A 70,771-nucleotide genomic window follows, 5' to 3' on the forward strand; every position below is an offset into this window, starting at 1 on the left:
AAAACACACACACACACACACACATATTGGCCATGCATAGTTGCTCACACCTGTAATCTCAGCACTTTGGGAGGCCAAGGCAGGTAGATCACTTGAGCTCAGGAATTTGAGACCCGTCTGGGCAACATGATGAAACCCCATCTCTACAAAAAATACAAAAATGAGTGGGGTGTGGTAGTGCTTGCCTGTAGTCCCAGATACTTGAGGAGCTGAGGTGAGAGGATGGCTTGAGACCGGCAGGTCGAGGCTGCAGATAAGCCATGTTCGCACCTCTACACTCTAGCTTGGGCTAGAGAGTGAGACTGTCCACCTCTCTCTCTTTCTTTCTCACTCCAGGGGACACCCCAAACCCAGTAATGCTGTAGATCTATATATATCTACATATATATAGATTAGGCCAGGTATAGTGACTTGTGCTATAATCCCAGCCATTTGAAAGGCTAAGATATACATACATATAGATTAGGCCAGGCATAGTAACTCATGCCTGTAATCCCAGCTATTCGGGAGGCTAAGACAGGAGGACCACTTAAATCCAAGAGTTTAAGACCAACTTGGGCAGTATAGCAAGATCTGTCTCTCTCTCTCTCTCTCTCTCTCTCTCTCTCTCTCTATATATATATATATATATATATATATGAAGCTCTATGTCAGTGTGCAAGCATGTCAAGTGGTGAACTTTAGTATAAGTGTAACCAAGTGGTGGCCCAGTCATTTCATGGGGATCTTTCCTAACCATCAATATTTTTTCTGTTGGGCTGATCCATTCCTCAGAAACCATTCTCTTACCTCACTTAGAAGGGTATAAGTCCAGCTGCCAGCCTTTTGGGGACTGGGTGGGAGAAGGTGACTGGAGGTCTTACCATTTGGTATGCAGAATTTCACTTAAAGCCCCTCTCAGCTTGCCTGGTCTCCTGAAATCCAGAAACCATTTAGTTCAGTCACTCCATAATATAAACCTCTAGTCATCTGCCAGGACCAAGGAGAGGTTGTGCTCTCACTGCACTCAGCTGAGCAGGATGGAATCAACCAATTCTTTTCTTTTTAAAATTATTTTTATATTTTAAAAATATTTTCATCCAGCTCAAAATGTCAACAACCAATTCTTTTTTTTTTTTTTTTTTGAGACAGGGTCTCACTCTGTCACCCAGGTTGGGGTACAGTGGCATGATCATAGCTCACTGCAGCCCCAACCTCCCAGGCTCAAGTGATCCTCCCACATCAGCCTCCTGAATAGCTGAGACTACAGGCACCCACCACCATGCTCGGTTAATTTTTATTTTATTTTATTTTATTTTATTTTATTTTATTTTATTTTATTTTAGAAACAGGGTCTCACTATGTTGCCTAGGTCTCAAACTCTTGGGTTCAAGCGATCCTCCCTCTGCAGCCTCCCAAAGTTCTGGGATTACAGGTGTGAGCCACCGTGCCTGGCCATCACGCATCTTTTAAAAACCATTGTTTTGGCAGAGCTTGAGGAAGTAACCAAGACACGTGTGTATTAGTCTGTCATGTTAAATCACTAGTTAAATCATGTTCACCCTCTGTGAAACACTGCCTTCTCTTTTCTGAGATACCACCCATCAGTTCTCCTGCCTCTCTGGTGTTCCCAATATTCTTAGATGGCTTTTCTTCCTATGCTCCATCTTTAAATATGGAAGGCCCGTATCTTGCTTCTAGGCACTTACTCTTCTGTATGTTCCTTCCCTAGATGGTCTCATCTGTGTCAGGCATAAAAGGCCCTCTACAGCAAAAAGGGATTATATCTCCATCCTGACCTCTCTGTCTAGCAGACTAGTTGACCTTGCCTCTTGTATATCTTTTTTTTTTTTTTTTTTGAGACAGGGTCTCACTCTGTCACTCAGGTTAGAGTACAGTGGTGTGATCATGGCTCACTGCAGCCTCAACCACCTGAGCTCAAATGATCCTCCTGCCTCAGCTTCCCAAGTAGCTAGCATCACAGGTGCATGCCTCCACACCAGGCTAAATTTTTAAAGAATTTTTTGTAGAGATGAGGTCTCACTATGTTGCGCTGGCTGTGTCCTCTATAACAGTAAACAGCAGAATTCATTTTCTTCCTTCCTTCCTTCCTTCCTTCCTTCCTTCCTTCCTTCCTTCCTTCCTTCCTTCCTTCCTCCTCCTCCCTCCCTCCCTCCTTCTCTCTTTCTCTCTTTCTCTCTTTCTCTCTTTCTCTCTTTCTCTCCTTTCTTTCTTTCTTTCTTTCTTTCTAGAGGGAGTCTCACTCTGCCACCCAGGCTGGAATGCAGAGGCTCACTGCAACTTCTACCTCCCAGATTCAAGTGATTCTCCTGCCTCAGCCTCCCAAGTACCTGGGATTACAGGTGCCCGCCACCATGCCTGGCTAATTTTTGTTTTTTTAGTAGAGATGGGGTTTCACCATGTTGGCAAGGCTGGTCGCGAACTCCTGACCTCAGGTGATCCACCCACCTCAGCCTCTCAAAGTGCTGGGATTATAGGGATGAGCCACCATGCCTGGCCGCAGAATTCGTAATATCCTATCCAAAACCTGCTACCCTCTAAACAGTGGTCATCTCTTGGTCTTTTCTATTTCAATTACTCAAGCCAAAACCCAGGAGTCATCCTTGATTCCTATTTCTCTCACTCAAGCATGCAAACCATTAAGACCTAGCAACTCCACTTCCACACATATGCTGGCCCATCCCTTTGTGTCCATCTCTGATAGTCCATCCAAGCCATCATCTTTCCTGGTCTCTTACAATAGCCTCTTTCTGGCCCCCTTGCTTCTCTTCTCCCACTTCTCCTTCATCCTCCCTTTACCCCATATATTCTCCCCATAGTGGCTAAGATAATCTTTTTGTTCATTTGTTATTATTTTTGCCTTATTTTCCTATAATTAGAACTTTGCCATTCTTTTTCTTTTCTTTTTTTTTTTTTTTAAACAGGGTCTTGTTCCATCACCCAAGCTGGAGTATTGGAGTGCAGGGGCGTGATCATGGCTCACTGCAGCCTTGACCTCCCAGACTCAAGCAATCCTCCCACCTCAGCCTCCTAAGTAGCCGGGATTACAGGTGTGCACTACCACACTTGGCTAATTCTTGCATTTTTTTGTAGAGACAGGGTTTCACCATGTTGCCCAGGCTAACCTTGAACTCCTGGGCTCGAGACATCTGCCTGCCTCAACCTCCCAAAGTGCTGTGATTACAGGCGTGAGCCACTGCACCCAGCTTTACTTTACCATTCTTACATTACTTTTAACTATTCTTTTCTTTCTTTTTTTTTCATATTTACCCTATGTTTTTTTTTTTCTTTTTCAACTTTTATTTTAGAATTGGGGGTACATGTGCAGATTTGTATACAATGTATACAAATTGTATACAATGTATACAATTTGTATACAAAGGTATATTGCATGATGCTTAAGTTTCTGATTGAAAGATAAATCAGATCATGTCCCACCTTGGCTTAAACCCTGCAAAGGCTTCCAGTGCACTTATGATAGCCCAGACTCCTTACCTTGGTTTACAGTACCTGTATAATCCTACCCTTTCCAACATCGTCAACCTCATCTCTACTACTCCCCTTCTAGACTCTAGCCACACTGGCTTTTCTGAATATGACAAGCTCATTTCTATCTTTGTGTTTTTCACAGACTACTTCCTTTACCTGGGATGTTCCCCTTATTGTCATTTAAGCCTCAGTTTAAATGTCACCTCCTCAGAGAAACAATTCCTGACCAAAGTCTAAAGTAGCTACCAAACCACTCTATTTGTGTCACTTTCTTTTAATTTTCTTCCTACCACTTAGGTTTACCTGGTTTGTTCCCTCTGCTTACTTATTGGCTTGTTTAGCCTCTCTCCGACTGGAGTGTAAGTTTCATGAGAGCGGGGATCTGATCTGTTTTAGTCAGAGCAATACCCTTAGCATCTAGAGCAGTAACTGATATGAAGTCGACATTATTAACTTGGTCAGGAGAGGGAACATTGAGTATTAATAGTTCCCTGAGGAGAAAAGTTGGGAGCCTTTGTTTGTTTGTGTGTTTGTTTGTTGTTGTTGTTTGAGACGGAGTCTTGCTCTGTTGCCCAGGCTGGAGTGCAGTGGTGATCTCAGCTCACTGCAAACTCCACCTCTCGAGTTCAAGTGATTCTCTTGCCTCAGCCTCCCGAGTAACTGGGATTATAGGCATGCACCACCACATCCAGCTTATTTCTTTATTTTAGCAGAGATAGGGTTTCATCATGTTGGCCAAGTTGGTCTCAAACTCCTGACCTCAAGCGATCCGCCTGCCTTGGCCTCCCAAAGTGCTGGGATTACAGGAGTGAGGCACCTGGCCAGAAGTTTTGAGTGTTACAAAGAGAGCAGGTAACCCATAGTGGATATACTAATTAAGCCCTGATAACTAGCATTCTGAGTAGAAATGAGTCTATGTAGGAGTAGGTACATAGTTGGCGGTATTTCTCAAGCTCGGCACTATTGGCATTATTGGCATCCTGGGCTGGATAATTCTTTGTGTATGGTGGGGAGGCCGTGAAGGCTAACCTGTGCATTGCAAGATGTTTAGCAGCATCACTAGTTTCTACCCACTAGATGCCATCCCAGTTGCGAAAACTCAAAATGTCTCTAGACATAACCAAATGTCTCTCATGGGACAAAACATTCCCCAGTTGAGAACTACTTGATTAAAAGATGTTCCAGCTGGGCACAGTGATTCATGCCTGTAATCCCAGCACTTTGGAAGCTGAGGCAGGTGGATCATCCGAGGTCAGGAGTTTGAGACCAGCCTGACCAACATGGCGAAACCCCATCTCTACTAAAAATACAAAAATTAGCCAGGCACAGTGGCAGGCACCTGTAATCCCAGCTACCCGGGAGGCTGAGGCAGGAGAATCGCTTTAACCTGTGAGGCGGAGGTTGCAGTGAGCCGAGATTACGCCACTGCACTCCAGGGTAGGAGACAGAGTGAGACTCTGTCCCAAAAAAAATAGTAAAAATAAAAGTAAAAAATAAAAGATGCTCCATTTTGCATTAGTCAAAAATAAGTCTTCACTTTTGTCTGGTAAAATCCGGGCATCCAAGGGTCATTCAAAGTTCATGGTATTTTATCAGCTTCAGTAGTTAGAGCCTATGGCAATGAAACAACAGTTTTGATCATTCCTAAGCAAGTGCTATTGTAAGTGAAAAATTAATTTTTATAGTCCCTCTTCCTGAGACAATAGGATAACCTCACAAAGGGTCAACACATGATCAGGTTCTGAGATCTTTGCTACCATCTTAGTTTCTTTCAGATGCCATTCTCACAAGAGTCCATTTTGTTATTGGAGTAATTTTAATTTTTTGTTGTAGAATTGCTGGATGCATAAAACAGGATGATGGCTGCACCACAACTGGCACTTCAAAACCCGTGAACAGGCCAGGCGTGGTGGCTCACGCCTGTAATCCCAGCACTTTGGGAGGCCGAGGTGGGTGGATCACTTGAGGCCAGGAGTCAAAGACCAGCCTGGGCAACATGGTGAAATCCTGTCTCTACTAAAAATACAAAAATTAGTTGGGTGTGGTGGCGCGCGCCTGTAATTCCAGTTACTCAGGTGGCTGAGGCGTGAAAATCGCTTGAACCCAGAAGGCGGAGGTTGCAGTGAGCTGAGATCACATTACTGTACTCTGGTCTGGGAAACAGAGGGAGACTATCTCAAAAAAATAAACTAAAATAAAATTTTAAAACTATAGCATGCTAACAAAAAATAAACAAGCAAATACGTAAAATAAAATTTCACGGCTGGGTGCAGTGGCTCACGTTTGTAATACCAGCACTTTGGGAGGCCAAGGTGGGTGGATCACCTGAGGTCAGGAGTTCGAGACCAGCCTTGCCAACTTGGCGAAACCCCATCTCTACTAAAAATACACAAATTAGCCAGGTGTGGTGGCACACGCCTGTAATCCCAGCTGCTGGGGAGGCTGAGGCATGACAAACACTTGAACCTGGGAACCAGAGGTTGCAGTGAGCCGAAATTATGCCACTGCACTCCAGCCTGGGCAACAGAGTGAGACTCTGTCTCAAAGAAAAATAAAATCAGCAGATGAAGCGTGGGCAAGTATTTAAAAAAACAAAAACAAAAAAACCTGCTAACAACCGGGCACAGTGGCTCACACCTGTAATCCCAACACTTTGGGAGGCTGAGGCAGGCAGATCACCTGAGGTCAGGAGTTTGAGACCAGCCTGCCAATGTGCTGAAACCCTGTCTCTCCTAAAAATACAAAAATTAGCTGGCCATGGTGGCGGGTGCCTGTAATCCCAGCTACTCAGGAGGCTGAGGCAGGAGAATCGCTTGAACGAGGAAGCGAAGGTTGCAGTGAGCCGAGATCACACCACTGCACTCCAGCCTGGGCCACAAGAGTGAGACTTCATCTCAAAAAAAAAAAAAAAAAAAAAAAAATACCTGATGGCCAGGCGCGGTGGCTCACGCCTATAATCCCAGCACTTTGGGAGGCCTAGGCGGGCGGATCACGAGGTCAGGAGATCGAGACCATCCTGGCTAACACAGTGAAACCCCATCTCCACTAAAAACCAAAAAAATATAAAAAATTAGCCAGGCATGGTGGCGGGCACCTGTAGTCCCAGCTACTCGGGAGGCTGAGGCAGGAGAATGGCATGAACCCGGGAGGCGGAGCTTGCAGTGAGCCGAGATCACCCCACTGCACTCCAGCCTGGGAGACAGAGCAAGACTCCATCTCAAAAAAAAAAAAACCTGCTAACAATAACTTGACAACAGCAATCATTAGCAACAAGTTAAATAATGTTTATAGTACATCCCAAATCAGCAAAAGCCCAAATCCCGCTAAAAGATTCCACAGATGAGTCTGGGCAGCATGGTGAGAACCCCTCTCCACAAAAAGTTTAAAAATTAGCTGGGCATGGTGTTGCACACCTGCAGTGCCGGCTACTTGGGAGGCTGAGGCAGGAGGATTGCTTAAGCCTGAGAGGTCCAGGCTGCACTGAGCCGTGGTTGCACCACTGCACTCCAGCCTGGGTGACAGAGAAAGACCCTGCCTCAAAAAAAGAAAAAAGAAAGACAAGAAAAAAAGATTCCACAGATTGGTTTTCCCCACCTTGACTTGAATTGGCTTAGTTCTTGGATTTTATTTCATTTAATCTTCCCACCGCAGCCTCCTGAGTAGCTGGGACCACAGGCATTGTACCACCATGCCCAGCTAATTTTTATTTTTTGTAGAGACAGGGTCTCACTACATTGCCCAGCCTGGTCTGGAACTCCTGGGCTCAAGCAATCCTCCCACTTCGGCCTACCAAAGTGCTGAGATTATAGGCATGAAGCACCGTGCCCAGCCTATTCTTGGATTTTGCACTGAGATCTCTTGATTTAGTTGGAAGCGCTTCTCCAAATGCAACAGCTGTTAGTAGGTGGTATTAAGCAGCACCTTGTTTAGTCAGTAAATAACCTAAAGTGATTCTATTGTCCAGCATGATTGCAGCGAATGAGTTAAGAGGTTTTTTTGTTCAGCAAGTATAGCAGACAATCTTGTCTATACAATTTCATTTGCCAGTTCCACCGGAAAGGGCACTTTCTTTTTTTTTTTTTTTTTTTTTTTTTTGAGACGGAGTCTCGCTCTGTCGCCCAGGCTGGAGTGCAGTGGCCGGATCTCAGCTCACTGCAAGCTCCGCCTCCCAGGTTTACGCCATTCTCCTGCCTCAGCCTCCCGAGTAGCTGGGACTACAGGCGCCCGCCACCTCGCCCGGCTAGTTTTTTGTATTTTTTAGTAGAGACGGGGTTTCACCGTGTTAGCCAGGATGGTCTCGATCTCCTGACCTCGTGATCCGCCCGTCTCGGGCCTCCCAAAGTGCTGGGATTACAGGCTTGAGCCACCGCGCCCGGCCGGAAAGGGCACTTTCTAACACAGCATTCTAAACTAGGCACCTCCAATGCAAGGTTGAGACTTATACATGAAGGGATGGAAACCACTGTGTCTGACTGCTAATTGAAGATTTGTATTTCAACAGGCATAGGGTTGACAGAACATTAGGTCATCTGAGAGACTAGCAATATTATTAAATTCCCAAAATGGCATATAAACCACTTCCAGAGGCCTCATTCCTTCTTCTCGTCAAGACCTACATTAATGGTAACATTACTGACCGGGCACAGTCGCTCCCACGTGTAATCCCAGCACTTTGGGAGGCCGAGGCAGGTGGATCACGAGGTTAAGAGATCGAGACCATCCTAACCAACACGGAGAAACCCCGTCTCTACTAAAAATACAAAAATTAGCTGGGCGTGGTGTGTGTGCCTGTAATCCCAGCTACTCTGGAGGCTGAGGCAGGAGAATCGCTTGAACCCGGGAAGTGGAGATTGCCGTGAGCCGAGATCGTGCCACTGCACTCCTGCGTGGGCGACAGAGTGAAACTCTGTCTCAAAAAAACAAAAACAAAAACAAAAACGCGCTGCCTTTGTACACACCGCGCCTCCTTGTGGCGCCTGGGGTCAGGCTGCAGCAGCGCCAGAGCACGTGCTTGCGTATAACTGGGGCCACCTGGCCCCCCGCGGATGGTCCTTTTAACAAGGAGATGGGGGGAAAAAATTGATAGTTAATGTGTCCGCTTTTTTTTTTTTTTTTTTTTTTTTTTTTTTTTTTTTTTGATACTGATCCTGGCTTTGTCGCCCAGGCTGGAGTGCAGTGGCGCGATCTCAACTCACTGGACAACCTCTGCCTGCTGAGTAGCTGGAACTACAGGCGTGCACCACAACGCCAGTCTAATTTTTTTGTATTTTTAGTAGATAGGGTCTTGCCATGTTGGCCAGGCTGGTTTCGAACTCCTGACCTTAGGTGATCCACCCACCTGGGCCTCCCAAAGTGCTGAGGTTACAGGCCTGAGCCACCACGCCTGACCTATAGCTAATGTGTCAACTTTTATAAATGAATATAAATATGTCTCTCAAACTTAAAGTATATTTTCACTAAAAAAATAGCAAAATATAATCCCAGCACTTTGGGAGGCCGAGGCGGGCGGATCACAAGGTCAGGAGATCGAGACCATCCTGGCTAACATGGTGAAACCCCGTCTCTACTAAAAAATACAAAAAACTAGCTGGGCGAGGTGGCGGGCGCCTGTAGTCCCAGCTACTCGGGAGGCTGAGGCAGGAGAATGGCGTGAACCCGGGAGGCGGAGCTTGCAGTGAGCTGAGATCCTGCCACTGCACTCCAGCCCAGGGCCACAGAGTGAGCCTCCGCCTCAAAAAAAAAAAAAAAAAAAAAAAAAAAAAAGCAAAATAGAGCTGGGTGCAGTGGCTCATGCCCGTAATCTCCAGCATTTTGGTAGGCCAAAATGGGAGGATCACTTGAGGCCAGGAGTTCAAGACCAGCCTGGTCAATATAGTGAACCCCCATCTCTATAAAAAAAAAAATAAATAAATAAAAGAGAAAAGCAAAATAGAGCTTTTGAATTGTCCATTTAAAAAAATATTCTGGGTTTGGCAGATAAAATAGCTCTGACAAAAGTTTTGGGTTAGTTAAAACACTAGAAGCCCAACTCGGGAGGCTGAGGCAGAGAGCATAATTAAGTGAGCTGAGATTGGCCACTCCTCAGCCGGGTGACAGCAAGACTCTCTCAAAAAAAAAAAAAAAAAAAAAAAAAAAAAAAAAAAAAAAAAAAAAAAAAAAAAAAAAATCTAGAAAATGCCAAGCAAATTTAATTATTTTTATTATCTCTTCTTTTATAAGATGAAGTAGTAAATCTTTGTAGTTTCCTTGAAATACAATGGAAACCCAGGAAACCCCTAAGGCATTTAAAGGGTGTAAAAGTCATCTTAATTATTTCATAATTCCAAATATACAGCCTGAATTTGAGGAAAGGACTATCAAAAAGACTTGTCAGAACAGAATTAAAGATCACAGTGAATTCACAATAGCAAAGACTTGGAACCAACCCAAATGTCCACCAATGACAGACTGGATTAAGAAAATGTGGCACTGGGCGCGGTGGCTCACGCCTATAATCCCAGCACTTTGGGAGGCCCAGGCGGGCAGATCACCTGAGGTCAGGAGTTCGAGACCAGCCTGACCAACATGGAGAAACCCCGTCTCTAAAAAAAACACAAAACTAGTCAGGTGTGGTGGCGCATGGCTGTAATCCCAGCTAGTTGGGAGGCTGAGGCAGGAGAATCACTTGCCATTGCACTCCTGTCTGGGCAGCAACAGCAAAACTCACCATGGAATACTATGCAGCCATAAAAAAGGATGAGTTCATGTCCTTTGCAGGGACATGGTTGAAGCTGTAAACCATCATTCTCAGCAAACTATCATAAGGACAGAAAACCAAACACCACACAGTCTCACTCATAGGTGGGAACTGAACAATGAGAACACATGGACACAGGGAGGGGAACATCACACACCGGGGCCTGTCGGAGGGGTACCAGGCTGGAGGAAGGACAGCATTAGGAAAAATACCTAATGTAAATGACGAGTTGATGGGTGCAGCAAACCAACATGGCACATGTATACCTATGTAACAAACCTACACATTATGCACATGTACCCTAGAACTTGAAGTATAATAAAAAAAATTTAAAACTTTTAAAAAAAGATCAAAATGAATGGGTACAAAAATACAATTAGATAGAAGGAATAAGATCTAGAGTTCGGTAGCCTAGATCTGGCCTAGGGTGGCTATAGTTAACAATAATTTATTGTATATATTTCCTTTTTTTTTCTTTCTTTTTGAGACAGAGTCTGCAGTGGCGCGATCTCGAATCACTGCAGCCTCCGCCTCCCAGGTTCAAGCGATTCTCCTGCCTCAGCCTCCCGAGTAGCAGGAATTACAGGTTTGTGCCACCATGCCTGGCTAATTTTTGTACATTTTGTAGAGATGGGGTTTCGCCATGTTGGCCAAGCTGGTCTCAAACTCCTAAGCTCAAGCAATCCTCCCACCCTGGCCTCCCGAAGTGCTGGGATTACAGGCATGAGCCACCACACTCGACCTTTTTAAAAATTTTTTTTGAGACAAGGTCTTGCTCTGTCACTCCGGTTGGAGTGCAGTGGTACAATCTCAGCTTACTGCAGCCTCAACCTCCCAGACTCAAGCGATCCTCCCACCTCAGCCCCCTGAGTAACTAGGACTACAGGTACACACCACCAATCCCAGCTAATTTTTGTATTTTTTGTAGAGATGGGGTTTGCCAGGTTGCCCAGGCTGATCTTGGACCCCTGGGCTCAAATGATACTCCTGCTTTGGCCTCCCAAAGTGCTGGGATTACAGGCATGAACCACTGCACCCAGTCTGTATATTTCAGAATAACTAGAGGAGTGGAGTTGGAATGTTTCCAACACAAATAAATGATAAATGTTTGAGGAGATAAATATCCCAATTACTCTGATTTGATCATTACACATTGCATGCTTGTATCAAAATATAACATGTACCCCATAAATATGTACAACTATTATGTATGCATAAAAATTAAAAATAAACATGACAAAATGTACCATTAAGAATATTAGTCCCCCCCAAAAAATAAAAACAACAAAAGAAGAAAAAAAGAAAAAACAAAAAAAAAATAAATAAAAAGAAGAATATTAGTCTGAGGCCAGGTGCAGTGGCTCTGGTGAACCCAGAGGTTAAGACTGCAGTAAGCCATGTTTGTGTCCCTGCACCCTAGCTAGGTAATAGAGACCCTGTCTCAAAACAAAAATAAAACTGGGCAAAGGCTGGGCGGGGTGGCTCATGCCTTTAATATTCCCAGTGCAGCCGGGTGTGGTGGCTCACGCCTGTAATCCCAACACTTTGGGAGGCCGAGATGGGTAGATCACAAGGTCAGGAGTTCGAGACCAGCCTGGCCAATATGGTGAAACCCCGTCTCCACTAAAAATACAAAAATTAAGCTGGGTGTGGTGGCGGGCACCTGTAGTCCCAGCTACTTGGGAGGCTGAGGCAGGAGAATCACTTGAACCTGGGAGGCAGAGGTTGCAGTGAGCCGAGATTGAGCCACTGCACTCTAGCCTGGGCAACAGAGTGAGACTCCGTCTCGAAAAAAAAAATATGTATATATATATACACACACACACGTGCACACGCACATATATATACATGTATATACACACACATATATACATGTATATATATATTCCCAGTGCTTTGTGAGACCAAGAGTTTGAGATAAGCCTTGGAAACATAGTGAGATCCCATCTCCACAAAAAAATAAAAAATAAAAAAATTAGCTGGGCATGGTGGCTCACACCTATAGTCCTAGCTACTTGCGAAGCTGAGGCAGAATTGCCTGAGCTCAGGAGTTTGAGGTTACAGTGAGCTATGATCACACCAGTGCATTCTAGCCTGGGTAACAGAGTGAGACCCTATCTCAAAAAACAAAACAAAACAAAAACTAGGCAAAATACCTGAACAGATACCTCACCAAAGAAGTTATACAGATGAAAATCACAGAAAAAGATACTCAATATCATATGTCATTAGAGAATTGCAAATCAAAAAACAATGAGTTACAACTACATACCTATTAGGACAGCTACAATTTTTGTTGTTGTTGTTGTTGTTGTTGAGACGGAGTCTCGCTCTGTTGCCCAGGCTGGAGTGCAGTGGCCGGATTTCAGCTCACTGCAAGCTCCGCCTCCCGGGTTTACGCCATTCTCCTGCCTCAGCCTCCCGAGTAGCTGGGACTACAGGCGCCCGCCACCTCGCCCGGCTAGTTTTTTGTATTTTTAGTAGAGACGGGGTTTCACCGTGTTAGCCAGGATGGTCTCGATTTCCTGACCTCGTGATCCGCCCGTCTCGGCCTCCCAAAGTGCTGGGATTACAGGCTTGAGCCACCGCGCCCGGCCTACAATTTTTTTTAAAAACTGATAACACCAAATGCTTGTGAGGATTGCTGATGGAAATGCAAAATGATACAGCAGCTTTGGAAGACAGTTTGGCGGTTTCTTACAAAAGTAACCATACTCTTACTATATGATCCAACAGTCTTGCTCCTTGGTATTCACCCAAATGAGTTTAAAACTTATGTCCACTCGGCCGGGTACAGTGGCTCACGCCTGTAATCCCAGCACTTTGGGAGGCCGAGGCGGGCGGATCACGAGATCAGGAGATCGAGACCATCCTGGCTAAACCCGTGAAACCCTGTCTCTACCAAAAACACAAAAAATTAGCCAGGCGTTGTGGCAGGCGCCTGTAGTCCCAGCTACTCGGCAGGAGAATGGAGTGAACCCAGGAGACGGAGGTTGCAGTGAGTTGAGATCGCACCACTGCACTCCAGCCTGGGCGACAGATATAGGCTCCATCTCAAAAAAATAAAAATAAATAAATAAATTTTTTAAACTGGAACACAGAGGATAAGTAACCCTGCCTCACCCCTTGCCTCTCGCCCCTGCATGAGGCGAGGCAGGATTGATCAAACCCAGAAAAACTGAGGATGGATGCTGAACACAGAACTGAAGAATGAATGGGAATTACCTGAATAGAACCCAGAGGCTTGAGTGTAAGAAGAGGCGGGCATTCTAGGCAGAGGAGAGCAATGGCAAGCATCCGAGTAGGAGGGTAGAACTATGATGACAGAAGACTGAATAACGATCAAATGAAACCAAATGATTGGGCGCCTTCTTTCGGATCCTTGACTTCCAGGGCCAGCAGTCTCTATTGGCTCTTATACCGTTGCTCTATGAGGTATCAATGTTTTTGTCCTTCAGCCTCCCCTCCAATTGCTGAGCTCCTGGTGTGTTTTGAGGAGTAGAAGGCAAAAAGAACCCTCTTGTTTTTCTTTGGATCCAGAGAGAGATTGAGCAAATGAAAAAGCAAATGGGGTAAAATGTCTTTTTGTTTAGTTTTTCTTGATCTTCCCATGAGAGGCAAATACATGTTAAGGATAGTTGAATCTGGGTAAAGGGTACAGAAATGTTCCTTACAAGATTTTTGTTGGCAACTGGTCTAAGTATGAAATTATTTCCAAATAGGAAGCTAAAAAAAACAAAACAATTGGCCTTGGGAAACTGGCCAATCTTGAAGTAATCAAGTAATATTGTTAAGGGACAATCAGTATTGTGAAAACAACACGAATACGCCCCCTCCTTCCCCCTCAAAAAAAACCCCTAAATTCTGTTCCCCTGTTGCTAATGTGTGATCCTGGCAAAGTCACCTAGGCCGCTGAGCTTCAGTTCCTCCACCCCAGAGAGTTGTTGCAACGATCAAATGAAAGAATGTATATCAAAGCCTTTCATGAACTATATTATCGCTGCTACCGTAGAAATGGAAAGTGTACAACAATAATTTGGACTAGATCCAAAACTACTTTTGACACTTCTGAGACTGTGGCCGCGCCACTGTCACCTTCCAGAGGTCAGCAGGCCTTTCCTGAGCTGGCATTGGCAGCGCACACTCTTGCCCGATTCACCTTTCCAGGTGGGCGGTGCTCGCGCTGCTCGGCTCTCCAGGTGGCCGCGGCAGCCGCCCGAGAGCGCAGGCGCGGAGGCAGACCACGTGAGAGACTGGCCTCGCCTTCCGACCTAGCCTCACTCTGGCCCCGCCCCTCTCGAACGCCTTCGCGGAATCGCCCTGGAAACGCATTCTCCGGGACTGGCAGCCGCCAATGGGAAGGGAGTGAGTGCCACGAACAGGCCAATAAGGAGGGAGCAGTGCGGGGTTTAAACCTGAGTCTGGGCAGGCTCTTCCCGGCGTGCTGCGGAGGAACGGCTGTTGGTCTCTGCTGGGTTCAGGTCCTCGGCTGGTCGGGGCTCCGGTGTTCTGCTTCTCCCCGCTGAGCTGCTGCCTGGTGAAGAGGAAGCCATGGCGCTCCGAGTCACCAGGGTGAGCCGCTGCGGACTGCGAACTGACGCGGCCTTCTTCGCTGCTGCCTGCTCGCCCTGCCTCACCTGCTGGAGTCCCCCGAGCGGGAGAGGGCCGCAGGAACGATTTGGGGAGGAAGGTGGGAGGGAAGTCACCAAGAGAGCATTGAGGTGGGCCCAGGCCTGGTGGGGGAGTATGGGGGACGATGGATGGAGGGAGGAAGGTGAGAAAGAACTGGACCGATATTGGATAAATGTTTGGGGGAGGTGGAGAGTCGACTGGGAACCTTTTGAAAAAGTGATAGAGGGTCCCTGAGTGGGCCTGCCAGCAGCTTTGTAACCCCCTTCCCAGAGAGAAGGTGTCTGCAATTGGAGGCCTTTTCGGTTTCCTTTCAAATGTAAATTCTCGGTATTTTAGAGCTGGCCAGGACTAATCAGGGAATCCCTCAATTGGTAAACGTAGAGATTATCGGCGGAAACTGACTTGTCACGGCCCACGTTTTCCCTCGGAACCCATTTTTACTCGGCTTTCCTTCTGGGAACTTTCTTGTGCCCCACCTTAATTAACCCTTGACTTACTCGAGCCTCCGTGGACCAGCTCTTAAAGTGGTCTTGCTTCTTTCAGAACTCGAAAATTAATGCTGAAAATAAGGCGAAGATCAGCATGGCAGGCGCAAAGCGCGTTCCTACGGCCCCTGCTGCAACCTCCAAGCCCGGACTGAGGCCAAGAACAGCTCTTGGGGACATTGGTAACAAAGTCAGTGAACAACTGCAGACCAAAATGCCTATGAAGAAGGTAACTGTCTTCCTGACCTAACTTCTGTAAGAGCCGGCCTTCCAACTGTGGCCTTTGATGCAGAAACATTTCATTCTCTCTGTTTCATCTACAGGAAGCAAAACCTTCAGCTACTGGAAAAGTTATTGATAAAAAACTACCAAAACCTCTTGAAAAGGTACCTATGCTGGTGCCAGTGCCAGTGTCTGAGCCAGTGCCAGAGCCAGAACCTGAGCCAGAACCTGAGCCTGTTAAAGAAGAAAAACTTTCGCCTGAGCCTATTTTGGTAAACTTATTCTTACCATTGTAGAGTCTATTGATTCTTGTCCCTTATTTCACTGCAAGAGCATTCAAATTAATACCATTTATTGAGTGCTTAGCATGAGGCAAGCTCTGCCTAACATTTTACATGCATTAACTCACATAATCTTTACACGTACTCTGAGGTAGGTATTGTCACCTCTACTATTTAAATCATGGCTTTAGAGAGGTTATGTCAGGGTCACACAGGTAAGTGGCCCATATGAGATTCAAGCTCAGGCTGTCTGGCTTCAGAATCTATGCTTTTAGTTGTTAACTGTCTTATATTCCTTCATTAATGATATTAAGTAGTAGCTGCCTGAGCCAAAGGCTTTGTTGTCCAAGTACAAGCCACCTCTGCAGAATTTATCAGAGTAAAACAGAATGTTCTCTTGAAATTTTTTACTGCCTAATATGGCTACTAAATAATAAGCCTGTAACATTGGAAAATGCAAAGGAGTAAAACAGGAAGAATGCAACTTTTCAGGGAGTGGTTAAGAAGATGAATTAACAGCCTCAAAACCAGTAACTTTATTAAATAAAAAGTATGTAAATATATCCTATGATAGACCTCCCTGTGAAGGAAAGGTAGGTCATGTAGAGGAGGCTGCTTTGATGAAACTGCAATGAACTGCATTCTGAAGCTCAGTTTTTTTTTTTTTTTTTTTTTTTTTTTTTTTTTTGAGACGGAGTCTGGCTCTGTCGCCCATGCTGGAGTGCGGTGGCCGGATCTCAGCTCACTGCAAGCTCCGCCTCCCAGGTTTAGGCCATTCTCCTGCCTCCGCCTCCCAAGTAGCTGGGACTACAGGCGCCCGCCTCCTCGCCGGCTAGTTTTTTGTATTCTTTAGTAGAGACGGGGTTTCACCGTATTAGCCAGGGTGGTCTCGATCTCCTGACCTTGTGATCCGCCCGTCTCGGCCTCCCAAAGTGCTAGGATTACAGGCTTGAGCCACCGCGCCCGGCCAGAAGCTCTTTTTTTTAAACTTAGTTAAAACCAGTTGGGAAAATTATCTGAAAAAAAATTTTTTGAGACAGTCTGGCTCTGTTGCCCAGGCTGGAGTGCAGTGGTGTGATCTCAGCTCACTGCAACCTCTGCCTCCCGGGTTCAAGCAATTTTCCTGCCTCAGCCTCCCTAGTAACTGGGATTACAGGCGCACAACACCATGCCCAGCTAATTTTCATATTTTTAGTATAGATGAGGTTTCACCATGTTGGCCAGGCTGGTCTTGAACTCCTGACTTCGTGATGTGCCTACCTCAGCCTCCCAAAGTGCTGGGATTACAGGCGTGAGCCACCGCGCCCAGCCAGTTAAGCTTCTTATATCTAAGGATAAGACATTGAAAACTATTGCTTTAGTGTTGAATTTCTGGGCATAGCACATGAAACATGTAGCCAGCATGGTCTTTGGGCATATCAAACTACATGATGCTTTCTCAAAAGGTCCATACTGATTCTTACCTTTGCTTTCCTACTTAGTAAGAATGCCTTCCTCACCCTTTCATTTAGCTAATAACTTTTTCATCCTTGAAAACAGCTCAAGCATCAACTCCTGACGCTTTCCTGAACTTCCCCCATCTCCACCCCTGTTCCTAGAATCAGTCTTTTTGTTTGTTTTGAGACAGTCTCACTCTGTTGCTCAGGCTGGAGTGCAGTGATGCCATCTCAGCTCACTGCAACCTCTGCCTCTTGAGTTCAAGCGATTCTCCTGCCTCAGCCTCCCAAGTAGCTGGGACTACAGGCAGGTGCCACCATGCCTGGCTAATTTTTCTATTTTTAGTAGAGATGGGGTTTCACTATGTTGGCCAAGCTGGTCTCGAACTCCTGATCTCGTGATCCACCTGCCTCAGCCTCCCAAAGTGCTGGGATTATAGGCATGAGCCACCATGCCCAACCTCAGTCTTATTTTTATTTATTTATTTTATTTTTTCCTGAGACGGAGTCTTGCTGTGTCTGCACTGGAGTGCAGTGGCGTGATCTTGGCTCATTGCAACCTCCGCCTCCCGAGTTCAAGCAATTCTCTTGCCTCAGCCTCCTGAGTAGTTGGGATTACAGGCACCCGCCACCACACCCAGCTAATTTTTTTTTTTTTTTTTTTGTATTTTTAGTAGAGAGGGAGTTTCACCAGGTTTTCCAGGCTGGTCTCAAACTCCTGACCTCATGATCCACCAACCTGGGCCTCCCAAAGTGCTGGGATTACAAGTGTGAGCCACCGCGCCCGACCTTATTTCTTTACTTTGTCTACTAAATTCAAGAGTCCCTTGAGGATGCCATGAAGTCAATGCCTTGTAGAGTTTGACTTGAAGAAGGGGCTCAATAAATGTTTGAACAATGGGATAAAGGGAGCTTGAAGGAAATGGTTAATGGTAATGAAGTTAATCCTTAGTAGTCAGGATAGAGTTTGTTATTTTGAGTAGTGAGAAGCAGTTTATATTTTGAAATAAAGACTAAAGACTGAATTGTCCTTTATTTGGATTAACTTCACATGTTGCTGATAAAGATTCTCAGTTTCCTTTGCAGGAAAGTCTAGAATGTGAATTTATTTGCTTCCAGCTTTAAACTGACTCACTCTGAGTTAGCATTTCACTTTTTTTTTTTTTTGCCCAGGCTGGAGTAGAATGGTGCAATCATAGCTCACTGTATCCTCAAACTGCTGGGCTCAAGTGATCCTCCTACCTTGGCCTCCTGAGTATAGGACTATAGGCAGTTGCCTTCATACCCAGCTAATTTTTTGTAGAGATTAGTCATTGCTATATTGCCCAGGCTGGTCTGGAACTCATGGTCTCAAAGGATCCTCCCACCTCAGCCACCCAAAGTACTGTAATTACAGGCTTGAGCCACCATGCCCGACCTCATTCTTTTTAATTGAGTAATTAAATGATCACTTTCTTTTTTAACAAAGACAGGGTCTTGCTATATTGCCAAGGCTTGTCTTGATCTCCTGGCCTCAACCTCAGCCTCAGTGCTGAGATTAAAGGCGTGAGCCACCACGTCCAACCCAAATGATCACTTTGGATGTTAATCACTTCCTAAAAAGAAATGGAATAAGTCTGAAAAGATACTTTTCCTTTAAGGAAATGAATTGTATGTTGATTCAGGAGAATACTGTCTTGAGTTGGTACCAATAACCTGACCTTCATGCCCAAACTATAGTGCTTACTCCTATTTGCTCTTGTTTCAAGAGATCTCTTTGTTTTAAGGTTGATACTCCCTCTCCAAGCCCAATGGAAACATCTGGATGTGCCCCTGCAGAAGAAGACCTGTGTCAGGCTTTCTCTGATGTAATTCTTGCAGTAAATGATGTAGATGCAGAAGATGGAGCCGATCCAAACCTTTGTAGTGAATATGTGAAAGATATTTATGCTTATCTGAGACAACTTGAGGTCAGTATTATCATTAGTTTTTTTTCTAAACTGCATCTAACTTTATGAAAGTCTTTTCTATCAATAGTTCATAATAATTCAAGCAGGACTTGGGCAGCATTTCTTAAGAGATCGCACTTTCAAATTCTCCTTCATGGAATACCTAAAATAAAAAGTCACTAAATCAATGGAGTCTGTTTGCCACTTTGTGCAGGAAAGTTCAAAGTTAGGGTGGATACTACTATCGGTCTTTCTGAAAGAAAGTCCACAGATTGAATTTGATATGTATATATGCAATCTCCACCGCGTTTGGAATGGTTAAGTCCCAAACTCTGCATTTTAGGTGATAACGGGTCAGGAAGTGGATGAGGATGTAGAATATACTCAAAGACTACAGCCACCCCTAACACAAGGCATTTTGTGCTGGTGTGGCTGATGTGCATCCAGTTGTTGGTGAAATTATTTGTGCCCAAAAGGAGTACACTCAAAAGCTACTGTTTGGTTCACTTCAATTTGATCCCACTTTTGAAACTTTGTCTTAATGGCATTTGCTCTTTTCCTACAAACACAAGCATTCTATATGGCAGCATAAACATAGTAGCGTCAACTATACCGTTATCACATTTACCTAGTTGTTTGGTGTGTGTGTGTGTGTGTTTTTAGAGGGAGTCTCACATTGTCGCCCAGGCTAGTGGGCAGTGGTGCCGTCTCAGCTCACTGCAATCTCTGCCTCCTGGGTTCAAGCAAGCAATTCTCTTGCCTCAGTCTTCCGAGTAGTTGGGATTGCAGGCACACACCACCATGCCTGGCTAATTTTTTGTATTACTTGGTTTTGGTTTTTTTGAGACAGGGTCTTGCTCTGTTGCCCAGGCTGGAGTGCAGTGGTGCAATCTCGGCTCACTGCAACCTCCACCTCTCGGGTCAAGTGATTCTCATGCCTCAGCCTCCTGGGCAGCTGGAATTACAGGTGTCCGCCGCAACACCCAGCTAATTTTTGTACTTTTAGTAGAAATGAGGTCACCATATTGGCCAGGCTGGTCTCAAACTCCTTAGATGATCCACCCACCCGGCCTCCCAAAGTGCTGGGATTACAGGCGTGAGCAGTCGCACCCAGCTCCCAGTTGTTTTTAATGCATCGTCTTATGTCATCCCTGACATGTTCATCTCTTGCCTGTTCCCTTGGGGCCTCTCCTTTTTCTATAGGATTCTTCTGCAAGACTTCTATGCTAGGAGTAGCCTTCTGCTTTGAGTTTCTTCTCCCATCTTTTTAGTGCTTTTTAAAGTTGTGTTCTAACTTTGGAGGATACTTTTGTTTTTTTGAGAGAGAGTCTCGCTGTGTCATCCAGGGGGTGTGCAGTGGCTCACTGCAAGCTCCACCTCGGGTTCACGCCATTCTCCTGCCTCAGCCTCCTGAGTAGCTAGGACTACAGGCACGTGCCACCATGCCTGGCTAATTTTTTGTATTTTTAGTAGATACAGGGTTATAACCGTGTTAGCCAGGATAGTCTCGATCTCCTAACCTCATGATCTGCCCGCCTTGGCCTCCCAAAGTGTTGGGATTACAGGTATGAGCCATCGCGCCCAGCCTGTAAATGTGCTGTTTCTTGATGCTTCGTTCTTGTTCTGTGCAAGGCGGCCATATATGCAAAGCAACCCCCCAAATGTCAGAGGAGCTGAGAAACCAAGGAATGAGGCAGATAAATGGAGTTTGCTGGTATTGGGTGACTGATTAGGGGGAATTTACAGACATAAGTCTGGTCTTTGATGGCTGTAAGATGTAGATCTCCGCACTGTAACCCCTCATACCCACGGCTTGAGTATGTATACATTTTCTTGGGGAAAGTATAAGTGCTCTAGAATGAATGTGTGGGTGGCTGAGAGAATGCTGCAGACATCACAGCCTATAATGTATACAATAGTATGAAGGGCTGTTTTGGAGGAGAGGCCAAACTTAAAGTGAATAGGCAGAAGTCACATTGGATTCGCATTTAAAATAAAGTCACTCTTGTCCCCCACAGTTCTTAGCTATGTTGCTGTTGGGGTTTAACCCTGGAGCAGGCAGGAGTGTTGTAGTACATGGGTTCCAGCTGCCCTGGGAGTTAACTCATATTTTCTCTACGTAAAGCTCAGGTTCTAAGTTTAGAGGCTCAAGTGAAAAGATCTGAGATGATAGTATAGTATCTTTATTTGGAAGGGAGTGGACTAGCAAGAGTTGTGGTGAATTGAATATCGTAAGACCTGACAATATAAAAAAGCTGTCACACTGTCCTATCTAATGTTTGCCCTTTTTTGGGGGGGTGGAGGGGGAAGACAGTCGCACTGTGTCACCCAGGCTGGAGTGCAGTGGTGCAGTCTCGGCTACCTGCAACCTCCACCTCCTGGGTTCAAGCAATTCTCCTGCCTCAGCCTCCCGAGCAGCTGGGACTACAGGTGTGCACAACCATGCCCAGCTAATTTTTGTATTTTTAGAAAAGAGAGGTTTTGCACAGCTAATTTCTGTATTTTTAGTAAAGAGAGGTTTTGCCATGTTGGCCAGGCTGGTCTCGAACTCCTGGCCTCAAGCAATCTGCCCACCTCAGCCTCCCAAAGTGCTGGGATTACAGGCATGAGCCACCACACCGGCCTTAATGTTTGCTTTCTTTCTTGGTGATGGTGTTGTTTGTGGTGACCATATGAATAACTGAATTAAGAACTGATATAAAGGCTGGGCGCGGTGGCTCACACCTGTAATCCCAGCACTTTGGGAGGCCAAGACGGGCGGATCACGAGGTCAGGAGATCGAGACCATCCTGGCTAACATGGTGAAACCCGTCTCTACTAAAATACAAAAAAAAATTAGCCGGGCGTGGTGGTGGACGCCTGTAGTTCCAGCTACTCGGGAGGCTGAGGCAGGAGAATGGCATGAACCCGGGAGGCAGAGCGCCACTGCACTCCAGCCTGGGCGACAGAGTGAGACTCCGTTTCAAAAAAAAAAAAAAAAGGAACTGATAGAGATTCTAAATGCCCCAGTGCTACTGTAGGAACTAACTGATCTTTCTGGACATAAATGTGTCACATGGAATCATGTTTCTAAGAATAATCGGCATTTTCTTTTGCAGGAAGAGCAAGCAGTCAGACCAAAATACCTACTGGGTCGGGAAGTCACTGGAAACATGAGAGCCATTCTAATTGACTGGCTAGTACAGGTTCAAATGAAATTCAGGTTGTTGCAGGAGACCATGTACATGACTGTCTCCATTATTGATCGGTTCATGCAGGTAAGCATTTCAGTAAGTTTTCCCTTCCAGGATTCTAGCTGAGTCATAAGCAGCTAACGTTTTTGGGCTGGGCCGGGTGCAGCGGCTCATGCCTGTGATCCCAGCGGGCGGGTGGATCACGAGGTTAGGAGATCGAGACCATCTTGGCTAATACAGTAAAACCCCATCTCTACTAAAAATACAAAAATTTAGCTGGGTGTGGTGGTGGGCGCCTGTTGTCCCAGCTACAGGAGGCAGAGGTTGCAGTGAGCTGAGATCGTGCCATTGCACTCCAGCCTGGGCAACAGAGTGAGACTCCATCTCAAAAAAAAAGAAACTGACTTTTTCAGCTAAAATCTTTCTTGGGGGATATGGTATCATTAATTAAGATTTTGCAATGGGAGAATGTCTTTCTACCTCTCCATCATAGCTCTGTGTCTCCTTTTCAAACATGTTATTCATTGTGTTGAAATTCCCATTGCAGAATAATTGTGTGCCCAAGAAGATGCTTCAGCTGGTTGGTGTCACTGCCATGTTCATTGCAAGCAAATATGAAGAAATGTACCCTCCAGAAATTGGTGACTTTGCTTTTGTGACTGACAATACTTATACTAAGCACCAAATCAGACAGATGGAAATGAAGATTCTAAGAGCTTTAAACTTTGGTCTGGGTCGGCCTCTACCTTTGCACTTCCTTCGGAGAGCATCTAAGATTGGAGAGGTACAGGTTTCTTGAGAAATCTTTCCGTATGGGTACATTAGGGAACACCGATGCTGACCAAGCAAGTCGAATTCAACTGACCTGTATTATACCTAACTACATGGGGAAGAGATAAAGTTGTTCTTTATTTCTAGTCAGGCTGCATGTTAATATTAGGGCTTTCCATGGGGATTTGAGAGTTTGTAGACAAACATTTGTAGTTAAAAGATATATATGGGCATGCAGGTTAGTGCCAAATGAAAATTTTCTGAAAGAAACTCAGTGACACGGGTTTTGTTTCAGGTTGATGTTGAGCAACATACTTTGGCCAAATACCTGATGGAACTAACCATGTTGGACTATGATATGGTGCACTTTCCTCCTTCTGAAATTGCAGCAGGAGCTTTTTGCTTAGCACTGAAAATTCTGGATAATGGTGAATGGGTAAGCTCTGTCCCACAGAACTCCTAAGCTTTTAAATTGTAAAGAGTGTTTGACTAAATACAGAACTTTTGTTATTAAAGGGCAATTCAAGTGATTCATAAATATGGGATCTACTGAAGGAATAGTTTAAAAAGATGTCTTAGAATGTTTCCACATCATTTTGTTTTTGAGACAAGGTCTCGCTCTGTCGCTCAGGCTAGAGTGCAGTGATGCGGTCTTGACCCACTGCAACCTCAGCCTCCAGAGTAGCTGGGACTGCAGGTTCCTGGCTAGTTTTTAAATTTTTTTCATGTCAGACGGGTAACATGCCCACGTTGTAACAAGGTTTTAGGTTGGCACATTTCACACGTTCACATGAACACCCAATCATCACACTTATAAACTACAAGAGTCGCCCACTAGCCTGGGCAACATAGCAAATCCTCATCTTTACAAATATATATAAAAATATAGGCCGGGCGCGGTGGCTCAAGCCTGTAATCCCAGCACTTTGGGAGGCCGAGGCGGGTGGATCACGAGGTCAGGAGATCGAGACCCTCCTGGCTAACACGGTGAAACCCCGTCTCTACTAAAAATACAAAAAACTAGCCGGGCGAGGTGGCGGGCGCCTGTAGTCCCAGCTACTCGGAGGCTGAGGCGGGAGAATGGCGGGAACCCGGGAGGCGAAGCTTGCAGTGAGCCGAGATCAAGCCACTGCACTCCAGCCTGGGCGACAGAGCGAGACTCCTCCTCAAAAAAAAAAAAAAAAAAAAAAAAAAAAAAATATATATATATATATATATATATATATATATATATATATATACACAGGCACATGTCTGTAGTCCCAGCTACTCTGGAGGCTGACCTTGATATTTTTTGTAGACATGGCGCCTCCCTGTATTACCCAGGCTGGTCTTGAAACCCTGGGCTCAAGCGATCCACCCACCTCCACTTACCAAAGTGTTGGAATTACAGGCGTGAGCCATTGCAACCAGTCGAGTGTTTCCATTTCTTTGCCTAATTTCAACTGTATTCCCTTTGAGAAAGGTAGAGCATCTTTTACTCCTTAGAGGAGAAACTTGAAGGTCAAATGACATACTAATAGTACATTCATATTCATTGATTCAGCAAATGCCTCTCCTATGTGGCAGGCACTACCCTAGGTGTTAAGAATAGAACTATGCAGCCAGGTGTGGTGGCTATCACCTGTAATCCCAGCAGTTTGGGAGGCCAAGGCGGGCAGATCACGAGCTCAGAAGTTCGAGAGCAGTCTGACCAATGTGGTGAAACCCTATCTCTACTAAAAATACAAAAATTAGCCAGGCATGGTGGTGCAAACCTGTAATCCCAGCTACCCAGGAGGCTGAGGCAGGAGAATCGCTTGAAACCGGGAGGCGGAGGTTGCAGTGAACCAAGGTCACACCATGCACTCCAGCCTGGAGTGAGACTCCATCTCAAAAAAAAAAAAAAAAAAGGAAATAATAGAACTATGACAAAGTTGGCCTCAAGGAAATGGAGTCTAGTTTTAGGGTGGGCAAGTCAGCAATTACAATAGTGCAATTGTGTTTGAGCAGAGGTTCCTATAGAAGCATGAGAACACCTAGGAAAGGAGGAGTCTTTAGCTTTGTCTTACATTTCACTTATATTAATTAGTGATACAGTACCCATCCCTTCCCCACTCCTGAATAACATCAAACATCTAGAAACCTTATGAAAATCATTATCAATTGAGCATTTTTAACATTAACTTTTGTTGTCTTAGACACCAACTCTACAGCATTACCTGTCATATACTGAAGAATCTCTTCTTCTGGTTATGCAGCACCTGGCTAAGAATATAGTCATGGTAAATCAAGGACTTACAAAGCACATGGTGAGTCAATATAGTGGCCTTTTAAGATGTCGAAAAGTCTAATAATTCAAACTTAATGCCTGCAAATGCCTGGTTTAGTTTTAATGAGTTAATGTTTTAAATGAATACCTGTATCACTGGATCTTGTGATTTTTTTTTCCCCCTCTTTAATTGCCATCCTTTTGTCTTCCAGACTGTCAAGAACAAGTATGCCACGTCAAAGCATGCTAAGATCAGCACTCTACCGCAGCTGAATTCTGCACTAGTTAAAGATTTAGCCAAGGCTGTGGCAAAAGTGTAACTTGTAAACTTGAGTTGGAGTACTATATTTACAAATAAAATTGGCACCATGTGCCATCTGTACATATTACTGTTGCATTTCCTTTTAATAAAGCTTATGGCCCCTTTTACTTTTTTATAGCTTAACTAATTTGAATGTGGTTACTTGCTACTGTAGGGTAGCAGAAAAGTTGTCTTAAAAGGTATGGTGGGGAATATTTTTAAAAACTGCTTTTGGTTTACCTGGGGATTCAATTGATGTATATGTTTATATACTTGGTTCTTGTTTCATGTACCTGGCTTTTACTTTATTAATATGAATTACTGAAGGTGATGGAGGTATTTGAAAATTTTACTTCCATAGGACATACTGCATGTAAGCCAAGTCATCATGGAGAATCTGCTACGTAGTTCTATTTTAAAGTAAAAGTCTACCACCAAATCCCCAGTCACTCTGTTAGAATTCTGTTTCTTCTGGTGATTGCTGCCATAATTCTAAGTTATTTACTTTTACCACTATTTAAGTTATCAACTTTAGTTAGTATCTTCAGACTTTCACTTTGAGAACTTTATATTCTAAGCCCAGTTTTGATTTTGGTTTTGTGTTTTGTTTAATAAAACAATACTCAAATACAAAAGGTATCTTTTTTAAAAGTTAATTTACCCCTTTCTTAGGCTCTTTCTAAATCCCACCCACCTGACATCAACAGATTTATTCTTCCATGCCTTGTATAAATATAGATGTGCATATTAATTTTTATGGGTTTTTTAAAAATGTGGTTTATTCTATATACGTAACAATTATTGTCAACATACATAAGCCTACCTGTATTTGTGCATTATATTACATGGTATAGATAGTCATGTGCCCCATGAACATTTTGGTCAAAGACAGACTACATACACATTGGTGGTCCCTTAAGATTATGATGCCATACTTTTACTGTACCTTGTGCCTAGATACACAAATACTGATGTGTTATAATTGCCTGCAGTATTCAATAACATGGTGTATAGGTTTGTAGCCTAGGAGCTATAAGCTACACTATATAGCCTAGGAGTGCAGTAGGGTATTCCATCTAGATTTGTGTGAGTATACTCTGATGTTTGAACAATAAAATCACCTAATGACACATTTCTCAAACCATATCCCAATCATTAAGCAACACATGAGTAATTTTTTTTTGTTTTTGTGATAGAGTCTCACTCTGTCGCCAGGCCTGGAGTGCAATGGCGTGATCTCGTCTCACTGCAACCTTTGCCTCCTGGGTTCAAGCGATTCCCTCAGCCTCCTGAGTAGCTGAGATTACAGGCATGCACCACCATGCCCAGCTTATTTTGTATTTTTAGTATAGACGGGGGTTCACCATGTTGGTCAGGCTGGTCTTGAACTCCCGATCTCAGGTGATCTGCCTGCCTCAGCCTGCCAAAGTGCTGGGATTACAGGTGTGAGCCACCACGCCTGGCCAATATACTGTTTTATACCATGCTTTTCTTTGTGTATTCTAGGTTCCCTAAAGCAAACATGCATTTTACATTTCGATAGAACCAGATGATGTACAAAAGTGCCAGTTTTCTTTGCATTATTAAAACCGAAGGTAATCAGTCTTATTTCTGACTCCAACTGGCAAAAAATAATTTGCCATTTTAACCTTTTTTTTTTGAGACGGAGTCAGAAGTGCCAGTTTTCTCTGCATTATTAAAACTGAAGGTAATCAGCCTTTTATTTCTATGATTCCAACTGGCAAAAAATATTTGCAAACTTTTTTTTTTTTGAGACAGGCTCACACTGCCACCCAGGCTGGAGTACAGTGGCATGATCTCGGCTCACTGCAACCTCTGCCTCCCAGGTTCAAGCGATTCTCCTGCCTCAGCCTCCCAAGTAGCTGGGATTACAGGCACGTGCCACCATGGTCAGCTAATTTTTTGTAATTTTAGTAGAGATGGGGTTTCACCATGTTAGCCAGGATGGTCTCGATCTCCTGACCTGGTGATTCGCCCACCTCTGCCTCCCAAAGTGCTGGGATTACAGGCCTGAGCCACCGCACCCAGCCCTAAGTAGGCAATTTTTATATGTGGTGTGAAGTAGAATTCTTCCAGATGGATACCCGTTTATGCCAGTGCCATGACTGAAACCCTCCTTGTCCAACTTGAAATATCTTCAATGCCCATCTATTCTTCCCTGATCTTGTTTTTTCCTGTGGTAATACAGTTTTACCAGTTTATCAGTTAAGATAAGGCTTACCAAATATATGGGGGTACTACCAAACACTTTTCTATAAAAACTTTAAAATTGTGTACAGTTACCAAAAAGTTCCTTTGAGTTTTTTGTTGTTGTTGTTGTTTGTTTTTTGAGACGGAGTCTCCTTCTGTTGCTCAGGCTGGAGTGCAGTGGCGCTATCTTGGCTCACTGCAACCTCCGCCTCCCCAGTTCAAGCGATTCTCCTGCCTCTGCCTCCCGAGTAGCTGGGACTACAGGCATGGGCCACCATGCCTGGCTAATATTTTGTATTTTTAGTAGAGACAGGGTTTCACCACGTTGGCAGTCTGGGCTCGAACTTTTTTTTCTTTTTTGAGAGAGTCTCATTCTGTTGCCCAGGCTGGAGTGCAGTGGTGCGATCTCGGCTCACTGCAAACTCCGCCTCCGGGTTCATGCCATTCTCCTGCCTCAGCCTCCCGAGTAGCTGGGACTACAGGCCCTGCCACCACGCCCGGCTAATTTTTTTTTGCATTTTAGTAGAGACGGGGTTTCACCATGTTAGCCAGGATGGTCTCGATCTCCTGACCTCGTGATCCACCCACCTCGGCCTCCCAAAGTGCTGGGATTACAGGCGTGACCCACCACACCTGGCCCTCCTTTGAGATTTTGACTATACATTATGTATTAGCTTGGGATAGACTGACATATTGTCTTAACATCTAGAAACTTCATCACTCCTTGTTGCATGCCCTTCAATAACGTTGGAATTTAATTGTATACTTCTGCAACTTTCTTAAATTTATGGTTGGATTTATGACTTTTGTCGTTATTGTGAACAGGATATATTTCTCACTTCTGTTTAAATTTTTTTCTTCATTTCCCTAGTAGCGTATCCCACTCCTGTTTTGCTTTAAATAGAGACAAGGTCTCACTCTCACCCAGGGTGGAGTACAATGGCGCAATCATAGTGCACTGCAGCCTGGACCTCCAGCTATCCTACCACCTCAGCTTTCTAAGTAGCTATGACTACAGGTGGGCTAACCACATTTGGCTAATTTTTTGTTTTTCCTTTTTTTGTATAGAGGTGGGGTCTCACTATTGTCCAAGCTGGTCTCAAACTCCTGGCCTCAAGTCACTCTCCCACTTCAGCCTCTTAAAGCACCGGGATTATAGACGTGAGCCACCACGCCTGACCCCCACTTCTATTTTTATTTAATTTCTTATCCAGTTGACATCAGTTTTCCTTCTTATTTTTATTGGAGAATTTACTAGTCCTTAAATCCAAAAGTTTCACCTTTCTATTTTATAACATTAGAATCTCCAAAATAATCAGTGATAATAGATGGTTTCCTGTCCCTGAATTGATGTCACATAGTAATAGAAACTATAAAGGCCAATTAAATAGCAAAAAATATCAAATGATAGAAATACTATGTCAAGTTTATTTTTTAAATTTTGATTTCATGCTGTGTTTAAACTGTGGAGTTTTTAACAGGCAAGGTTGTGGAATTCCATTAACATTTTCAGCATATGGTATCATTTTGGTTTTTCTCTTTTCATATAGTATTCCACATTAGAGATCTACTATGGTGGAATGAATTCTTACTTATGGTATATACATTTAATCTGCTAATATTTCACTTAGAAATTTTTGCAGCTCGGGCCGGTGTGGTGGCTCATGCCTGTAATCCCAGCACTTTGGGAGGCCGAGGCGGGCGGATCACGAGGTCAGGAGATGGAGACCATCCTGACTAACACGGTGAAACCCCGTCTCTACTAAAAATACAAAAAAAAATTAGCCAGGCGTGGTGGTGGGCGCCTGTAGTCCCAGCTACTAGGGAGGCTGAGGCGAGAGAATGGAGTCAACTCGGGAGGCGGAGTTTGCAGTGAGCCGAGATTGCGCTACTGCACTCCAGCCTGAGCAACAGAGCAAGGCTCCGCCTAAAAAAAAAAGAAGAAAAGAAAAAAAGAAATGTTTGCAGCTCATGGAAACTTTGCTTGATTTTTGTTGCTACTGTTGTCTGGTGTCTTATTTTACTAGTCTTAAGGTAGATTAGAGAGGGTTTCATCTTTTTTTTTTTTTTTTTTGAGACGGAGTCTCGCTCTGTCGCCCGGGCTGGAGTGCAGTGGCCGGATCTCAGCTCACTGCAAGCTCCGCCTCCCGGGTTCACGCCATTCTCCTGCCTCAGCCTCCCGAGTAGCTGGGACTACAGGCGCCCGCCAGGTCGCCCGGCTAGTTTTTTGTATTTTTAGTAGAGACGGGGTTTCACCATGTTAGCCAGGATGGTCTCGATCTCCTGACCTCGTGATCCGCCCGTCTCGGCCTCCCAAAGTGCTGGGATTACAGGCTTGAGCCACCGCGCCCGGCCCATCTTTTTTTTTTTTTTTTTTTTGAGATGGAGTCTTGCTCTGTCACCAGGCTGGAGTGCAGTGGCGCCATCTTGGCTCACTGCAACCTCTGTCTACCGGGTTCAAGTGATTCTCCTGCCTCAGCCTCCCAAGTAGCTGGGACTACAGGCGCACGCCACCACGCCCGGCTTTTTTAATTGTTATTTTAGCAGAGATGGGGTTTCACCATGTTGGCCAGGATGGTCTCTATCTCCTGACCTCAAGATCTGCCCGCCTTGGCCTCCCAAATTGCTGGGATTACAGGCGTGAGCCACCGCGACTGGCCGATTTAATCTTTTTTTATTTTATTTTTATTTTTTTGAGACGGAGTTTCACTCTTGTTGCCCAGGCTGGAATGCAATGGCACGATCTCGGCTCACTGCAACCCCTGCCTCCCCGGTTCAAGCGATTCTCCTGCCTCAGCCTCCCGAGTAGCTGGGATTACAGGCATGCACCACCATGCCCTGCTAATTTTGTATTTTTAGTAGAGACGGGGTTTCTTCATGTTGGTCAGGCTGGTCTCGAACTCCAGACCTCAGGTGATCAGGCCTCCCAAAGTGCTGAGACTACAAGCGTGAGCCACCACATCCAGCCAGTTTCATCTTTTTAAAGACTTACAATCATTTGAAGTCCCCATTCATTCATTGGAAACTAGCTAAATTAAACAGTGAAGTCGTTTGTCCTGGAGCTATTAAATATAATAGGCCAGGCACAGTAGCTCACACCTGTAATCCCAGCACTTTGCAAGACTGAGGCGGGTGCGTTGCTTGAGCCCAGAAGCTCAAGACCAACCTGGGCAACATGGCGAAATCCCATCTACACAAAAATTAGCCAGGCGTACTGGAGTGCGCCTGTGGTCCCAGCTACCCAGGAGGCTGAGGTGGGAGAATCACCTGAGCCAGGGAAGTTAAAACTATAGTGAGCCAAGATCGCACGACTGCACTCCAGCCTGGGTGTGGGAGTGAGACCCTGTCTCAAAAAATAAAATGGTAGATATTCCATGCATTTTTGGTCTCTTCTAAAGATTTTTCTCTGTATGATACAATCGCTCTTTTAGAGATGTTCCTCCCCTACATTAATAGAAAATGATGTCCATGTTTGGTGGCTCATGCCTGTAATCCTAGCACTTTGGGATGCTGAGGCAGGAGGATTGCTTGAGGCCAGGAGTTCAAGACTGACCTGGGTAACATAGTGAGACCCTGTCTCTAAAAAAATATAAAAAATAGACTCAGCATTTTAGGAGGCTGAGTCAGGAGGATTGCTTGGGCCCAGGAGTTTGAGACCAGCCTGGGCAACATGGTGAGACCCTATATCTATTAGGAAAAAAAATTATAAAATTTTAAAAATTAGCCCAGCAGTCATGGTGGTATGTGCCTGTAGACCTAGCTACTTAGAATGCTGAGGCAGGAGGATCACTAGAACCCAGGAGTTTGAGGCTGTAATGAGTTATGCTCGTGCTACTGCACTGCAAGCTGGATGACACAGCAAGAACGTGCCTCGTACAAAAAAAAAAGAAAAATAAAAAGGAAAAAAAATCCGTTCTAGATTTTTAAAGTTACGGCTGTAGAGGACCATGACAAAATTAATCTCTTCTGAATGTGTAGTTACATCTTCTTTCTCAGTACTGATGTTGAGTACTTTTGTTTTCTAATGAGACTTGCCCATGGGGTTATTTCATTGGCCTTTTGAAAGAACTAGTTTTTGGTGTTACCATTTCTACCATTTTTATTTCGTGGTTTTAGCTTTTTTCCCCCACCATCTCCTTTTATTTTCTAGTTTAAATGTTTTCTATATTTTAGTCATGAAAGTGAGGCAATAGGACAGGGTCTGGAGGCAGGGAACCTAAAGCAGATGCACTCTGACGTCCTAGAACTAAATCAAAAGGAAAACCCCAACTTTCCACACTTAAGTAACAAACGGACCTGAGGGTACTCCCTTTGAAAATCCCCACCCCTTTTTCTGTGTGGCAGATGGAAAATTTAAAGTACCTCTGATTGGCTGCTTTCTCCAACCAATCAGACTAATTGTGGGACACTATTTGCATGGGGTGTATACCAAGTGGCCAATAGGAAACCTCTAGAGGGTATTTAAACCCCAGAAAATTCTGTAACCCTGCTCTGTCCCTACACTACCGTGTGTACTTTGTTTTTTTTTTTTAAACAGTCTCCCTCTGTTGCCCAGGCTGTAGAGCACTAGCACAATCTCGGCTCATTGCAAACTCTGCCTCCCTGGTTCAAGCGATTCTCCTGCCTCAGCCTCCGGAGTGGCTGGGATTACTGGCATTCACCACCACACCTAGCTGATTTTTGTATTTTTAGTAGAGATGGGGTTTCACCATGTTGGCCAGGCTGGTCTCGAACCACTGACCTCAAGTGATCCGCCAACCTCGGCCTCCCAAAGTGTTGGGATTACAGGCATTACAGGCATGAGCTACCGCACCTGGCCAGTCAGTATCTTTTTCTTTTTCTTTTTGAGACGGAGTCTCTGTTGCTCAGGCTGGAGTGCAGTGGCCTGATGTTGGCTCACTGCAACCTCTGCCTCCCAGATTCAAGCGATTCTCCCGCCTCAGCCTCCTGAGTAGCTGGGGTTACAGGCGTGTGCCACCACGCCTGGCTAATTTTTGTAATTTTAGCAGAGATGGGGTTTCACCATGTCGGTCAGGCTGGTCTCAAACTCCTGACTTCGTGATCTGCCCACCGTGGCCTCGCAAAGTGCTGGGATTAAAGGCGTGAGCCACCGCACCTGGCCAGTCAATATCTTTCGAGATTTTTTTTTTTTTTTTTTTTTTTGTCAGCTTGACGTTGTTTTGTTTTTAGAATTTTCAATTCTTGCCTCCTCAGAAGAAAGGATTTGACTGAGGGGCATAAGGCAGGAGAGACCCAGGCAAGTTTCAGAGCAGGATTGAAAGTTTCTTAAAAAGCTTTAGAACAGTAAGGAAAAGAAGGAAAGTAAAGAAACGAAGGAAAGGTGTGTGCTTTCCTTGGTTGAGAAACCAAGTGTGCCTGGTGATTTTTAATGTTACTGAAGATGTAGCATGTTAAAAAGGCATCTTTCTGCTAACACAGTGGCTCACATCTGTAATCCCATGATTGTTTTTGTTTTAAATCTTGGCCAGGCGGGTCTCAAATTCCTGGGCTCGACAGATCCTCTTGCCTCAACCTCCCAACGTGCTGGGATTACTGGCGTGAGCCACTGCACCCGGCAGTATAATCCCAGTGTTTTGGGAGGCCAGGAGTTTAAGACCAGCCTGGGCAACAGAGCAAGACACCGTCTCTATGAAAAATAATTAGCCAGGCATGGTGGCCTGTGGCTCAACCTGAGTGAGACAGTGACTCTAAAACAAAACAAAACAAAACCCTACCACAATCCTATCACACTAAGAAAACTGGTAATTTAATATCTAATATGCGGAACACATTCAAATTTCCTCAATTGCTCCAAAAACGTATTAGGGCTTTTTTTTTTCTTTCCTTTTCCGATCCAAGATTCAATCATGGTTTGTTTTTCCATATAGAACAACAACCGCCCTGCTTTCTATGTTTCAGGACATAGACATGAATTGTCTTGTAGAATGTTCCTCATTCTGGATTTCTTGTCTCATGTTTTCAGCAAAGTTCAGGTTACAGATGGCAATAAAGGTGATCTGTACAACCCATGCATTATATTAGGGTCAGACGTCAGATTGTTACACCATTTTTGATACCGATTTTGACCATCTGGTTAAGGTGGTAACCACTAGCTGTAACATTCCTATAAAGTGCTGGTCTCTAGTTTTAGCACTCATTAATTATACTTTCCTGACATTTATCTCCCTGGTAATATGGTAGTTTTCTATCATCTCTTCTACCTTTACTGTTGACTTTCTAATGGATAGCTCCCTACCCACACCCACCCTCCCCCACCCCACCAGACAGGGTTTCACTCTTATCACTCAGGTTGGAGTGCAATGGTGCTATCTTGGCTCACTGCAACCTCAGCCTCCCTGGTTCAAGCGATTTTCCTGTCTCAACCTCCGGAGTATCTGGGATTACAAGCGTGTGCCCCTGTGCTCGATTAATTTTTGTATTTTTACTACAGATGGGGTTTCACGATGTTGGCCATGCTGGTCTCAGACTCCTGGACTCAAGTGATCTGCCTGCCTTGCCTTCCCAAAGTGCTAAGATTATAGGCATGAGCCACCGTGCCAGGCCTTACACCCACCGTTTTTTTACTGTGGGTTTTTTTTTTTCAATTGCATTTTATGGCCCTTTATGGTGGTGGTTCTCAAAGTGTCCTCATCAATAAGCAACAGCAACTTTACCTGGGAACTTGCTACAAATGCAAATCAGAATCCTAGGGACACCCAGAAATGTGTTTTAACAAGGTCTCCTCCAAATTATCACGTTGGATAACCACTGCATTATTATTTTTATAAAAAAAATTTTGAGACAGTCTTTTTTGAATTTTTAGTAGAGATGGGGTTTCACCATGTTAGCCTGGCTGGTCTCGAACTCCTGACTTCAGGTGATCCACCTGCCTCAGCCCCCAAAGTGCTGGGATTGCAGGGGTGAGCCACCACGCCCGGCAAATTTAACTTTTATAAGGAGTCGCATTACATTGATAATGGAGAGGCAGAAAACAGGACAGTATGATCAACATTAACTAGGGAGTAATTAGCTGTAAAAGAACTCTCGACTCTCTTGTTCAAAGAGGTTCAAGCTGCTGTGCTTGTGCGGGAAGGGCTGTATCCCTTACACGGCCGACTCTAATGAAAAACTACAAATCAGTCATTTGTCCTTCATTTTCTACATTTCCCCCACTCACTACACAGCTAAGAAAGCTCAAAAGTACCCTGCAGACACTCAAAACTTGAGGGCACCCAACTCTCAGTTACGAGTGGTGCCAGTCATAATGATAGAATGAAGTATCAGTGCAAGAAATTTAAAGCGTGTGGATGTCTCCAGGCTGGAAGTCTGGGTTCGAAATGTCTGCAATGCCTCGCACTTGTGGCCCGTGGATATCCCTGAACTTCAGAAGCCACTGGTTTCCCCGCCAAACGAAAGGTATGCACCTCATGGGTTCAGGTCAAAAAAGTCTTCTAAACAACCCTCTAATGTTTATCTTTCACAGCCTGCCGGGCACACCCATCTTCAAAGGCAGCGGACGGAAAAGAAGTGCCAAGATGGATGGACACACAGCTGTGGCCGCACTCACGTGTCCCAGCACCAAGGCCGAATGACCACTTAGGTCAGGAGATTTTCCCCCCGAGGCTGCTGTTCCCGGGAGGTGTCCCAACGTCTCCAGTCCAGCCCCTAGCTCAGCACTCTACACATCCGACGCTTAACGAAAGCTATTCCAACTTTTTACCAGTGGTCTGCAGTTATTTTCACCAGCAGAGCCCGGATGAAAGAGGAGCGACAAGTAGCCGCGGCAACCGAAAACCCAGGCGGAAAGGGTGGGGCCCTGGGCGGAAGAGGCGGGGCCCTCGGGCCTTTTCCCGGCGTCAATTTAGTGGCGGGAAAAGCGACGTCTTCTGAACGGCCTTTTCCTGCTGAGTGGTAGCCTTTCCCCTCAACCAGCAATGGAGGAACAGCCCCAGATGCAAGCCGCCGACGAGCCCGCGGACTCCGGAGAGGAAGGCGGGGCAGGCGGGCCGCCGCAGGTCGCCGGCGCCCACGCGGCGCCTAGCGAGGACCGCATGACCCTGCTCCTCAGGTTGTTCCCTTTGGCCGCCTCAGCCGGCACCAAGTGGGCGTTGTGGCCCGGAACTCCGCCCTTTGCTCAGAAGGGCTAGGGTTCGAATTCACTCTCGGTCACGTCATGTCTCCGTGACAGCCTCATTCACTTAAACTCTTGAAGCTCTTTCTTCATCAGCGAAAAGGAGAGAAAAATGACCTCCTGGTAGAGAGGTTATAAGGGTTAAATGAGACAGTCTAGGAAAGTGTTGAGCACAGCGTCCCGGGCCCTTGGAAAGTCCTTAGAAGCTGTAATTTCTTCTCCTGTTTCCCCGCCCCCCCCAACTCTGGTTTCCAGGCAAGTTGAATGCCAGAGCTAAATTGGAAGGAAGGTGTCCCTACCTTATCTTTTAGAACTACGACCCCTTCGTAACCCAGAAGCTTTATATGTTATATATTCTACTAAGGGGATGATATTTATACTTTTCCACTAAGCGGTTGCTGGGGAAGATTCGATGAGAAGGGACATCCCTCTTCCAAACCAGTGAGCAAGAGAAGGTCCTGGGCCAAATCTGCCTAACTGCCTATTTTTGTGTGACCACTCAAGCTAAGAATAGTTTTTATGTTTGGTTGCAAGGAAAAGATCATAAAAATATTTCATAATACATGAACTCTATCAGAAATTAAAATTTAAGTTTCCATAAATAGTTTTATTGGAATACAACTTTCCTGCACAAGGGTGGAATTGAGTAGCTAAAACAGAGACCATGTGACTCACAAACCCTAAAAAATTTGCCATCAGGTCCTTTACAGAAAAAAATGTGCGGTCCTCTGTTCTATATCGTAAAAAAAGGTAGTTTTACAAAAATCATTATGGGTCGGGCGCGGTGGCTTACGCCTGTAATCTCAACACTTTGGGAGGCCCAGGCGGATGGATCACCTGAAGTCAGGAGTTCAAACCAGCCTGGCCAACCATGGCCAACATAGTGAAACCCCGTCTCTACTAAAAATACAAAAATTAGCTGGGCGTGGTGGCGCCCACCTGTAATCCTAACTACTTGAGAGACTGAGGCAGGAGAATCACTTGAACCCAGGAGGCAGAGGTTGCATTGAGCCGAGATCGTGCCACTGCACTCCAGCCTGAGTGACAGAGCAAGACTCTGTCTCAGGAAATATAAATAAATAAGAAAATAAAGTCAAAAGTTTCGGAATTATGAAACTGTCATGCAAGTGTGAACTATTTTGTAAATATAATTTATTTGGGAGGCTGAGGTGGGCAAATCACGAGGTAAGGAGTTCGAGACCAGCCTGGCCAATATGGTGAAACCCTGTCTCTACTAAAAATACAAAAATTAGCTGGGCGGTGGTGGCAGGCTCCTGTAATCCCAGCTACTCAGGAGGCTGAGGCAAGAGAATCGGTTGAACCCGGGAGGCAGAGGTTGCAGTGAGCCGAAGATTGTGCCATTGCACTCCAGCCTGGGCAACAGAGCAAGACTCTTGACAAAAAAAAATTTTTTTTAATTACCTTTTTTTCTTTTTTAAATGTTTTGAATAATGAAAACATACCTATTTCTTTTTTATTGCTTTTTCTTCCTTACCCTTGCTGTCATCTTAAATTGCCATTTACTCATTGTTTTTCTACTTATGTATGATTTTTGGATTTATAGAACAACTTAAAAACTACGTGAATCCAAGGATTAGTATCTTTGTTATTTTTCTGTATCTCCTGATAACATCTGTATTTGTAAATAATTACAGTGGTTTGGGGTTTAATCATTTTGGTCTGTTCTTTGTATCGCATCCTTAGTTCAGTCTGGCCTATTAAAAATAATCTTAAATGCCAATTTTTTAACTTTTTCTCACAGATGCTGTTTTCCCAGTGTATTCCATTTTGTGTCTTCCTCTGAGGCCTTGAAGTTCTTTATACCTATTTTAAATAAAATGGGGCCAAATTAGAAGTTTGTAATTATGAGTTTAATTATTTGTATTTATTTTGTGATATCAGCTTCCGAAAAAGAATGAGTTGGTTCGTCATACGGTAATGAGTAAAACCTTAATAAATATGTGACTTTATGTTCTCTTTATCTGTTTTCAGGCTGAGAGCGCAGACAAAACAACAGCTCTTAGAATATAAATCAATGATTGATGCAAGTAAGTATTTTCATTTTCAAATTAGGGTTTTGTTGTTTGTTTGGTTTTTTGAGACAGGATCTTGCTGTCACCCAGGCTGGAATGCAGTGGCGCAATCTCCGGTTTACTGCAGCCTCAGCCTCCTGGGCTCCAGCAGTCCTCCCACCTCAGCCTCCCAAGTAACTGGGACCACAGGCACATGCTACCGTGCCTGACTAATTTTCTGTATTTTTTTGTAGAAACAGGGTTTTGCCACCACGCCTGGCCTCAAATAAGATTTTGTGAATTTGATGATTAACAGTTCTCGAGGAAAAATAAAATTAACTTTACCAAAAATTGTTTATATATGTTCTAGTGTAGCAAAATTGGTAAACATGCAAGATATTTATGAAGTATGGTAAGTATGGTGAAAGAAACAAAGGCATGATAAGAGGGAGGGGCTTCTTTTCATAGGGATGGCTTCTCTAAGAAGATGATTTTAGAGCTCAGATCCAAATGAGAAGAGTTTACATTCCAATAGTCTTTTTGTTCTCTGTATAGCTAGTACCATTTTTAAGGGATTATGACATCCAAAACCTAGATTTAGTTAACATTGTAGAATTTCTGTACCTAGGAGAAGACAGATGTAAGGCAGGTCACAGGAAGTTTAGTTGTAGCCTTTGAAAGAAGATGTTTATCTAAAATTGACTATCTGCTCTTTTAGAGGCCAATACAGGAAGATCACTTGAAGCTAAGAGTTTGAGATTGGCCTGGGCAACAAAGTGAGACTTCGTCCCTACAAAAATGAAAAAACTTAACCGGATATAGTGATACATAACTGTAGTCCCAGCTGAGACTCACTGCAGCATCCAACTCCTGGGCTCAAGTGATTGAGTCACTGTACTGTACTCCACTCCACTGGGCAATAAAGTGAGACTGTCAAGCAATCAATAGAGAAATAAGTATTGATTCTTTTACTGTTTAAAAAATATATATATGGCCAGGCATGGTAGCTCACGCCTGTAATCCCAACACTTTGGGAGGCCGAGGCAGGCGGATCACCCGAGGTCAGGAGTTCGAGATCAGCCTGACTAATGTGGAGAAACCCCATCTCTACTAAAGATACAAAATTAGCCGGGCGTAGTGGTGCATGCCTGTAATCCCAGCTACTCGGGAGACTGAGGCAGGAGAATCAACTGAACCCGGGAGGCGGAGGTTGCAGTGACCCGAGATTGTGCCACTGCACTCTGGCCTGGGTAACAAGAGCAAAACTCTGTCTCAAAAAAAAAAAAAAAAAAAAATATATATATATATATATATATATATGACTGAGACTTTATTGGTTAAAGGATTGTTTTTTACAATAAAGGGATCTATTTTAAGGGTACAATTTGATGAGTTTTGACAAATTTCTAAATCTGTATAATCACTACCACAATCAAGATATAGAACATTTTCAGCTGAGCGTGGTGGGTCAATCTGTAATCCCAGCACTTTGAGGGGCCAAGACGAGATGATTGCTTGAGCCCAGGACAACCAGCCTGGGAAACATAGTGAGACCCCATCTCTAAAAAATCAAATTGGCCAGATGTGGTACCATGTGCCTGTAGTCCCACCCAGCTGGGGTAGGAGGATTGCTTGAGCCTGGAATATCAAGGCTGCAGTAAGCCAAGATCACACCACTGCACTCCAGCCTGGGTAACAGAAGGAGACCCTGTCTCCCCAAAATGAAAAAAGATACAGAACATTTTCTTTTTTTCTTTTTTCTTTTTTTTGGATGGAGTCTTGGAGTGCAGTGGCGAGATCTCGGCTCACTGCAACCTCTGCCTCCCGGGTTCACCGCTTCAGCCTCTCAAGTAGCTGGGATTACAGGCGCCTGCCACCATGGCCAGCTAATTTTTGTATTTTTAGTAGAGACGGGGTTTCACCACCTTGGCCAGGTGGATCTTGAACTGACCTCGTGATTCACCCACCTCGGCCTCCCAAAGTGTTGGGATTACAGGCGTGAGCCACTGTGCCCGGCCAGAACATTTTCATACCAAAATAATCCCATGTGCTGCTTCACAGTCAGTCCCCACCCTTTCCTCCAGCAACCACCAATTTGATTTTTGTTACTGTGGAATTGTCTTCTAGAGTTGTGTTGTCCGATGGGGTAACCACTAGCCACAAGTGGCTTTTTTTTTTTTTTTTTGAGATGGAGTCTTGCTCTTGTCCCCCATGCTGGAGTGCAATGACTCGATCTCGGCTCAGTGCAACCTCCGCCTCCTGGGTTCAAGGGATTCTCTTGCCTCAGCCTCCCGGGTAGCTGGGAAAACAGGCACCTGCCACCACGCCTGGCTAATTTTTTGTATTTTTAGTAGAGACGGGGTTTCACCATGTTGGCCAGGCTGGTCTCTTAACTCCTGACCTCAGGTGATCCACCTGCCTCGGCCTCCCAAAGTACTGGGATTACAGGTGTGAGCCACCACTGCTGGCCACACGTGGCTTTTTAAAGCTAATTAAAATGAAATAAAATTTAAAATTAAGTGTATATCAAATGCTCAGTTGCCACATGTGACCAGTGGCTACCCTATGCGGTAGCATAGATATGAAACATTTCCATCATCATAGTGAGATGATCTCGCTCAGCGACCCAGGCTGGAGTGTAGCTAGTAAGATTTTGGCTCACTGCAACCCCCACCTCGTGGGCTCAATCGATCCTCTCACCTCAGCCTCCCGAGTAGCTGGGACTACAGGCATGCACTATCGTGCCTGGCTAATTTTCAGTAGAGACAGAGTTTCGCTGTGTCTCCCAGGCTGGTCTCAAACTCCTGGACTCAAGCAATGTGGTTAGTCATCATTGAGATGGACCGTAAATGAAAAATACAGACAGAATAACGTGAAATATGTCATTAGTAATGTTAAACTGACTGCACATTGAAATAATATTTTTGATCTATTGGGTTAAATAAGTATATTAAAATTAAATTTCACTGTTTCTTTTCTGTAATGTGGAAATGACATTTTAAATGATGTATTTTGCCCTTGAGGCTTATATTATATTCCTTTTGGACAGCACCTTTCTAAAATGTTAGTAACTTCAAAAAATTGTTTATTTGCAGATGAAGAAAAAACTCCAGAACAAATTATGCAAGAAAAGCAAATCGAAGCGTACGTTATATTTAAAAATTTTGTTTATGGTCTTTACTAAGATTTAATCATATTTTCTATTATTTCGTTGTTAGAGATGGAGTCTCACTATCACGCAGGCTGGAGTACAGTGATGTGATCATAGTTCACTGAAGCCACGACCTCCTGGGTTCAAGGGATCCACTGGTCTCAGCCTCCTGAGTAGCTGGAACTACAGGCTCATTGTACCAAACCTGACGTTTTTAAAAAATATTTTGGGGCCGAGCGCGGTAACTCATGCTTGTAATCCCAGCACTTTGGGAGGCCTAGGAGTTCAAGACCAGCCTGACCAACATAGAGAAACCCCGTCTCTACTAGAAATAAAAAATTAACTGGGTGTGGTGGCGCATGCCTGTAATCCCAGCTACTCGGGAGGCTGAGGCAGGAGAATTGCTTGAACCCAGGAGGCAGAGTTTGCGGTAAGCTGAGATCACACCATTGCACTCCAGCCTGGGCAACAAGAGCGAAACTCCACCTAAAAAAAAAAAAATTTTGTAGAGATGGGGCCTCACTTTGTTGCCCAGGCTGTTCTCAAATTCCTGGCCTCAAGTAATCCTCCACCTTGGCCTCCCAGAGTTCTGGGATTGTAGGCAAGAGCCACTGAGCCTGGTCATAATCTCATTTTTTATGCTATAATATTGTTTTTCTTTTTCCTTTCCTTTATTTTTCCAGATAACTTGTGATGCATATATTGGGAAGTTGTTAATTTGGGATGGAGATTTATATGTACACAAGTGATCACGTTAGAACTTTCTGGCCTCCCTTTTTATAAGATACCGAGTGAAGTGGCTCAGGGGCATTAGTTTGCTAAATGTGTAAATACGCATTGGTATATTGAGCCTGTAGAACACTTTTATTTAGATAGAGGTGTTTTACTTTTTTAAGGGCTTACTTCATACATTTATTTCAATAATGTCTTTTTCTGATATTGCTGATATTCTTTTGCTCATGTTTCTTTGATAGTAAAATTGAAGACCTGGAAAATGAAATTGAAGAGGTGAAAATTTCTTTTGAGATAAAAAAGCTTGCATTAGACAGGTAATTATTACATTTTAAATATAAGCATTGTGAACTGAATACAAAATGGGTATGAGGGCAAAGTGGAGGGAATCTGTTAACTGGGCTGAATGAATTAGTCAAGCACAGTGATGATTAGATAATGGTCACATGAAAATTTTATTATTATTACTGTTTTTTAATTTGACAAGGTCTCACTCTTGCCCACGCTGGAGTACAGCAACATGATCACTGCTCACTATAGCCTCAACCTCCCAGGCTCAAGTAGTCCTCCTGCCTTAGCCTCTGGAGCAGCTGGGACTACAGGCATGCACAACCACGCTTGGCTAATTTTTAAAATTTTTTATAGAGAGGGGTTCTCACTGTGCCCAGGCTGGTCTTGAACTCCTAGGCTCAAGCAATCTTCTTGCCTCAGCCTTCCCCAAATGCTGGGATTACACAAACCCAGCCTGGTCACACAAATTTTGAGCCCTGGGAGAAAATTTGCATAACAGATGCTTCTCAGTTTGCAATGGGATTAGGTCCTGATAAACCCATTGTAAATTGAAAATATGGTAAGTGAAAAATGCATTTAATACACCTAACATGGCTGGGTGCAGTGGCACGTGCCTGTAATCCCAGCACTTCAGGAGGCCAAGGCATGTGGATCATCTGAGGTCAGGAGTTCAAGACCAGCCTGGCCAACATGGCAAAACCCTGTCTCTACTAAAAATACAAAAATTAGCCGGATGTGGTGGCATATGCCTGTAATCCCAGCTGCTAGGGAGGCTGAGGCAGGAGAATCACTTAAACCTGGGAGGCAGAGGTTGCAGTCAGCCGAGATCACGCCACTATATACTCCATCCTGGGCAACAGAGCAAGACTCCCTCTCAAAAAAAAAATGTTTTAAAGTTTATAGTCATATATGGTTTTGTATTCCCTAAGTTCTTCATTTCAGGCCCACCCTGATCTTTTTAGTGGCTTAATCCTGCCACTGAAAGTAGATGGTTCAGAGAACTCATTCAGCTCAGGCCAGGTTTCAGATTTACCTGGCCCCTCATTCTGGCAGTGTATACCCACATGCAACAGCCCTATCCATCTTGGTGTTATTTCATATTTCTATGTTTTATTTCTCGAAGTACTTCTCATGTAATATTCTGAAACCTACTTCTGTTTTATGTATATTTGAAGGGAAATCAATCTTTGTCATGTTTGGAATTTTTTTAATGTACCACAAATGTTATCCATGTTTTATAACGCAAGCTTTTTCCCTCTCATAGGATGAGACTTTCAGCTGCACTTAAAAAAAACCTGGAGAAAATTAGCACCCAGTCTAGGTATGATTTTCTTTTTCTGTGGATTCAGTAAGGATGGGATCTGCATAGTGACTTTAGTTTTGTGAATTTTAAAAAATTATTATTATTATTATTTTTTTTTTTTCTGAGATGGAGTCTTGCTCTGTCGCCCGGGCTGGAGTGCAGTGGCCGGATCTCAGCGCACAGCAAGCTCTGCCTCCCAAGTTTACACCATTCTCCTGCCTCAGCCTCCCGAGTAGCTGGGACTACAGGCGCCAGCCACCTCGCCCGGCTAGCTTTTTTTGTATTTTTTAGTAGAGACGGGGTTTCACCGTGTTAGCCAGGATGGTCTCGAACTCCTGACCTCGTGATCCGCCCGTCTCGGCCTCCCAAAGTGCTGGGATTACAGGCTTGAGCCACCGCGCCCGGCCGAATTTTAAAAAATTATTACTGCCAACTACCTTTATCTGGGGAATAAGGAAAGTGATGAAATTTTTGTAAGCCCTCCCCAGAATTACAGCAGCTTCTATAGTTCTAATGATATTTTGTTCTATATGGATTGTAACTGTAAGAAGCAGAAGAGTTTATCCAGAAGATTGGAAAAATTTAAGGGAAAGCTTTAAAAGTTCATTTTTTTTCAGTATTTACTATAAATTAGGAACAGGGCTATCTCATTTAATCCATCCAAAACCCAATGAGATAGGAAATATACTCCTCATTTTTTATTGGTAGAAATGAGCTTGTTCGGATCAAACAATTTCCCAAGGGATGTAATGTAAAGACTAGCAGGTCAGGTCTTCTGTATCCTGATATCTGGCCTCAGAGGTCTTATCTCTCAAAGCTCTTGTGATAAAATAGCCCCTTCTTCCCTTGAGCACCAGAAAAATTCCAAGATGGGTTTAAGCACTTTTTTTTTTTTTTTTTTTTGGAGACAGAGTCTTGCTCTGTCACTCAGGCTGGAGTGTAGTTCACTCCAACCTCCACCTCTCGGGTTCAAGCGATTCTTGTGCCTCAGCCTCCTGAATAGCTGGGATTACAGGTACCTGCCACAACACCTGGGTAATTTTTGTTTTTTTCGTAGAGACGGGGTTTTACTATGTTAACCAGGCTGGTCTGGATCTAGGCACTTTTATCTTGAGTATCTTAGCCCACACTAATACACGTTTTCCCCATATTTCAGCTAAATCCAGGATTACATAAATCCAAAAATCTGAATTTGAACACTCATAACTTTTTCTCTCCCATAAAAGGAGAGTTTAGCCTGGGTACAAAGGCTCATGCCTATAATCCCAACACTTTGGGAGCCTGAGGCAGGAGTATAGATTGAGCCCAGGCATTTGAGATCAGCCTGGGCAACATAGGGAGGCCTCAGCTCAACAAAAAAGTTTTAAAAATTAAGCCAGGCATGGTGGAGCCACCAGTAGTCCTAGCTACTCTAGAGGCTGAAGGGAGAGGATCAGCCTCCTGTCTTGATTTTAGGAGGTCATCGGGCTGCAGTAAGCTGTGATCTTGCCACAGCACCTTAGCCTGGGCAATAGTGAGACCCCATCTCAGGAAAAAAAAAAAAAGAAAAAAAGAAGAACATTATTGAGTTTAAGGTGTGGGGTGCAGGACATCAGGACAGATTCATCATATTGTTACTGAAGTGTCAGGGATTCAGTCTAGGTTCTGTTGCTTGCTGCACAGAAATGTAATCACTGACATGAGTATTGTCAGGAAGAAGGCTTTGAGTACTATAGCCAAGGAGAGGGGAGATCAGTCTCATCTCATAGATGGACTAAAATTAAGTCCATCTAGGGTGTTTTGTTTTGTCTTGTTCTGTTGAGATAGGGCCTCGCTCTGTTGCTCAGGCTGGAGTGCAGTGGCGTGATCCTGGCTCACTGCAGCCTCGACCTCCCAGGTTCAAGCAATCCACTTCAGCCTCCCAAGTAGCTGGGACTACAGGCGCACGCCACCGCGCCTGGCTAATTTTTGTATTTTTTGTAGAGATGGAGTTTTGCCTTGTTGCCCAGGCTGGTCGCGAACTCCTGAGCTCAAAGTGATCCACCTGCGTTGGCCTTCCAAAGTGCTGAGATTACAGGCATGAACCACCACACTCTGCCAAATTAAGGGTTTTTATAGCAGGGAAGATATGTAACTATGTATGGGAAAACAGGAATTAGGGAGGGGTAAGGAAGAGGAGTTAAGTCAATAGGAAGCAGGTAGTTGGTTAGGCAGTCTTGATGGGTGAGGGGTATGATTCTTATTGTCCAGAGGGTGTGATCTTGTAAGTTTCAGTTCCTTGATCCTATCTGGGAGGCCTAATGGGTTGGTTTCCTGAGAAAGGAACTCAGATAAGACAATTGTAACTTTCTCAAGTTTTAATACTGGGAGGGTCAGTTTCTGTTTATTCAAAAGAAATCATAAACATCAGTTCTGTGGGACAATTGGGCCAGTTTCACTGTTGACACCAAAAAACAACAGAAGGGTCAGACCTGGCACAGTGGCTCACGCCTATAATCCCAGCACTTTGGGAGGCTGAGGCAGGCAGATCTTCTGAGGTCAGAAGTTCGAGACCAGCCTGGCCAACATGGTAAAACCCCATCTCTACTAAAAATGCAAAAATTAGCCGGGCGTGGTGGCAGGCGCCTGTAATCCCAGCTACCCGGGAGGCTAAGGCAGGAACATCGCTTGAACCCAGGAGGCAGAGGTTGCAGTGAGCTGAGATTGCACCACTGCACTCCTGCCTGGGCAACAGAGTGAGACTCTGTCTCAAAAAAAAAAAAAAAAAAAAAAACCAGAAAGGTCAAATAGGCTGAGGCAGTGTTTTATTAGCACATCTTAAAGTTTACAACTGTTAAAAAAAATTAATTGGGATACAACTGGAATGCCATTAGGCTGAACCATCTTTAGCCTTAAGCTCCAGCACCTTGGGGTTCCTATGTAAGCCTGTTGTTAACAGTAAAATGGAGCTTAAGCTTACCCAATGAGAAACTGCCAACTAACCTCTTCCTAGAGATGTTCTACTTTAACCAACCAATTATATTTTCTGTCTTTCTTCTATGAACACCTTATAAAAGCTTCCTCACTCAACTCCCACAGTAGAGCACTAAACAGCTTATAATCCTGTGCTGCCAGATGCATGAATTGTCTGGTAAAATAAAGTTGTTACATTTTAATATGCCTAAATTTATCTTTTAAGACAACCAAATATAGCTGTAAATAGTAAAAAAAATGAGTTCAGCTCTCCCAGGTTTCTGCAGATTCCCCCTTTTGGCCTTCTCAGTTAGTTGCTTCTACAGTGTTTTTCACACCTGGCTGATTATCAGAATAATGTCTATTATAATGATCACATTGTTGGTCCTATCCCAAACTTTCTGAATCAGCATATCTTTTTTTTTTTTTTTTAGGCGGAATCTTGCTCTGTCATCCAGGCTGGAGTGCAGTGGCATGATCTTGACTCACTGCAACCTCTGCCTCCCGGGTTCAAGCGATTCTCCTACCTCGGCCTCCTGAGTAGATGGGATTATAGGCACACACCATCACACCTGGCTAATTTTTGTATTTTTAGTAGAGATGGGGTTTCGCCATGCTGGCCAGGCTAATCTCGAACTCCTGACTTCAAGGGATCCACTGTACCTGGCTTTTTTTTTTTTTAAATAGAGATGTAGTCTTGTTATATTGCCCAGGTCTCAAACTCCTGAACTCAAGCAGTCCTCCTGCCTGAGCTTCCCAATGTGCCGGGATTACAGGCATGAGCCACTGAACCGGGCCTTGAATCAGCATATCTGAAGTTTGGGGACTAGGAATCCTTACTTAACAAGACTCCCATGTGACTGTGGCACTCTGAAGTATGAGAGCCACTGCTCTGCCCAGTCTTATTCCATACCCTTTTGCTCCCACCATACCAAACTACTTGATCTAGGTAATTACTTTATGTCCTTATTCCACCTTGTGCATAACTTTGGTTCATGTTTGTTACTGCACTACAGTATGATTGTGGATTTATTTTTCTCCTCCATTAGATTCTTTCCTCTTTGAAAACAGATACTGTGTTTTATTTTATTTTACATTTCTGGCACCTGGCATAGTTCTTGAAAGCATGTAGTAAGTACTCAAAAATATTTGTCGAAGTAGAGGTAAAAAGCAGTTTATTCCTTGAAACTATTCTACATGCTGCAATAATGGTGGATACATGTAATTATACATATGTCAAAACCCAGAGAATGGGCGGGATCTCAGTAGCTCATGTCTATAATCCTACCACTTTGGGAGGCTGAAGAGGGAGGATTGCTTCAACCCTGGAGTTCCAGACCAGTCTGGGCAATATAGGGAGACCTCGTGTCTACAAAAAATTTAAAAATTGGTGGGACATGGTAGTGTATGCCTATAATCCCATCTGCTTCAGAGGCTGAGGCAGGATGATCGCTTAAGCCCAGGAGGTTGAGGTTGTGATTGTGCCACTGCACTCCAGCCTGGGTGGCAGAGCGAGACCCTGTCACAAAAACAAACCCATAGAATATACACAAGCAAGAGTGCACCTTGATGTAAAATCTGGACTTTGGGTAACAATGATGTGTCGATATAGGTTTGTTGATTGTAACAAATGTGCCACTTTGGTAGGGGATGTTGATAATGGGAGAGGCTGTGCATGTGTCTGGGGCAGGGTGTATATGAGAAATCTCTGTACCTTCCATTCAGTTTTGCTGTGAAACTAAAATTGCTCTAAAAAATAAATTCAAAACAAAAACTAAAATTGCTCTAAAAAATAAATTCAAAACAAAAGCAGCTTGTTAGGAAGTTATTAGGATGTTTCCTCTCTAAATATGAAATTTTTACAGATGTTCCCACATTTTTAAATTTGGTATTCTTCAATATCTGTGACCAAACGTTTTTCTAGGGAAATGCATCTCTAATTTCAACAGAAATTTGGATTACATCAAACTTTTCCAGATTTATTTTGTTAAACTGACTTTTTATCCAAGTGTATGGTGGATTTAATGAAAGTAAGTTTTCACTCAATGATTCCTTCATTAATGACAGGTATTTTTAATTAAGTTACAAATAACCTTAATAAATCATCTTTTTGTTTCCTTTTCAGTGTGCTCATGGATAACATGAAACACCTATTAGAGCTAAATAAATTAATAATGAAATCACAGCAGGTAAACTTACACATTAGGCTGATTATGCATTCTCATGATTTTACTCTCAACTTCTTGCTGGTAACTGTAATGTATATGATTAAATAGGATTGTCCAAAGGGAATGCTATGATTGGAATTCACTGTCCTCAAGTTCTTTTTTTCAAAATTCTATTATTTCTGACTAATGTTGAACATTATCTTCTTATAAGTTAATTTACTGTCTTCCTTTTGTTGTGTGGAAATAGAGGAACTGAAAACTGGAACTTTAGATAAGTAAGGCTAGTAGATAAAACTCAGTGATTTAAGTATTACAAGTTTGTCCTTCCCTACAGTAATGTGCTTTAACTTTTTTATTTTTAATAACAGGAATCTTGGGATTTAGAGGAAAAACTGCTTGATATTAGAAAGAAGAGATTACGTATGTAAAACACTTTTTTTTGGCAGAACACATTTTGCTTACTTTATAGATTGATAAGGCCAGATCTCTTAGCCACCGAGAAATTTCATAATTTCTGACTTTCAAAATTTCTTTAAATTTTTGACATGGCAGCTTAAAAAGTGATATAAAGTACATTTTGTTCTATTTATTCTCATTGTTTTAGAACTTTATTTTCGTTTGTTGTTTGCTTTTTTTGAGACAGTCTTGCTCTATCACCCAGGTGGAGTGCAGTGAACTATCTTGGCTCACTGTAACCTCTGCCTCCCGAATTCAAGTGATTCTCCTGCCTCAGCCTCCTGAGTAGGTGGGACTACAGGCACCCACCACCACGCCCAGCTAATTTTTGCATTTTTTTGAGACGGAGTCTCGCTCTGTCACCCAGGCTGGAGTGCAGTGGCGCGATCTTGGCTCACTGCAAGCTCCGCCTCCCGGGTTTACGCCATTCTCCTGCCTCAGCCTCCCGAGTAGCTGGGACTACAGGCGCCCGCCACCTTGTCCAGCTAGTTTTTTTGTATTTTTTAGTAGAGACGGGGTTTCACCGTGTTAGCCAGGATGGTCTTGATCTCCTGACCTCGTGATCCACCCGTCTCGGCCTCCCAAAGTGCTGGGATTACAGGCTTGAGCCGCCACGCCCGGCCTCCCCCCACGTTTTTTTAAGTAGAATCAGGGTCTTGCTATGTTGCCCAGGGTGGTCTCGAACTTATAGCGATCCTCCTGCCTCAGCCTTCCAAAGTGTTGGGATTATAAGAATGAGCCACCCATGCTCAGGCTATACCCTTTTGATGATTCATTTTTTCCACTGTATTCCAACCTCGTTTAATACATTAATGTTGAAGAACAGGCCCCTGAAATACATCCATTTATATTCCCAAGTAGTTTAATTCTTAGACTGTTTCCAGTAATACAAAAAATGGTTGATGATGTTTATCCCTGGAGAGGGGAATCTTACTTTATTTTTCCTGAGACAGAGTTTCACTCTTGTTGCCCAGGCTAGAGTGCAGTGGTGCAATCTTGGCTTACTGCAACCTCTGCCTCTGGGTTCAAGTGATTCTCCTGCCTCAGCTTCCTGAGTAGCTGGGATTATAGGCACGTGCCACCATGCCCAGCTAATTTTTGTATTTTTCGTGGAGATGGGGTTTCGTCATGTTGGCTGGGCTGGTCTCGAAACTCCTGACCTCAGGTGATCCGCCCACCTCGGCCTCCCAAAGTGCTGGGATTACAGGCGTGAGCCCGGCCAAGGAAGCTTACTTTTCATTTAAAATTAATCTTATTTTGTTGGGCACGGTGGCTAATGCCTATAATCCCAGCACTGTGGGAAGCCAAGGCGGGTGGATCACTTGAGATCCGGAGTTGGAGACCAGCCCAGCCAACGTGCCAAAACCCTTGTCTATACTAAAAACACAAACATTAGCCAGGTGTGGTAGCGGGTGCCTGTAATCCTAGCTATTCAGGACACTGAGGCAGGAGAATCACTTGAACTCCCGGGAGACGGAGGCTTCAGTGAGCCGAGATCGCACCACTGCACTCCAGCCTAGGTGACAGAGTAAGACTTCGTCTCAAAAATAATAATAAAATAAATGTTTATATGTTTCATTTTTGTAATTAAAGAGGGAAAAGATATATGTATTTCCTACCTGTTTTGGCAACCCAAAATAAGCCCTCGATACATGATACCACTTGAAATATCTGTAGACAGCTGTTATTGTCATACAGAAATACCTAGAACATTTCACTAAGGGCATTGCTAAGTATAAAATTAAAATATTGTTATTTTGCACCAGGGAAGTCATTTTCAGATCATAATAAAATTGCAACCTAAAATGCTGCTCATAAAAATTTTTCTCTTGACTAAAATAACCAAGAAGTGATCTGCTTCATAATTTTTCAAGATCCTAGTTTGTAGAGGTATTATATATGGTATATTATTTTATTTTTAACCTAACAGAATTAAAACAAGCTTCAGAAAGTAAGCTTTTAGAAATACAGACTGAAAAGAACAAACAGAAGATTGATTTGGACAGTATGGAAAACTCAGACAGGATAAAGATCATACGACAAAACCTACAGATGGAGATAAAAATTACTACCGTTATTCAACATGTGTTCCAGGTAACATTTATATAAACTAGCAAGAAAAGTAAAGTACTTTTTTTGTTTTTTGAGATGGAGTTTCACTCTTGTTGCCCCGGGTGGAGTGAAATGACTCGATCTCAGCTCACTGCAACCTCTGCCTCCTGGTTCAAGCAATTCTCCTGTCTCAGCCTCCTGAGTAGCTGGGATTACAGGCGCCCACCACCACACCTAGCTAATTTTTAAATTTTTAGTAGAGACAGGTTTTCACTATGTTGGCTAGGCTGGTCTCAAACCCCTCACCTTTAGGTGATCCATCCACCTTAGCCTCCCAAAGTGCTGGGATTACAGGCATGAGCCACTGTGCCCGGCCAACTATTTGATGATGCTATTATACAGTTTGACTTAACTTTCAGCTAGTTTTTGTTCTTGATGAAATAATTCAATGTTTAATATTGGTCTGTTTGTATATATCTGGAATGTGTGTATACTTAATGCGTGAGGTCTTGATTTTCCTTTTTTTCTTTTTTCAGACGGAGTCTCACTCTGTAGCCCAGGCTGGAGTGCAGTGGCGTGATCTCGGCCCACTGCAACCTCCTCCTGGGTTCAAGCGATTCTCCTGCCTCAGTCTCCTGAGTAGCTGGAATTACAGGCATCTGCCACCACACCTGGCTAATTTTTATATTTTTGGTAGAGATGGGGTTTTGCCATGTTGACCAGGCTGGTCTCAAACTCCGACCTCAGGTGATCCTCCGCCCGGGAGGCAGAGGTTGCAGTGAGCCAAAGTTCCCACCATTGCACTCCAGCCTGAGTGACAGAAAGGGACTCTGACTCAAAAAAAAAAAAAAAAGAAGAATGTATTATCATTTTTTTCTTATCACAGAGCTACACATGTAGTAAATGTTAATTATTTGGTAAGATTAGTGAAAAATGATATTCTAAAATCTTGTTAAATTTTTAAAGTACTTGTAACTTTAAAACAATTTTGTTTTTTACAGAACCTTATTTTGGGGAGTAAAGTCAATTGGGCAGAGGATCCTGCCCTTAAGGAAATTGTTCTGCAGCTTGAGAAGAATGTCGACATGATGTAATAAGAATTCATTTCTGACGTATTTTACATTTTTGGCAATCCCAACTCTTATTTGGAATATTTCTGTGCATTTGTTTGTCCACCATAATTTTAGAAAAACATATCCATAACATTTACAGTTGTACAGTTGTAGTTAGTTATTTGTAGTGGGATTGAAAGTAATTTTTTTCTTTTTGTATTTCTATATTTAGTTTGCTTTTTTTTTTTGAGACGGAGTCTCACTCTGTCACCCCGACTGGAGTGCAGTGGTGCGATCTCAGCTCATTGCAACCTCTGCCTCCCGGGTTTAAGCACTTCTCCTGAGTAGCTGGGACTAAAGGTGCACACCGCCATGCCCGGCTAATTTTTTGTATTTTAGCAGAGACAGGGTTTCACCGTGTTGCCCAGGCTGGTCTCGGAACTCGTCAGCTCAGGCAATCCGCCGCCTCGGCCTACCAAAGTGCTAAGATTACAGGTGTAAGCCCCTGAACCTGGCCTAGTTTGCATTTCTTTTCTATCAGTTTTGCAAGTTAAGGAATAAAAGGAATTAATGTTAACGCTATCTTATTTTTTTTTAATTGGTGCCCTTTAATAGTACTCTTATTAATTACAAAATAGAACTTGTCACTTTTTATAGCATTGCAGTCCATTTTTGAAAAACTCTTAATTTGAGCACTTTATTAATTTGGAGCTGTTGAACATTTTTACAGCTAATGTAGTATTTTCAACATTTTTGTTTGTTTGTTTTTTGTTTTTTGTTTTTCCTTGAGTGACAGGCTTGTTCTGTCACTCATGCTGGAATGCAGTAGTTCGATTTCAGCTCACTGCAACCTCCACCTCCTGGGTTCAAGCAATTCTCATGCCTAAGCCTCCTGAGTAGCTGAGATTACAGTTGTGGGCCACCATGCCCAGCTAATTTTTTGTATTTCCAGTTGAGACAGTGGTTTCATCATGTTGGTCAGGCTGGTCTTGAGCTCCTGACCTCAAATTATCTGCCTGCCTCAGCCTCCCAGACTGCTGGGATTACAGGCATGAGCCACTGCACCTGGCCTCCACATTATTTTTAGAAGGACGTGAAACTTGAAATGATGCATTTGTTTTCTTTTCTTTTCTTTTTTGAGACGGATTCTGCCTCTTTTGCCCAGTTTAGAGGGCAGTGTGGCACGATCTCAGCTCACTGCAACCTCTGCCTCCTGGGTTAAAGCAGTGATCCTGCCTCAGCCTCCCTAGTAGCTGGGACCACAGGCACATGCCACCACACCTGGCTAATTTTGTGTTTTTGGTAGAGATGGGATTTTGCCATGTTGCCCAGGCTGGTCTCAAACTCCTGAGCTCAAGGCCACCCATCTTGGCCTCCCAAAGTGCTGGAAAGTGAACTCCTGAGCTCAAGGCCACCCATCTTGGCTTCCCAAAGTGGTGGTGTGAGCCACCACACCTGGCCAAGTTCCTTCTTAAGGATCAATTCTGAGAGAGAAATTATATTAGCTTTTCCTAAAATCATGCTGAATAATAACCCCAAATCTCAGTGGCTTATAACAGACATTTCTGTTTTGGGTCTGTCCTTCAGCTCATAATTCTAGGACTCGGGCTGAGGGAACAGCCACAATCTGAAACATTCTCATGGCACAGGGCAGGAGCATATGATGTCAAGTCCAATTATACCAGTATGATTAAAGTTTCTGTTTGAAAGAGGCTGACATTGATGAAACCCGACATCATTGAGGCAGGAAAGTATACTTCTCCCATGGCAGGGGAGTGGTGGATTTCAGAGTTGGAGAAAAAAAGTGGGTATTTTACTGAAAGAATACAATCTATTAAACTCAGCTATCTTGATTATAAATACTAACTTCCTTTCTGCATTGTGCATGCAAAAGACACTTCCCACGGAAGATAAGAGATAAGCTAATAGTGTCATCCAATTGTTACACTTTTTTCAAAGTTCGGTCTTTTAAGGTCCAGATGTGGCCCTTCATCTAGAGACCTGTGAACTGAAAAGACATTATATCACCTCACATATCCAGCAAGCAATAGTGGAATAGGTCTGCAGTCTGTAGCAATTTTTTCCTTTTTTTTTTTTTTTTTTTTTTTTTTGTGGTAGAGACAGGGTCTCACTTTTTTGCCCTGGCTGGTCTTGAACTCCTGGGTTAAAGCCGTCTACCCACCTCAGCCTCCTATGGTGCTGGAATTACAGGTGTAAGCCAGCACACCCAGCCAAAATCTTAAGTATTACTTGGCAAATGACAGGAGATTCCCCTCACTAGGGGATAGTGACACTGATAAGGTTCTTGTGTTGTTTTCTGGAGGTACTTCATCCAGATTCTTCACTCTGCCTATGGGGAGGTTCTACCTTTTTCATTATCAGTGTCGGCCATGTCTCTGAAGAGGGCATTAGAGAGTACGTCCTTCTGAGCAGCTTTCTGAAGTTGGGGGCACAAAGATCTTTTTACATCTACAACAGTCACAGTCTTTTTTTTTTTTTTTTTTTTTTTTTTCCTGTTGTTTGCTTTTTTGAGATGGAATCTCATTGTGTTTCCCAGGCTGAAGTGCAATGGTGCCATCTCAGCTCACTGCAACCTCCACATCTCAAGTTCAAGGGATTCTCCTGCCTCAACCTCCTGAGTAGCTGGGACTACAGGTGCACACCACCATGTACGGCTACTTTTTTCTTTTTTGAGACAGAGTCTCATTCTGTTGCCCAGGCTGGAATGCAGTGGCACAATCTTGGCTCACTGCAACCTCTGCCTCCCAGGTTCAAGCAATTCTCCTGCCTCAGCCTCCCAAGTAGCTGGGATTACAGGCATGTACCACCACGCCCGGCTAATTTTTGTAGTTTTAGTAGAGGCAGGGTTTCACCATGTTGGCCGGACTGGTCGTGAACTCCTGACCTCAGCTGATCCGCCTGGCTTGGCCTCCCAAAGTGCTGGGATTACAGGTGTGAGCCACTGCGCCCGGCCCGGCTAATTGTTTTGCATTTTTAGTAGAAATGAGGTTTTACCATGTTGGCCAGGCTGGTCTCAAACTCCTGATCTCAAGTGATCTGCCTGCCTCGGCCTCCCAAAGTGCTGAGATTACAGGCATGAGCCAGTGTGCCCAGGCTTGCAGTAGATACATTACCTATTTATGTTTTTTTTTTCTTTATATGGAGTAGATATATTTTCTAAGGCCAGAAAACCTACCCATGGATTATGTTCTACAAAAAGGACAGAAGAACTAACCTGCTAAGATGACATCGTAACACTAACCAACTCAGTGATCTGGGCGTTGTGGTACATGCCTGTAGTCCCAGCTGCTCAGGAGGCTGGGGCAGAAGGACTGCTTGAACCAGGGAGTTTGAGGCTGTAATGAGCTATAACGGTGCCAGTGCACGCCAGCCTGGATGACGGAGTGAGTCCCTGTCTCAAAAAAAAAAAAAAAACGAAAACTGGGCACCATGGCTCACGCCTGTAATCCCAGCACTTTGGGAGGCTGAGGTGGGCAGATCATGAGGTCAGGAGATCGAGACCATCCAGGCTAATATGGTGAAACCCTGTCTCTTACTAAAAATACAAAAAATTAGCGAGTCGTGGCAGGTGCCTGTAGTCCCAGCTACTCGGGAGGCTGAGGCAGAATGGCGTGAACCCGGGAGGCAGAGCTTGCAGTGAGCCGAGATCGCGCCACTGCACTCCAGCCTGGATGACAGAGCGAGACTCCGTCTCAAAAAACAAAACTTCAGTGGTAGTTATCTGCTATCTAAGGCTAACAATAAAAGGCTGTTACAGAGCTATATGGGCGGGGCCATCCCTGAGACTTCAGACCTGTAGAACCATCAGCATGCAATACCTGCCTGAGAGAGTCCAGGTACCTCTCTTCAACTCCTGAGAGCTGCTGGGTTGGCTGTGCCCAGCAAAACCATGGGGTAGGGCTGCCCTGGGGCTTTGGGGTCCAACCCCCATCCCAGTGCATCCAGAAGTCAAGATACTGAGTCAAGAATTATTCTCAAGCTTCAAGAGTTAATGTTTGCCTTGTTGGGTTTTTAACTTACTTGGGACCTATTACTCCTTTTTTCTTGCCTATTTCTCCCTCTTGGGATGAGAATGTCAATCCTATTCCTGGCCCATCGTGTTTTGGAAGCACATCTATTTGATTTCACTGGCTCACAGTTGGAGGAGAATTTGCCTCAAGATGAGTCATGCCTTGAGTCTCATCCATATCTGATTTAGGTGAGACTCTGGGCTTTAAAGTTTTGGGTTGGTGCTGGAATGAGTTGAGACTTTTGGGATGGATAAATGTATTTTTGTTTTTTGCCTATTGAGACAGTGCCTCCCTTTGTTGTCCAGGCTGAAGTGCAGTGGTACGATCTTGGCTCACTGTCAACAACTTCTACCTCCTAGGTTCAAGCAATTCTCGTGCCTCAGCTTCCAAGTAGCTGGGATTATAGGCATACACCACCACACTCAGCTAATTTTTTTATTTTTAGTAGAGACAGGGTTTCACCGTGTTGGCTAGGCTGGCATGGAATTCGTGACCTCAAGTGATCGATCCGTTTGCCTCAGCCTCCCAGAGTGCTGGGATTACAAGCGTGAGCAACTGCGTCTGATAAATGTATTTTGCATGAGAGTAGGACATAAATTTTGGGGGCCAAAGGCGGTAAGCTATGGTCTGACTGTGTCCTTCAAAATTCATCTGTTGAAAATTGCCAATGTGACAATATTAAAAGGTAGGGCCTCCAGGAAATGATTAAATCATGAGTACAGAGCCGTCATGAATGCGATTAAGGCCCTTAAAAAAGGTTCGAGGGCCAGGCACAATGGCGCATGCCTGTAATCCCAGCACTTTGGGAGGCCAAAGTGGGCCAATCACCTGAGGTCAGGAGTTCGAAGCCAGCCTGGCCAACATGGCAAACCCTCGTCTCTACTAAAAATACAAAAATTAGCTGGGCGTGGTGGTGGGTGCCTATAATCCCAGCTAATTGGGAGGCTGAAACGGGAGAATGGCTGGAACCCAGGAGGTAGAGGTTGCAGTGAGCCGAGATTGTGCCACTGCACTCCAGCCTGGGTGACAGAACAAGACTCTGTCTCAAAAAAAAAAAAAAAAAAACGGTTTGAGGGAGTGGGTTCTTTCTGCCCTTCTGCCATGTGAGGACACAGTGTTAAACCCCTCAGATGAAGCAGCGTTCAAAGTACCATCTTGGAAGAAGAGACTGAGCCCTCACAAAACACCGAAACTGCTGGTACTTTGATCTTAGACTTTTGAGCCTCCTGAACATGAGAAGTAAATTTCTGTTGTTATAAATTACCCAAACTAAGGTATTTTGTCATAATAGCACATATGGAGTAACAGGAGCTAATCAACATTCATAGAATACTCCACCAAACAACAGTAGAACACTTTCTTTTCAAGTGCTTGTAGAACAACAGACCATATCCTGGATGACAAAATAATTGGCCGGGCATAGTGGCTCATGCCTGTAATCCCAACACTTTGGGAAGCCAAGGCGGGTGGATCACGAGGTCAGGAAATCGAGACCATCCTGACTAACACGGTGAAACCCCATCTCTACTAAAAATACAAAAAATTAGCTGGGTGTGGTGGTGGGCACCTGTAGTGCCAGCCACTCGGGAGGCTGAGGCGGGAGAATGGCGTAACCTGGGTGGCGGAGCTTGCAGTAAGCCAAGATCGTGTCACTGCACTCCAGCCTGGGCGACAGAGCAAGACTCTGTCTCAAAATAAATAAATGAATAAATAAATTTCACAAATATAAAATAATTGAAATTATAGACTGTGTGCTGACTACAATGGAATTAAATGAGGAATCAGTAACAGTCGAATAACAGGAAAATTTCCAAACACTTGGAAACTGAACACACTTTTAAATGAGGCATATGTCAAAGGAGTCTCAAATGAAATTTTTTTAAAAAGCATTGAACCGGGCCAGATGCAGTGGCTCACACTTATAATCCCAGCACTTTGGGAGGCCAAGACGGGTGGATCACCTGAGGTCGGGAGTTCGAGATCAGCCTGGCCAATATGGAGAAACCCCATCTCCACTAAAAATACAGAAATTAGCTGGGTGTGGTGGTGGGTGCCTGTAATCCCAGCTACTCGGGAGGATGAGGCAGGAGAATCACTTGAACCAAGGAGGCAGAGGTTGCAGTGAGCTGAGATCATGCCATGGCATCCAGCCTGGGTGTGTCATTGTGAGACTCTTGTCTCAAAAAAAAAAAAAAAAGAATCTGCTGGCCGTGGTGGCTTGCGCCTGTAATCCCAGCACTTTGGGAGGCCAAGGAGGGTGGATCACGAGGTCAGGAGATCTAGACCATCCTGGCTAATAAGGTGAAACCCTGTCTCTACTAAAAATACAAAAAAATAACCCTGGCGTGGTGGCGGGCGCCTATAGTCCCAGCTACTCGGGAGGCTGCCCATTCTCCTGCCGCCATGCCATTCTCCTTCTGCCACACCATTCTCCTGCCGCTAACCCGGGAGGCGGAGCTTGCAGTGAGCCGAGATCGTACCACTGCACTCCAGCCTGGGTGACAGAGCAAGACTCCATCTCAAAAAAAAAAAAAAAAAAAAAAAAAAAAAAAAAAAATTGCAGATGAATGGATAAGCAAAATGTGGTATACACATATAATGGGATATTTTTCAGCCTTAAAAAAGAAGGAAATTCTGATACATTCTACAACATGAATGAACTTTGAAGACATGCTAAGTGAAAAAAGCTAATTCCAAAGGACAAATACGGTTATGTTTCCACTTACATGAAGTACCTACAGTAGTCAAATTCATAGAGAAAGTAAAATGATAGTTTTCAGAGTTTGAGGGAAGGAAGAATAAGTTTTTGTTTAATGGGTACAGTTTCTGAAGATGGTAACAATTGCCCAACAATGTGAATGTACTTAATGTGACTGAACTGCACATTTGAAAATAATTTTGTATTTTCAGTAGAGATGGGGTTAAAAGGTTAAAGCTTTTTTTTTTTTTTTTTTTTTTTTGAGATGGAGTCTCGCTCTGTCGCCCAGGCTGGAGTGCAGATGGCGCCACTGCACTCCGCCTGGGCGATTGCAAATGGCGCCACTGCACTCCAGCCTGGGCGACAGAGCGAGACTCCGTCTCAAAAAAAAAAAAAAGAAAAGAAAAAAAGAAAATAATTAAAATGGGGCCAGGCGCAGTGGCTCACGCCTGTAATACCAGCACTTAGGGAGGCCAAGGTGGATGGGTCACTTGAGGCCAGGAGTTGGAGATTAGTCTGGCCAATATGGTGAAACTCTGTCTCTACTAAAAATACAAAAATTAACCAGGCATGGTGGCAGGCGCCTGTAATCCCAGCTAGTGGGGAGGCTGAGGCTGGAGAATTGCTTGAGTCCAGGAGGCAAAGGTTGCAGTGAGCCGAGAGCACGCCACGCCACAGCACTCCAGGCTGGGCAACAGAGTAAGACTCCATCTCAAAAAAAAAAAAAAAAAAAAAACCAAAAAAACAAAACAAAACGGGTTAATGGCCTCTCTAGGGACACTGAATCCGAATAGACCATATTTGGGTTCAGTAACTTATATTTCTAAAAAGATCCCAAGACTTAGAATCACTGATGTATATCATCAAACACATTGGTCAAGCTTACAATACTATGTATAACCTAAGCATTATTTATCACAGAACGTAATGTAACTTTTTTGTGTGTGTGTGAGACGGAGTCTCCCTCTGTCGCTCAGGCTGGAGTGCAGTGGCGCAATCTTGGCTTACTGCAACCTCTGCCTTCTGGGTTCAAGCAATTCTCCTGCCTCACCTCCTGAGTAGCTGGAACTACAGGTGCCCGCCACCACGCCCGGCTAAATTTTGTATTTTTAGTAGAGACAGGTTTTACTATGTTGGCCAGTCTGGTCTCCTGACCTCAAGTGATCTATCTGCCCGCCTCAGCCTCCCGAAGTGCTGGGATTACAGGCGTGAGTCATAGCGCCCCGCCCGTAATGTAACTTTGGGGAAACGATATGGGTGGCTTACGTTTCAAATATTTCTGAATTTTTGAGTTATCTCAACTTGAAGCAAAGGCCCAGCAGTTCAATATCAGGAGTAATAAACGGTAAAGAAAACAGAAACCAAATTACAATCAAGCAATGCCAATCAGCAAGAGACTGTGACATGACCCTTTGTAAGCCAGAGTAAACTCTTGTGAGCCTGCCACTACCGTTTTAACAAAATTATTCATTTTAGGAAACCGCAGGGTTTTTGTTTTTCTTTAATTTTTTTAATCTTTGCAAGAGCTGACAGATCAGAAGGTTGTATTATTTATTTGGTTCCAGATAAAATTTTGAACTGTTTCGAAATTATAAACTTGCTTTCTGGAAAGGAAATGGTCCTAGACAATTTATAGGCAAATAAGCAAAAGAGACCCACCGTAACAAAACTTTGTCCTCAAAACGAAACAATAGAACACACGTGGGTCTATCCTAGGAGGGAGAAGGGGTTGGGGGGGTGGGGGTGGGGCCAGGCACAGGGGGCGGGGCCAGCCCCATGGCGGAGGAGGGCCCAGTCCGGTCTCCGCCTCCGCGACGTCCCGAGAAGCACCGCCCCCAGCCGCCCGGGACTCCGGTGATCGCTGCGGCTCGCTCGCGCCCCGGAAACTGCCCCTTCTCGGGGTCATGATGGGCAGCAAGATGGCGTCTGCCAGTAGGGTCGTTCAGGTAAAGCAATTTGTCGCGTTTCCGCACCTTAGCCGGTAGGACTGTGCTGACTATAGCGACGGCGTCGGGGAGGAAAGGCGGTGGGCAGAATCTGCGCGGTGACCGCGCCTCTGCGGAGGGCCAGCGGCGGCGCCCGCGTGTGTGTGTCACGATGGGACTTTGAGCCTCTAGGGCCGGGCAGTGAGGTGGGTCCGGCGCCGAGGGTTCGAGCCTGGCGGCAAGCGTGCAGCATCTTCGCAGGTAGGTCCTGTACCTACTGCCGGAGTGCCCGGCCCCTCCGCCAGGACCTTGTTAGTCTTAGGCGTCTGTGGGTGAGGCGGCCCTGGCGGTAGCCTGGCCAATCACCGTCTAGGATTGGCTGTGGTGCCCCCGATCAGCCAATCGGAACGAAGGCGGTAGCGGGGCGTGGAAGGAAGTGAACCCTGGATCTGACCCAGTGTCCCTTCAAGGTCTTGGGAATGGTCGGGCAACTGGCGCCGCGTACTGCGCCCTCGCCAGAGCGGGTTCTCCCCAACCTCTCCAAGCGTCTGGCTACACGCCAGATGAGGGGAATAGAAAAATGTTATTTAAGCTTAATTTGTGTGTGTGTGTGTATAAGCGTTGGTTTCACAAGCCTGTTTTCACTTGGTTTAGATAGACAGCTGAAGTAACTTAGTCTTTGAACCCTGAACGTGTATTATTTTATGATTGACTTTTATCTTTGATATGAGAAGTACATTTCGCTTTATATAAGTACATCTCTTAAAAGACCTTTTTATAAATTCCTGAGGTTGTCTGAATGATAATCCTAGATCCCAGTTTTTGGTCCCATTGCTGTGAATGATCCTCACTTATTCAGTGGGTAGTTATTGAGCATTAACTAGTTAAAGATTCTGTAAGGACTGAGAGACTATCTGACAAAGGTCTGTTATTCATAATATATAACCATATGTGTCAATAATATATAACAATTTAAAAATGGGTAAAAGACTTGGTGTTGCACAAAAGATACCCAAATGAGCAATGAACATTTTTAAAGGGGCTCAATATCATTACTTGCCAGGAAAATAAAAATTAAAACCATGAGGTCCTACACATCCACCAAAAATGACTAAAATTTAGACGTCAGTGTTGATAAGAATGTGAAGTGTCTGAAACCCTCAATAGTGCTGGTGGGAATATAAAATGTTACAGCCACTTTGGAAAGCTGTCAGTCTCTAATAGTTAAGCGTGTATCTACGGTATGACCCAGCAATTCTACTCATAGGTTTATTGCCCAAGAGAAGTGAATGCCCATAGTCTCTGTACCAAAATGTTCATAGAGAAAAGAGTTACTAGCAAAGAACTGGGGTCCAGAGCTGAGAGATTCCAGCCTGGCAGCAGGAGTGTGGCATCTCAGCAGGTAGGTACTGTACATACTGCCTTGGGGTCCCTGGCTCTGTTTCTGTTAGCCCCCAAACCAGAAACAATCTATATGTCTGTCTTTTGCATAAACAAATTGTGGTAGTTTGTTAAAATGGTAGAGTCCAAAGCAATACTAACAGCTGATCTATGCAAACAAATGAAGAAACCATGAGATATACAGTAAGGAATGGTCTGTGCCCTTCTAACATAGGAACAAAGACCTGTACTCACGTATTTAGAATTCATACCAGGTTCGTGACTGCACTCTTAAAAAACAAAAAAAGGAAAAGAATACTACCAATATGCTAATATAATATCACTTGAGCCTAGGAGTTTGACGCTGCAGTGAACCACAATCACCCCACTGCACCCCAGCCTGTGTAACAGGCTGTGTAACAGAGCAAGACCTGGTCTCAAAAAATAAATAATAGAGTATGTGCTAATATTATGTAATAATTACATATAACATTAGCAAAATTTATTGAGTATCTCTGTGACAGGCCTATAAAGTTAGGACTACAGTGCCAGTAAGAGAGTTTAGGCCAGGCTCACTGGTGTATGCCTGTAATCCCAACACTTTGGCAGTTTGAGGCAGGAGGATGGCTTGAGCCCAGGAGTTCAAGACCAGCCTGGGCAACATAGCAAGACCCCATCTCTATAAAAATTTTTAAAAATTAGCTGAGCATGGTGACATGCACCTGTGGTTCCAGCTACTCAGGAGGCTGAAGTGGGAAGATTGAGCCCGGGTGATCAAGGCTACAGTGAGCCATAATCATGCCTCTGCATTCCAGTCTGGACAACAGAGCTAGACCCTGACTCAAAAAAAAAAAAAAACGTAGAGCTTAGAATTTGGTTGTTGATCCATATCTTGAAGGAAGAGAAGAGTGCCAAAAGACTGATTGGCACAAACTGATAGGAAGTCACGTAGCATGGTCTCAGAACATTAAGTAAAGACAAAACTGGCTGGGCACAGTGGCTCACACCTGTAATCCCAACACTTTGGGAAGCCAAGGTGGGAAGACTGCTTGAGCCAGGAGTTCAAGATTAGCCTAGGCAACATAGCAAGACCCTGTCTCTATAAAAATTAGCCAGGCGGGAGGGGTGGTGTGTGATGTGTACCTGTAGTCCTAGCTACTCAGGAGGCTGAGGTGGAAAGATTACTTGAGCCCAGGAGTTTGATGCTGCAGTAAACAACGATCACTCCACTGCACCCCAGCCTGTGTAACAGAGCAAGACCTGGTCTCAAAAAATAAATAATAAAGTAAAACATTTTCAGACTGGCTAACAAATGAAAATCCAGTGCTATACTATTTATAAGAGGCATAGCTAAAACTGAGATTTGGAAAGGTAAAAATAAAGAGATAATCAACTGATCTTTGACAAAAGGGAATACAATGGAGACAAGATAGTCTTTCAACATGGTGCTGAAAAAATTGGAGATCCATCTAGACACAGACCTCACGTCCTTCACAAAAATTAAGTCAAAATGGATCCTAGACCTAAATGCAAAATGCAAATCTATAAAATCAATCCTTATAGGAGAAAATAAAACTAACCTTAGGTTTAGCAATGACTTTTTAGATACAACACCAAAGGCATGATCCATGAAAAATTAATTGATAAGCTGGACTTCATTAAAAAAATTCTGCTCTGTGAGACACTGTCAAAAAAAGGCAAGCCACATATTGGGAGAAAATACTTTCAAAAGACATATCTGATAAAAGACTATTATGGAAAACATAAGGCCGGACATGGTGACTCATGCCTGTAATCCCAGCACTTTGGGAGACCAAGGCGGGCAGATCACTTGAGTTCAGGAGTTTGAGACCAGCCTGGCCAACATGGCAAAACCCGTCTCTACTAAAAGTACAAAAATTATCTGGGCATGGTAGCGGGCACCTGTCATCCGAGCTACTCAGGAGGCCGAGGCAGGAGAATTGCTTGAACCTGGGAGACGGAGGTTGCAGTGAGCCCACTGCACTCCAGTCTGGGCAACAGAGCGAGACTCCGTCTCAGAAAAGAAAAAAAAAAAAGGAAACAGAAGAACTCAACAATAAGAAAATAAATAAAAATAAATGACTGAATTTTAAAATGGGCAAAACAGCTGAACAGACACTTCATCAAAGAAAATATACACACTTTGGGAGGCTGAACTGGGTGGATCGCTTGAGCCCTGGAGTTCAAGACCAGCCTGGCCAACATAGTGAAAGCCTGTCTCTACAAAAAATACAAAAGTTAACTGGGTGTGGTGGTGCACACCTGTAGTCCCAGCTACTTGGGAGGCTGAAGTGGGAGGATCAGTTTAAGTGGGAGGATTGCTTGAACTTGGGATGTTGAGGTTGCACTGAGCTGAGATCACACCACTGTACTCTAGCCTGGGCAACAGAGCATAACCCTGTCTCAAAAGAAAAATGATATACAAATGACAAATAGGTCTAATGAAAAGATACTCAGCCAGGCACGGTGGCTCACGCCTATAATCCCAGCACTTTGGGAGGCCTAGGTGGATGGATCACCTGAGGTCAGGAGTTTTGAGACCAGCCTGGCCAACATGGCGAAACCCCATCTCTACTAAAAGTACAAAAATTAGCCAGGTGTGGTGGTGTGCACCTGTAATCCCAGCTACTTGGGAGGCTGAGGCAGGAGAATTGCTTAAACCTGGGAGGCGGAGGTTGCAGTGAGCCGAGATCGCGCCATTGTACTCCAGCCTGGGCGACAGAGTGAGACTCTGTCTCAAAAAAAGAGAAGATACTCAACATCATATGTTATTAGAGAATTTCAAGTTAAGACAACCATTACACACCTGTCAGAATGGCCAGAATCCGAAACACTTGACAACACTTAATGTTGACAAAGATGTGAATTCTTATTACTATCCCACCTAACAGGAACTCTCATTCATTGCTGGTGGGAATGCAAAATGGTACAGCCACTTTGGAAGACGGTTTGGCAATTTCTTTCTTTTTTAGGCACATGCCACCATGCCTAATTTTTGTATTTTTTGTAGAGTCAGGGTTTCACTATGTTGCCCAGGCTGGTCTTGAACTCGTGGACTCAAGTGATCCACCTGCCTTGACCTCCTGAAGTGTTGGGATTACAGGCGTCAGCCACGGCACTGATCCCAGTTTGGCAATTTCATACAAAAGGAAACATAATCTTACCGTACGATCTAGCCATTACACTCCATAGTATCTACCCAAGTGAGTTGAAAACTTATGTCCACATAAAAGCTGCACACAGATGTTTATAGCAGCTTTATTCATAATTACCAAAATTTAGAAGCAAACAAGATATCCTTCAGTAGGTGAATTGATAAACTGTGGTACATCCAGATATTGAAATATTATTCAGCACTAAAAAGAAATGAGCTATCAAGCCATGAAAAGGCATGAATAAATCTTAGATGGGGCCAGGCACTGTGGCTCACGCCTGAAATCCCAACACTTTGGGAGGCCGAGGTGGGCAGATCACGAGGTCAAGAGATTGAGACCATCCTGGCCAACATGGAGAATCCCCATCTCTACTAAAAATACAAAAATTAGTTGGACATGGCGGCACTTACCTGTAGTCCCAGCTACTCAGGAGGCTGAGGCAGGAGAATCACTCGAACCTGGGTGGAGGTTGCATTGAGCCGAGATCGTACCATTGCACTCCAGCCTGGGCAACAGAGCGAGACTTTGTCTCAGAAAAAAAAGAAAAAAATCTTAGATGGATAGTTTGACCTTTTCTAGAATGTCATATGGTTGCAGTCATACAGTGGGAGCCTTTTCGGATTGGCTTCTTAGTTATCCAACTAATATGCAGTTGGAGTTATTTGTCATATTTGTATTTAGAATGTAAAAAGACAATTGAGAAGGGGAAATTTTTGTTTTGTTTTGTTTGAGACAGAGTCTCACTTTGTCACACAGGCTGGAGTGTAGTGGCGCGATAATGGCTCACTGCAGTCTTGACCTCCCGAGGTTCAAGTGGATCCTCCTGCCTCATTCCCCGAAATAGCTGGGACTAAAGGTGTGCAACACCACTCACAGCTAATTTTTTGGTATTTTTTGTAGAGACGGGGTTTCGCCATGTTGCCCAGGCTAGTTTCAAACTCCTGAGCTCAAGAAATCCACCTGCCTCAGACTCCCAAACTGCTGAGATTATAGGTGTGAGTCACCACACCCAATCAAGAAGGGGAAATGAGAGCATAAGCTGAATATCAGATGACAGTAGGAATTATTGTTAAGTGTGGCAAAAGTATTGGGGCTCACTTGAACAAAAACTAGGGTGAACTAAGGTGTCTACCATGATTATATTTGTAATCTGGTGAGTTAATAAACAGTGACTTTTTTTTGAGACAGGATCTTGCTGTTGCCCAGGCTGCAGTGCAGCAGCATGATCTTGTCTGGTTTACTGTATCTCAACCTCTCGGGCTCAAGTGATCTTCCCAACTAAGCCTCCCAAGTAGCTGGCACGACAGGCCCACGCCACCATGCTCAGCTAACTTTTTAAATTTTTGGTAGAGACAGGGTCTCACTATATTGCCCAGGCTGGTCTCGAACTCCTGGGCTCAAGTGATCTGCCTGCCTCAGCCTCTCAAAGTGCTGGGATTACATGCATGAGCCACTGAGCCTGGCTTCACTGCTTTCAAATTGGAAAAAAAAAAAAAGTATTGGGGTTATGATTTAACAAAAATTCTGTTTGTCAGTAATGTGTGGAAGGTATTAACAGATGAGATGGGATTAAATGTTTAGGATTTGTTTAATCAGGGAAGGGATGATGAAATAAGATTGACTATATTATTGTTAAAGTTGTGTGATGAATATATCAGGGTTTATTTTATGCCATTCTACTTTTTTGCATTTAAAACACTTTCTAGGGCTGGGTGCAGTGGCTCATGCCTGTAATCCCCGTACTTTAGGCGGCCAAGGCAGGAGGATCGCCAGAGTTCAAGACCCACCTAAGGAACATAGGGAGAGGCCATCTCCACAAAAAATGTTAAAAATTAGCCAGGCGTGGTGGGGCACACTTGTAGTCCCAGTTACTTTGGAGGCTGAGGTGGGAGGATCACTTGGGCCTGGCAGGTTGAGGCTGTAATGAGCTGTGATCACACCACTGCACTCCAGCCTGGGTGACAGAGCAAGACCCTATCTCAAAATAATTTTTGTTGTTGTTAAAAAGTAGGGATACCAAAGAGAGTGGGAATTTAATTTATAAGACCATATTATTATTGTTGTTTTTCTTTAAGATGAAGTCTTGCTCTGTCACCCAGGCTGGAGTGCAGTGGCACAATCTTGGCTCACTGCAACCTCCACCTCCTGGGTTCAAGTGATTTCTCATGCCCCAGCCTCCTGAGTAGCTGGGATTACAAGTGTGCACCATCATACCCAGCTAACTTTTGTATTTTTAGTAGAGACAGGGTTTCACCATGTTGACCAGGTTGATCCTGAACTCCTGACCTCAAGTGATCTGCCCGCTTTGGCCTTCCAAAGTGCTGGGATTACAGGTGTGAGACACTGTGCCTGGCCTATAAGGCCATATTAAATCATGTTTTTAAGTATATAAAAGCAGTGTTGCAAATGATTCTTTCTCTGCAGTGTATGTACATTTGTATAAGTATATAATACATATTTACATGCCTATACAGTTAGACCTAACTTACAAAAGGTTTATTCACTTATTTGGCAACTGTTTCTTGGACATTTACCGTGTAACAGGAATGCTGCTGCAGAAGTGCTTAATTTTCTGTCTCTGACTGTCCAGGAGCTTAGCACTGTCCTATAATCATTGGCTAACTTATCTGTCCTCTGAAAACATGAGGAGGAGTTTTTAACTCAGACTTTGGAATTTGGGAAAGGTTCTTAGAGAAGAGTGACATGTGAGCTGTTGTAAAGGATAAGCAGTCAGAAGGATAGGCATGGAAGTGGAATGGGATGGGAGGGAGGGAGATTTCATGGCAGAGGACATAAGCTCTAGATGGAATGGGGATAAATAGCAGGATGAATTGGGGAAAGGAAAAGTACTTCAGAATACCTGGAGCAACAAGTAAGGAGAGGCCAGATCACGATGGGTGTTGTGAGTGCCAAATAAGATTTTGAACTTTATCGTGAAATCTGTGGAACATTTTTCAAACTTCTTTTTTTTTTTTTTTTTTTTTTGAGACGGAGTCTCGCTCTGTCGCCCAGGCTGGAGTACAGTGGCCGGATCTCCGCTCACTGCAAGCTCCGCCTCCCAGGTTCACACCATTCTCCTGCCTCAGCCTCCCAAGTAGCTGGGACTACAGGCGCCCGCCACCTCACCCGGCTAGATTTTTGTATTTTTTAAGTAGAGACGGGGTTTCACCGTGTTAGCCAGGATGGTCTGATCTCCTGACCTCGTGATCCACCCGTCTCGGCCTCCCAAAGGGCTGGGATTACAGGCTTGAGCCACCACGCCCGGCCTACTTCTTTTTTTTTTTTTATTTTAAGTTGTGGAGAGGGAGTCTCACCTTCTTGCTCAGGCTGGTCTCAAACTCCTGGGCTCAAGCCATCCTCCTGCCTCAGCCTCCCAAAGTGCTGGGATTACAGGCATGAGCCACCGATCCCAGCCAGTTTTCAAACTTTTAAATAGGGGAGTGACAATAGGACAGATAGAACATTCTCTTAAGAAGCTTGGCTATGAAAGTGAAAGTGAAGAAATAGCTAATAGAGAAGTTTTTGTTTGTTTGTTTGTTTGTTTGTTTGTTTTGAGACAGAGCCTCACTCTGTCACCCAGGCTGGAGTGCAGTGGCTCGATCTTGGCTCACAGCAACTTCTGCCTCCCGGGTTCAAGCAGTTCTCTGCTTCAGCCTCCTGAGTAGCTGGGATTACAGGCGCCCACCACCATGCCCTGCTAATTTTTTTTATTTTTTTAGTAGAGATGGGGTTTCGCCATCTTGGCTAGGCTGGTCTTGAATTCGTGACCTCATGCAGTCTGCCCGCCTGGGCCTCTCAAAGTGTTGGGATTACAGGCATAAGCCACTGTGCTCAGCCAGCTTTCAATTCTTACCAATCTATAAGTCATGCAACATAAAATCCACATCATCTCCTCCACTGGGTTGCTTTGAAGTACACCTTCGATAGTACAATGAAAGTCTTGTGATTATATATAAAGTACAAAGTTGTGTTTACCAGATAGACAAGTTAATAATTCATAGACCAGCTTTCCTGGTTGGGGAAGAGTATAATTTAAAGTTGCTGTCAAATAGTAAGTTTAACAAAAGTATCTATTTATGAGGTTTAGAAGATCATTTCTTTTAGTTAATGAGATTGTTTTTCATGCATATTATTTTTCCTTTAGGTAGTCAAACCACACACTCCATTAATAAGGTTTCCTGACAGAAGAGACAATCCTAAACCCAATGGTAAGTTGTATTTTATTTAGATTTCTTTTAAAATTGTGTACGTGAATATTTATAAATGAATATTTTATTATAGGCAATATTTCTCATTTAAAAATCAGTTAAGGGCCGGGCGCGGTGGCTCAAGCCTGTAATCCCAGCACTTTGGGAGGCCGAGACGGGCGGATCACGAGGTCAGGAGATCGAGACCATCCTGGCTAACACGGTGAAACCCCGTCTCTACTAAAAATACAAAAAACTAGCCGGGCGAGGTGGCGGGAGCCTGTAGTCCCAGCTACTCGGGAGGCTGAGGCAGGAGAATGGCGTAAACCCGGGAGGCGGAGCTTGCAGTGAGCTGAGATCCGGCCACTGCACTCCAGCCTGGGCGATAGAGCGAGACTCCGTCTCAAAAAAAAAAAAAAAAAAATCAGTTAAGACTATTGGAGCTTAGATCAAAGTAGTGCCCTATGCAGCATGCAAGTAGAAATTAACTTATGGCCGGGCGCGGTGGCTCACACCTGTAATCCCAGCACTTTGGGAGGCCGAGGCAGGCAGATAACCTGAGGTCAGGAGTTCGAGACCAGCCTGGGCAACATGTTGAAACCCTGTCTCTACTAAAAAATATAAAAATATTAGCCAGGCATGGTGGTGGGCTCCTATAGTCCCAGCTACTCGGGAGACTGAAGCGGAGAAATGCTTGAACCCAGGAGGCGGAGGTTGGAGTGAGCCGAGATCATGCCACTGCACTCCAGCTTGGGTGACAGGGCAAGACTTTGTCTCAAAAAAAAAAAAAATTATTACCTCTATTTTATTTTACTTTTTGAGACAGGGTCTTGCTCTGTCTCCCAGGCTGGAGTACAGTGGTGCTATCTTGGCACACTGTAGCCTCCCCCTCCTGGGTTCAAGCAATTCTTGTGCTTCAACCTCCTTAGTAGCTGGGATTACAGGCATACACCAGCACACCTGACTAATTTTTGTATTTTTAGTAGACACAGGGTTTACACCATGTTGTCTAGGCTGGTCTGGAACTCCTGATCTCAGGTGATCTGCCTGCCTTGGCTTCCCGAAGTGCTGGGATTACAGGCGTGAGCCACATACCTGGCCTTTATTACCCCTATTTTAAAAGGTAGTGACTCAACAGAAGATGTCTCTGAATTTCTAGTGAGTTTATATGGGCTAAAT

At 44.2% G+C, this 70,771-nt stretch overlaps 3 protein-coding genes and 2 non-coding genes across 5 annotated transcripts in view; 4 read left to right on the forward strand and 1 right to left on the reverse strand.

The window, feature by feature from the left end:
- The first annotated feature begins 8,428 nt into the window (after window positions 1-8,428).
- LOC115896701 lies at window positions 8,429-8,558 on the forward strand. Its single transcript, XR_004056603.1, has one exon. It is a non-coding gene; the product is annotated as a small nucleolar RNA SNORA76 (small nucleolar RNA).
- Window positions 8,559-14,523: 5,965 nt separating this feature from the next.
- CCNB1 (cyclin B1) lies at window positions 14,524-25,849 on the forward strand. Its single transcript, XM_010380214.2, has 9 exons — window positions 14,524-14,797; window positions 15,401-15,571; window positions 15,666-15,836; window positions 19,048-19,230; window positions 22,308-22,466; window positions 22,930-23,166; window positions 23,449-23,589; window positions 25,334-25,444; window positions 25,617-25,849. The coding sequence occupies exons 1-9, from the start codon at window positions 14,777-14,779 to the stop codon at window positions 25,722-25,724; spliced, it is 1,302 nt and encodes a 433-aa protein (XP_010378516.2). The 5' UTR covers window positions 14,524-14,776; the 3' UTR covers window positions 25,725-25,849.
- LOC115896714 lies at window positions 23,880-23,981 on the reverse strand. The gene has a single exon (XR_004056615.1). It is a non-coding gene; the product is annotated as a small nucleolar RNA U13 (small nucleolar RNA).
- A 9,914-nt stretch (window positions 25,850-35,763) lies between the features above and the next one.
- On the forward strand, window positions 35,764-52,772 carry CENPH (centromere protein H). The gene is made up of 9 exons (XM_010380215.2): window positions 35,764-35,984; window positions 38,040-38,095; window positions 41,155-41,203; window positions 42,185-42,259; window positions 43,498-43,554; window positions 48,593-48,656; window positions 49,004-49,055; window positions 51,022-51,185; window positions 52,145-52,772. The coding sequence occupies exons 1-9, from the start codon at window positions 35,851-35,853 to the stop codon at window positions 52,235-52,237; spliced, it is 744 nt and encodes a 247-aa protein (XP_010378517.2). The 5' UTR covers window positions 35,764-35,850; the 3' UTR covers window positions 52,238-52,772.
- Window positions 52,773-60,746: 7,974 nt separating this feature from the next.
- The window catches only part of MRPS36 (mitochondrial ribosomal protein S36), a 13,291-nt gene continuing 3,266 nt past the window's right edge, over window positions 60,747-70,771 (forward strand). The window contains exons 1-2 of the mRNA XM_030927739.1: window positions 60,747-60,870; window positions 69,550-69,613. Coding sequence (XP_030783599.1) covers window positions 60,829-60,870; window positions 69,550-69,613 — 106 coding nt within the window. The 5' untranslated portion in view covers window positions 60,747-60,828. The remainder of the gene's footprint in view (window positions 60,871-69,549; window positions 69,614-70,771) is intronic.

This window comes from Rhinopithecus roxellana, chromosome 3, assembly GCF_007565055.1.
Source record: "Rhinopithecus roxellana isolate Shanxi Qingling chromosome 3, ASM756505v1, whole genome shotgun sequence".
In the NCBI taxonomy this organism is placed as follows: Eukaryota; Metazoa; Chordata; class Mammalia; order Primates; family Cercopithecidae; genus Rhinopithecus; species Rhinopithecus roxellana.

Excerpts from the sequence above, each read along its gene's own strand:
- CCNB1 (XM_010380214.2), top strand. The coding sequence starts at position 14,777 with ATGGCGCTCCGAGTCACCAGG. Across the intron at positions 19,231-22,307 it reads CTTATCTGAGACAACTTGAG|GAAGAGCAAGCAGTCAGACC; the intron begins GTCAGTATTATC and ends TTTCTTTTGCAG. Across the intron at positions 22,467-22,929 it reads TTATTGATCGGTTCATGCAG|AATAATTGTGTGCCCAAGAA; the intron begins GTAAGCATTTCA and ends TTCCCATTGCAG.
- CENPH (XM_010380215.2), top strand. The coding sequence starts at position 35,851 with ATGGAGGAACAGCCCCAGATGCAAGCCGCCGACGAGCCCGCGGACTCC. Across the intron at positions 48,657-49,003 it reads TAATAATGAAATCACAGCAG|GAATCTTGGGATTTAGAGGA; the intron begins GTAAACTTACAC and ends TTTTAATAACAG. Across the intron at positions 49,056-51,021 it reads TATTAGAAAGAAGAGATTAC|AATTAAAACAAGCTTCAGAA; the intron begins GTATGTAAAACA and ends TTAACCTAACAG.